This window comes from Haemaphysalis longicornis, unplaced genomic scaffold (genome assembly GCF_048455015.1).
Source record: "Haemaphysalis longicornis isolate Haplotype H1 unplaced genomic scaffold, Haemaphysalis longicornis Haplotype H1 scaffold_3, whole genome shotgun sequence".
Lineage (NCBI taxonomy): Eukaryota > Metazoa > Arthropoda > Arachnida > Ixodida > Ixodidae > Haemaphysalis > Haemaphysalis longicornis.
The window spans coordinates 5,304,123-5,376,211 of record NW_027526335.1 but is presented as its reverse complement, the minus strand read 5'-3'; the positions used below and the strand labels follow the sequence as shown (position 1 = coordinate 5,376,211).

General features: G+C 47.8%; 1 protein-coding gene across 3 annotated transcripts; it reads right to left on the bottom strand.

Moving 5' to 3' along the window:
* Positions 1-34,287: 34,287 nt before the first annotated feature.
* Positions 34,288-63,223, bottom strand: Asrij (OCIA domain-containing protein asrij). 3 transcript variants are annotated; one of them, XM_077702182.1, is made up of 10 exons: positions 63,074-63,223; positions 61,021-61,090; positions 59,065-59,118; positions 57,190-57,237; positions 52,540-52,672; positions 45,374-45,522; positions 40,053-40,112; positions 39,899-39,958; positions 38,604-38,831; positions 34,288-34,456 (listed from the first exon to the last, which is right to left on the bottom strand). In XM_077702182.1, exons 1-10 carry the CDS (start codon positions 63,152-63,154, stop codon positions 34,419-34,421), a joined length of 921 nt encoding a protein of 306 aa, XP_077558308.1. In that variant the 5' UTR covers positions 63,155-63,223; the 3' UTR covers positions 34,288-34,418. The 3 variants fall into 3 exon arrangements, with proteins under 3 accessions (XP_077558308.1, XP_077558310.1, XP_077558309.1); XM_077702184.1 differs by lacking the exon at positions 63,074-63,223 and adding an exon at positions 62,766-62,998; XM_077702183.1 differs by lacking the exon at positions 40,053-40,112.
* Between the last annotated feature and the right edge of the window lie 8,866 nt (positions 63,224-72,089).

Below are 72,089 nucleotides of genomic sequence, written 5' to 3'. Positions count from 1 at the left end.
TCCTCAATCGGCTGCAGAAACACTTCGATGACACCGATCTGATGCCCACGTCCATGTTTGGCTTCAGGCAAAACCTCGGCACTCAGGATATACTCCTTCAGCTAAAGGAGTTGGTACGCAAACAGGCCACCTGAAATTCCTCTAGAGCAGTTTTGGCCCTCGACCTGAAGGGGGTCTTCGACAACGTCACTCATGACAGCATACTGGCTGCCCTTATTGCCATCTATTGCGGGGAACGAACTTATTCATACATCAAAGACTTGGTTAGAAGGGACCTTGTTCAGACATCGTGTTCTCTGGAATTGTGTTTCATGGACAGTGACAGGACATTTCTGTGAGGGGGGAGTGGGGATGGGTGGGGCGGGGTGGGCTTTGGGGATGCTTTTGATGGGTGTGGTATGAGGCACCGGACTTCCTTTCGCTGTTGAGTGGGGTGTGCCAAGTTCTTCTTTTGTGACTGTGCTCGTGTTACTTTCTGCGCGACCCACTTTCGTAGTTCGGCCCCTGACAGGCCCAGCTGGCAGCCCAACGCTACAATTTTCTCTAAATCCATGATTGCAAATGTATCGCAATCTAGCCACAATATTCTAGCCTCTAGCTAGGTATATCTACACAGAGAAAGCTAACAAGAGCACCAACTCACAAAGGCAGTAGCAACCTATGCCAAAAAAAGTTCCAGGCTCTTTCTCCTCCCTACCGCACACATCAGACGTCCTGTCGCGGACGCCAGAAATTGTCTCGGGGCGAATAGAACCGAACTGAATGAATCGGACGACTGCAAGAAGAATTAGGCGCTGTACAATAAAATGAAAAGTTTATACGGTACTTTTAGACGTCGTACGCTCGAGTTTATGACAATACATCAGAGACTTCCTATCCGATCGTATGGCGACACTCAAGATTGGCACTGTTAAATCAGATCCCATCCGGCTTGGTGTCCGCGGCACCCCCCAAAGGTCCGTGCTCCCTCCGTTGCTGTTCAACCTGGCCTGGATATACCGAATTCCGGCTACGCCCTGTACGCCGATGAAATTACCCTTTGGACTTGGACGGGGTCCCTCTGAGAGATCCAAGACACGCTCCAACAGGCCACGGATGTAGTATGTCAGTATGCTAAAGCCTGTGGCCTCCAGTGTTCACCTAAAAAATCAGAGCTCCTTGTCGTCCGCCCTCACGCCAAACGACACATCAAGGAAGCCATTCAAATACTCCTTGACGGCCAGGCCATCCCTACAAGCCCAAACATCAAGATCCTGGGCCTAGATCTCCACACCAACACCAAGAGCGAGGTATCCTCGCAGCGCCTCAAACACAGCATCAATAAAATCAAACACATGATCAGACGAGTTGCCACCACAAAGCGAGGCCTCAAGGAACCGATACCCTTCGATTAATTCAAGCTTTTGTCCTCTCGAGAGTCACTTACATCACCCTCTATCTTCTTCTCGGCAAGGAGGACATATAGGTGCTTGATGTAATGATTAGAAAGGCGGTTAAGCACGCCATTGGTCTCCCCATGAGTGCGTCCACGGAAAGGCTGCTAAGGATGGGGCTCCGCAACACGCTGGAAGAGCTGATAGAGGGCCATCTTTCTAACTAGAAGCTCCGACTGAGCAGAACTGCAATGGGTCGCCGCATCCTTCACCAAATTGGCTGCGCAGCACAGAGGGTCACTCCACGTGATGAACTCCCGGACTCTTGGCGGCAAGAACCAAAGATGCTCCCTTTACCTCGAAATATGAACCCCTCACACCACCAGGGTCGCCGACTAGCACGGGCTCAAGCGCTCAACATAACCCTCGGCGGGGATCATGCAGTTATCTACACAGACGCCTCCCAACATCAAGGGCAGCAGTAAGCCATCATTGTGGCTACCACCAGAACCAACCTCCTTGCGTGCACCTCACTCAAGACATGACGGCAGCAGAAGAGGCAGCCATCGCCTTGGCTCTCACTCAACCAGAGGATCGGAAAGTATATAGTCACCGATTCCCAGCAAGCCTACCAGTCGGGGTGGGTATCTCGAGCTGCACTGCGTGTGCTAAAAACCACTCCCCAACCGGTTCCATTCAGCTCATCTGGACGCCCGCACATGCTTCCATGGAGGGCAACGGCCTGCGCTTTTAACCCCAGACTATTGAGCTGTACGAGGACAGTCACCCACTTGTCACGTTCAGGGACATAACTCAGCATAATCGCCTTCAAAGACCGACCCTACCCCCGCCCCACCCTGACCTTTCCGTGTAACAACAAACGGCTCATACAATCCGGCTCCTTTCGACACCAGTCGCGTCGTCACTTAATGCACCCTAATCGCTACGACGCTGAATGTAAATTTTGCATATGGCCTCCAGTGAAGAAGGAACCACTTCCCTGGGCCGCCCTCTGGGCCGGTCAGAAATCTGAATAAAAGTATTTCCTCCTCCTCCTCCTTCATGTACAAATGTAGCTCCGACGTCCGGCGGACCAAATTGAACGGACGTTACCATTTCCCAGAAAAATACACCCGAAGTACGTCCGCCGGACATCGAGTGCGGGACTCAGACGTTCGACTGTAAAACGGACGTCCTACGGATATCTGTGGTCCAATGGGATTCTTATCATTGCGCGTGTTCACCCTTCACCTCCTGAAAATTTTGCTTTTGTCTTATTAACATCCACTCACCTTCGCTTAGCAAATAATAGAGAGCACATATTGAAGCAATGCATGGGCAGCACCTTAAGAGTAAATACTGTAAAAGTCTAGATATCGTATCCAGTAAAAACTGATGCTACAAAATTCTGGATATGTATAGCGAGGTTTTAAAAAACACGCAGCTTAAAGGGGCACTGACACAAAATTTTGAAGGCGAGATAACTTCGGAGATAGATTGGTGGGAACACACATACATCATCTGCAAAATATCAGCGGCGAATACAGCCTAGAACATATTTAAAATCAGTTTTGAAGTGTGCGAAACGCAACCGAGCAGCCAGCAGAGGACCACGCGCAATTGTAAATAAACAACATCCAAACACGTCACGAGTTTGTGTTTGCCGCTTCCGCACTACCGGCGTTTTGCGCCGACTCGCGCGGCTCGCCGCTCCAATCGGAGGGCCGGAGGGCGGAGCTTCTGCTCTCGAGAACGAACGACCCGATCGTTGGCGGCGGAGGCGCCGTGATTTCGTCAGCTAATCGGGCAGCTGGCCGCGACTAAAGTTCTACAGCGATTCCAGGCACTCTGTTTCTATTACTGTTTATTACCATTGGATGCGAAAACGCGCCGGAGGCACGAAAAGCTCACTGAGCTAGCCGCACGGTCGCTGTGCAGGCGGCGGCCACGGCTGCCACGGCCGCGAAGTGGCCCAGGCCGGCGCAGGTAGCTCAAGTGATAGCAGTGATAGCTTGTTACCGCTGCACGAAATTGTCCCCAAGTCCCGACCATGGTGGCTTACGTGAGAAAGGAGTTAATGATGCCATGGCGGGTTGCATTAAAAATTGTCATCTGCACCGCTTACGAGAGGGGCACTCGAATATCCGCCGCAGTGCTGAGCCGAACACATCTGTAGGCGGACCTGTAGGCAGACCGGCCGGCTGCTCCCAGCGCGCGTCTTGCCACCCACCGTCTCGAGCGTCGCGCGTCGTTCTTTAGCCGCGGTAGCATTTGCACTCGCAGCGCCTGCGTCACATCCACGGTCACTTTTTAATTAAGCGCCTCACGAGATCAGTACGTGGGGGCATTCACAGAAACTGCCGTCGATGCGGATTCGACAGTGCTACGGCGGCTCTGCTCTGTGATATCCCTCCGACGGTCACGTGGTCAGCTTTGTTCACACAAAATCCACAAAATCCATCGTTTCGCGGCACTCGCTGAAACCGAAACTTCGACTGGCCGCATTGAAAATGCCTCTAATTAAACAACCGTTGCACGCTGAAGCAAATGAGGTTTCTACAGGTTATAAGTAGGTCACTAGCTACTTATCGCAACAAAAAAAACAAGATGCAAAATTTTTGTGTCAGTGCCCCTTTAAGGATGCAGGTGTCATCCCGCGGCCATTCAGGCCCGTTTTTCTGGTGCAGGCGGAAAACGAAAACTTTCGTGCACCGAGATTTTGGTTAAATAATCCCCAGATGGTCTAAATTTATCAGGAGCCTCATGCTCTGAGCCCAGCTAGGTGTATCTTCAACGCGTAAACATCCAAAATGCGAATTTCTTTCACCGTACATAAAAAGGTCCCTGTCCTCTCCAGAGAAACCGCGTACGATGATGATGAGAAAACTTAATTCTGCCCAAACTGGGGGAGGGAAAGCGACGAAAGGGAGTGTTCGTTGGTCCTTCCCCGTCAGTAGCCGGCCAGGAGCCCGTGAGCCCTAGCGACATCTTCGGCCAGTTGGACAATTGCTGCGTTGAGTCTCTTGGTCGGAGCTGAGAAACACGGCCTCCTAGAGTCCTTATAACTATTGTCTGTGATGTGTGTTGTGGATTCTCCATGGGGACAGGCCCATACGATGTGCTGCAGGTTAACTCGTTCCGAGCACCATCTACACTGCTCTTTGTAAAGGTCGCGGTATAGGCAGCTATAGGCTATGGAGTTAGGAAAGGTGGTGCACTGCAAGAGTCGCCATGCCACAGACTGCCACCGACTGAGGGAAGGATACGCCCCGGGGTATTTCAGGCGGCCTAAGCGATAGTGAGCGGTGATATCCCTATATGTCACGAGCCTGCCCCTGCCCCCCGAATGTAGCGATTGCTCATCAAGATCGAGGTGGTCCCGGTAGCTGAAACCTCGGGCCGCTTCGTGAGCATGCTCATTACCTGGAAAGTACGAATGTACTGGAAATCATATAAGGAGGACCTCGCGGATTTTTGACCCAGTAAAGGGCTGAAAAAGGCGCTGTGCCTGGGGTTAAATTCTCCCCTTCTCAAAGTTTCTAATGGCTGTTCTCGAGCCAGTCACAATTATTTTTGCGGGTATGGAGGATATGGCAAGTGCAATGGATGACTCCTCCCCCGTCTCTGGGTGAATTGTACAAACTGAACCAGTGGCAGTTGAATTGACCTGCTGATCCACTGCCACTATGCTCATGGTCGCTCTGTCTGGGTATTCCGCGGCGTCGACGTAGAACTCTTATTTCTCTTCTCGAAGCCGGCAGTGGAGAGCAGCCGCCCTGGCTAGGCGTCGATCAACGTTGTATACCGGGTGCATATTTCGAGGAAGTGGAGCGGTACGTATATGCGCCCGCTGTGAGTCAGTAAGCATCAGTTTTTCCCCGTGCTAGGAGGCGTAAGTAATGTGGAGCTGTTGAAGGATAGTGCACCCCGTTTCGCTACTGGAGAGCCACTGAAGTTGTGCTATTCTCTGCTTTTCAAGAAGTTCTTCCAATATATTATGGATACCCAATGCATCGAAATGTTCAGTAGATGCCGTAATGGGGATTCCAGCCGCTTGTTTGTAAACTTTCCTAATAATGCAGTTAAGTTTATCGTGTTCAACTTTTTTGAGGGCCAGAAACGACGCGACATACGTAATTCGGCTGATAATAGATGCTTGCACAAGCCGTATGAGGTTTACTTCTTTGAGGCCATGATGCCTATTCGCGATTCGAGAGATGAGGGGACTTATTTGTGTCGCGCTCGAGTGTAGCGCTCGAATGGTTTCTGAGTTGGAGCCATCAGCTTGTATTCTGAGGCCGAGTACCCTGGTGCACGGAACTCGAGGAATAGTGTGCCCTTGTACTTGCCGGTGAATATCTGGGGTAGCCTGAGGGCACTGTCTGCGCCGGCGAATTGAAGGTTGGTAGAGAAGGAGTTCTTACTTTTGCGGATAGCATGCAAGACCTCGAGGGGTTACGTAATCATGGACGATGTCAACAGCTTGTTGGAGCGTCTCTTGGATGTCGCCATCCCTGCCTCCAGACATCTAAACGTGATATCACCGGTGTCTTAACTATCTTGAAGGCCTGGCAAGGAATTGAGTAGCTGCGAAAGTTTCATCCCAGCCACGTTGAACAAAAAAAGGGGACGAAACGGAGCCATGTGGAGTTCCCCTACTGCCCATCGTAATAATGTGATTCCGGTCCGCCAACGACGAGAAAACAATAGCATAAAAATACATGACGAATAAGAGAATTGTTAGATGAACAATCACGATAGAAATCAGGAAAAAAAGTATGCGCGGGGAAAATACGGGTTCACTTAATGGTATTTACTTTCATACAGGGTGTTACGAATCGGCCAGCGCCGCCGTACTGTCCCGCATCACTCCTCGGCTGTGCGGCGAAGCCCCTGCGTGCTCCTTCGAAAACAGGCGCAACCATGTCGGTGGCAAGTTGCGACAAGCCGCGTCAGACGCTTCGCTCTCAGCCCATCAAAACTTCGGCGGCTGGCGGCGTGGCTCGTCTCCACGCTCTTCAAGGACACAGAGGCCCCGTCGATCGCAAAGGAGTCCTCCTCTCTCCCCTCTCTCGGACTCAACGTGCCCGAGGCTATGAACGGCTTACGAACTCTGGAAAGAGTGTTGTGCGTGTTTCCACTTGTTGCGTTTGACCGTTATCGCTTTTGGGTATAAATAGAGCTGCCCAAGCGTTGTAAACCATTCCTGTTAGGGCAGCGAATCGATGTTGTCGCTCTGCTCGAGTTCTGTATTGTAACCTCGCCCGTCGGGGCAATGTTCTTTGGCTTCGGCTCACCTCTCGCTATGAAGTATACGTTAGCCTACGGCTTCTGGACTTCTTCACGGCTGCAACAGCGGCTGGCCGCTCGCATCATACACGCTACCACTCGTATGTCGGAGGCCATGGAGCTCGGATCGGGTGCCCCCGCCCGGTCGCATCAAGGGCCGTGAGATAGGAGCGGTAATGGTGAGAATTCGCATTGAAAGGGCTGGGTGCGCTGTGCCAGCAAACAACATTCCCTCTTAACTAGATATGCATCTCGACGACTGAAAAAGCGTTCTCAGCTGTGATTATCGGACGCTTTAAAAGCAATTTACACATTTAAAAAGAAAGCTACAAATAGAGGCAATATTTTCCAGAAAAAAAATTCCGCACCTTGCACTAGCTGTGCAAGGCTGAAGAAACAGCAGAGCTGGAGGCCCCGCTGCCTTCGTCGGAGTCCTGGCTGTTGCACCTCACACGAATTTCCGAACTTGCCGCTGAAAGGTCTCCATGACTGGCCCACCCGTATCGTTTCGTCCGCAGCCTTTCACATATCTGGTCGCTCTAAAAAAGTAAATATAAACAATAACTTCTCCAGTTCGTGTTGCGTTAGGTCAAGAGTACCTCAGGGATCAGTTTTAGGGCCTTTATTATTTCTTATATATATTAATGAGATTGCAAACAATATAACTTCAACAATACGGCTGTTTGCCTAATGACTGTATAATTTATAGGCAGGTCACGACCTCCGATGACGTAGCTATTTTGCAAAGCGATTTAAATACTCTCGCGGAATGGTGCCATGTGTGGAATATGGAAATTAATACAGAAAAAATGAAGGTCATGTAATTTTCTTCGAAGCTAAATACTCCATTTATTCAATACACGTTATGCGGCTCCGCAATTGAACGAACCTATCCTTTCAGGTATCTAGGTGTGATGTTTACTCCTGATTTAAACTGGGCCATGCATATCGAACACATAACAAACAAGGCACTAAAAAAACTTGGCTTTCTGAAGCGCCGTTTATATCTTGCGAACCATGACACTAGACTCCGCGCCTACATTTCCCTCATCCGTGCAACCCTCGATTATGCTTCAATTATTTGGAACCCTCGCACAGCTATTCTGTCCGACTATATCGAATCCATTCAAAATAAGGCTGCCCGCTTCATTCTGCGCTCTCACTCGCCATACCAAAGTGTATCGGCATTAAAACGGACTCTTAATCTTCCATACCTTAGCACTCGCCGTAAATTCTTCCGTTTGACCTTTTTCCACTCTTTTTATCATGGTGTTACATGTGTTTGATGGGCTCATATTTTTCCAGCCCATTATGTGTCCAGCCGCACTGACCACGATCGTAAAGTGTCGCCCATATTCGCAAGGACCAAGAAGTATCAAAATTCCCCTTTTGTGTTATCGGTAAGCGAGTGGAACGAGCTTCCCCGCGAGATTGTAACGATAAATGACCCGTCTGTTTTCCAATCTGCAATGCGCACATTTCTTGATGTGTAAAATTTCAATTGATACTTCTTGTGAGCATTGTGTTATACCTTGTTTACCAGTGCAACGCTGAAGATCAACTGCAATGTCTGCTTCTTGAAATAGAAATGTACTGCAAATGTGAAACGCGCCGCGTATTATCTCCCTGTAGTTTCTTTTTTTCCAAAATTTATCTTTTACCTAGTTGTGTCTGATCGCTATGTGTGGTCTTTTTTACACGCATTGACGTGTACCTTGTATAAATAGTATCCCCCTATGTAATGCCTCTTGGGGCCTTTCGGGTACTGAAAAAAATAAAAAATAATAAAATACCATAAAATAAAAATATCCCAAGATGGACCGCGTTAGCTCACGCGAGAACAGGCGGAAACCGGCTTCGCGAACTCGGCATCTGTAGTGCGAGCTGCGGTGTGTTCCCCACTTCAGACGCGAACGCAAGTGAACTGGCAAAGAGAAGAGCACGCGATAGATCACGACACGAACGCTGGGCAGAGGGTTCTCGAAGGTCAAGTTGGACAACGCCGGGCGCTCGTCCCGAGGCGCACGCTCACGTGCGCTCGGTATTAAGTGCAATGCACTTCTTAAGCGACCCTGAACCTGCGTCCACCGGCGATGTCCGCGCACGTGGAGATGGGCGCGCACTGCCTGGCCGCTGACATGGCACATACCCACGTGGGGGATTGGCCAAGAATCGGGCGTGAGAAGGGCTAATGCACCTGCTTAAAGGAGTACTGACACGAAATTTCAAAGCTGAGATCCGCTCTAGCAATCAAGTACAACGACAACACAAATAGGTGTCTGTGAATAAATGCATCTTTCTTTCTTTGTAGTTGTGTGTGTGTGTGTGTGATCTCTCTTTCGCGAACATTACCGAACCGCGCAAATTCAACTCGTGCATTCGCACTTCCACATTCTTCCCCTCGGGGAAATGCGGGGAAGTTTTTTATCAACCCGCACTCATACGTGAGCCCGTTATGCCCCGCAATAGGCCCGACTGAACATATTTTGTGGCATTGCCGTGCCTTTACCGCGGTTCGGGAGACTGCACTTCAGTCTCTCGGCGTACGCCGACCTGGAACTCTCAAGGAGTGGATAGATCCACCATCGCACGTTGGACCATCGGACGCACTCCGGCTCTGGCGGGCTTTTCTTCAATATTTTAAGGACGAGAGAGGACCCGGCCGTTTCTTTGCAGAGCCGACGTCGGGACCACCCCACTTCGAAGACGTGGACAGCGGCCCCCCTCCCCCTCCACCATAAATTCCCCCATTTCTGTCGCAAGGTTTATAATCTGTACAAAGCAGAAATAAAGACGTCATAAAAAAATAGCAGAGCTGTTAAGGCCGACACAAATCCCTCCGGCGTAGTAGTAGTTGTTCCTTTGTTTGTGGCGCACGCATACCCGCTTGGGGGATTGGCCAGGATCGGGAGCTTTATTGGGACTACTGTGCCCGATTTAGGAAACTAAGACTCGGAGAAAAAAATTGACGACAATAATCGCACAACGAATATAGGAATTTCTAGAAGAAAAGTGCGTACTATGCGAGAAGTCGGAAGAAAAGGTTCTTCTTTCGTGTGTGCACAGCTGAAATAAACTAAAGAAGAGCGGCTAACAGGGTAGGCGCCTTGTCTCTCAGACCTAGGCGTGGACGGCTGTAACCAAATTCTTGTGAGTAAAACCCAAGCAAAATGGCACCAAACGAAAGTAAGACCGGCATTGAAAGGGTAAGTCCAAGTCGGTGAATTGGCTCCGCGAGGTATTTTCTTTTCATTAACGAGGAGCCGCGGCAATGTAAGAAAAAATGCTCTATAGTTTCAGAAGGAAGGAAGGAAGGAAGAACGGAAAGGCCGGGAGGTTAACCAGGTGTAGAGCCCGGTTTGCTACCCTGCACTGGGGGAATGGGGCTCAGGGATTAAAAGGGCGGGAGAAAAGGAAGAGATAGGAATGGGAAAGCGCGCACTCAAGTCCCGTTTCGGGCACTGCAGTCTTTTCTGCAAATTTGTTTCGCTCGGGAAACGTAGAAGGGCTTTCGCCGCCTTCTGTGAACTCGATGGTGGAGACCGATGACCTAGGATAGTCTGTACTGTAAATGGTCGACTGTCCAATCTTCTGAGCGCGGTGTAAAGCACGCTCCTCTCCGAAGAGTGTTCGGGGCAGCGACACAGCACATGCTCTATCGTCTTTTCCGCCCCACAGGCGTCACATTGGGCGCTGGTGGCCATCCCGATGAGGAAGGAGTAGGCTTTCGTGAAGGCCACTCCCAACCGCAGTCTACAAAGTAAAGTCGACTGCGGTCTAGACAGCCCATACGGAAGGCGGCGCGGAAGAAGAGGATCCTGAATATACAGACGGGGATTCGACAAGTCCGGTGTGTTCCATTGCTGCATGGTAATCCTGTGCGCAAAGGAGCGAAGCGTCCTGGCGGCGTCGGTCCTTGAAAGCGGAAGCAGAATGGTGCGGTCGCTCTCATGGCCTGTACGGGCAGCTTCATCCGCCAGCCCGTTACCGATGACTCCGTAGTGACCTGGAAGCCACTGGAATATTACGTCATGGCCGGCTGTGATGGCTTGATGGAATGTTTCTCTTATCTCCGTCCCCAGTTGGTGGAGGGGGCCATAGCGCAGGGCTGCGCGTAAGCTCTGTAAGGCAGCCTTGGAATCCGATAAGATTGCCCAATTTTGAGGAGTAGCTCCGATGACATGATCAAGAGCCTCACGAATGGCTGCAAGTTCTGTAGCTGTCGAGCTCGTGGATGGCCAACACGGAATCGAGTTGTGGCAAAATCTTCTGGCACAAACACCGCACCTGCCGAACTGGATGACGTTACCGCCGTTCATGCAGTAACAGCATCGTAAGCTGTAGAAGGGCCAATGGGGACAAGTCGACTTTTTTTTTCCAATTTTCGGAACACAGAGACGAATCTCAGGTTGTGCCAGGCACCACAACGGGGAGGGCGGTGTTGTCGCAGGGGCGTATTGGTTGGTGTCGTGCGGGCGTATCGAATGAACAGTATATGTGAGTTCCTGGCATCAGGTTCATCACAAAGAGCACAACTACCAGAGGAGGTGAGACAGGCGCTGTGCATATAGAAGTTGAGCTGTGGAACTCTACAACGTAAGCTAGTTAAAGTAACCTCGCATTGGCGAGATTCGCAACATCGGGAGTTCAACGCATATATGCAAAGTGGGCATAATCATCAAAGGACGTGATGACACCCTCCTGCCACCTCGCCAGACGTTGATATCGACATATCCGTGCCCCGGCCAGTATACATGGAAATGGATTGACGTCGATCGGAGGGTCGTCTAGCGATGACCGCGCTAAAGAATCTGCTTCTTCATTCAGCCATAATTCCTTATGAGCAGGGACCCATATCAGACGGAATTCTCGTAATTGTGAAGGAACCAAAAAACCAAATGTGCGAAGAAGAGCTGAATTTTTGGGGGATATCAAAGCGGTGCAAACAGCTAATGAATCAGACCCAATAACGACATTTAATATCTGAAGAGGTAAGTTGTTCAATGCTAGGACTATTGCCATAGGCTCAGCATAGGAGATTGGAATGAAACCCGGTAGGCGAATCGAAAGCGAGCAGTTGAGTTGTGGACTGAAAATCCCCACACCCGCTCTCTCCTCAAGTTGAAACGCATCAGTGGATACCATTACGTATGAATTCAAGCTAGCCCGATAGTCGTTCAACAAACCTTTTAGTAACCGTGTAGGCATCGTTTTTGCATTGTTAGGAAAAATGTTACCAAAGGTTAGGGGAACAAAGAGAACTTAACGGACTGAATGTTAATATTAAAGGGGGTAAAATAAAGTCTGGGCATACACACGTTGAGGGCGGTATTGGGGGGGGGGCACTACGAGTTAAAAAGTAAAGCCGGTCGAGCCACCATCACCGATAAATCTCTGCTAAGGGGCGATTCGAAAATCCTAAGCACCGTCAGCACAGTTAAAAGCTTAAACCGAGACTCTAAATGCAGAATGTTATTAGCCACGTATTTCGGAAGGCCGAGACACAATCTCAGGGCACGTCGCTCCAGTAGAATAAGCGGATTGAGTTTGTATATGGGAGATCCTGGAATAAGAGCACACCCAAATTCTGAGATTGGACACACGTACCCGCTGTAAATGAATATTACCGTGTCTCTTCTCATCCCCAAATTCCGGTTGCTAATTCTGCGCAACAGACCAAGTGCCATTCCCCTTCGTCGCAATGTGTTTTTTTATGATGCCGCCAATCAAGCTTACTATCATAAATAATCCCCAAGCATTTTAAAGTTGTCACTTGCGGAATAATCTCCCCCCGGTATGTAAGGCAGAGGGTAACAGGCACTGATACGGGGAATACCAGGACCGCGCACTTGGCAACATTAATCGACAAATTCAGACTTGATAACCACCTTTCGACGGAATGTGACGCTTGATAAAGCTCATCGATGTACCGTGCTGCTGCGAAAAAGGCTATATCATCCGCATAAACATAACAGCAGACGTCATTGTTGGTAGGAATGGATCTGATCAGTATGTTAAACAGACCAGGAGAAACCACTGATTTTGGGGGATGCCCCTTTTCTGACGTACTGTAGGAGTCTTAAAACCATTTTTCGAGCAAAAGAACTTGCGGCTAGGTAAAAACTGCTGAATCCATGAAATAATGTAATTGGGTACCCGGTATTATTTAAGTTTAGCTGTAAGGACGCTGTATTCTACTCTGTCGTATGCTTTCGCAATGTCCAGTGTGACAAGTGCGCAGATTTGTTTGTTTTCACGGGCACACTGGATACGGCTCTCCAGGTCCCCATGGGCAGACTAAATGGAGCAGCCTGGAAGGAAGCCCATCTGATGTGCACTCCGTAAATTTTCCCTAGATAAGAATTGAAGTAAGCGGCCGTACAAATTTTTTTCTATTAATTTGACTAAGTCACTGGTCAAAGCAATTGGGCGAATGTTGCCCGCGATAACGCCCAGACTAAGGTTTTTAGTAGTGGTACAATTTTTGCAATATTCCAATATTCAGGCTCCACGTATTGATAATGTTTAATAGATCATGAGGAGGTTCCTCAAGGAGAAGCTTTATCGCTGTAGTCGAGATGCCATCGGGCCCTCATTTCCTCCATCGTGACGGAGTTAAAGTCTAATGGGTCGCGGAGAGTAGCCATAAACTTTGTTTGCAAGGCCCGGGCAACTTTTCGAGCGACCCCGAGCTTTCTTCCGGCGTTTCCACAATGTATGCACCATTGCTTCTATCGTCAGTGCTCTTGCGGTTACGCAAAAAAGCAAGAAGAATGCGCCGGTTTTTTTGTTTCGGAAAGCACCGAGAACCGTTGCGAATGATAGTCTTGCTTAGCCGTTGAAATGGTTCGCCGAAATACTTGAACTTGGAGCAATTATTGGGGCTCTGATTATGAATAAATTTTTCCACGCCGCTTTCCTACGCCGAGAATCTCTCCACAATCATTATTCCACCACGGGCTTATCCCATCTCTCTTGGTTGACGAAACAATAAACTCCGAATTTTTTAATGAACTTTTCATTAATGCTGTTACATTTAGGGCCCTAATCACCATAGAATCACTGGGCAGAGATGCAAGGGACGAACTTAGCTTCTTTTTCAAGAGATCATAGTTAACCAAGGTCCGCGCCACACGATTAGGTGTGCTTGGGGAAACAGCCATATCAAAAACTATCTGAACGTGGTCGCTACTTGTAGGAACATCTACTGTACGCCATGTAGAAACCAACCCACCCTTTGCGAATGTTAGGTCTAAGAATGAGCGCGTTTGATTCTGAAAAAAGGCGCACTAACGGAGTTAAGACATACTAAATTATTTTCTTATGTCCAGTCTAACAAGCGCCAACCAGAAGTGTCCGTCTTGAAGCCCTAGCTCACATGGTGTGAATTAAAATCCTTAGCAAGTATGACGTTTTGATTGCAGGAAGAAAGGGCGAGATCCAGGGGTTCTGTGGTGGAATCCGTTGGGAAAATAGGTATTAAGTAGAGGGAATGAAAGGCAACCAGGCAGACTTATATCTACCACCATGAGTTCGCTGACCGGTGACAAAAATTGGAAAGACAGCTTCGCTTTGTGGAAAAACTTTGTAGCTATTAGAATAAGTAGAACACCTCCTCGTGTGTTCCTATCTAATCGAAACACGCGAAAATTGGGTAAAGTAAATGGTTTACTTCTAGAGAGCCAGGATTCTTGAATAGAATCTGGGCAGTGATTATTTGTAAGACATTTAAGATCTGTCAGTGCCGCAATTACAGAACGGCAGTTCCATTGGAGTACTCCGATCGACATTATGGAGAGGAAATGGCAGCCATGGCTGCCTCCAAGATGCTTTCTTTAGGTTTAATTTCTTCTTGGCCCGTTTTAGGTTTCTTGGATCGCGACTCTGGGGAAGAAGAAGTGGTTTGTTGCGAAGTGGATGGAGTTGGTCGCTTAACGTCAGGGCGCCTCGTCGACGCAGTGGAAATGTCGACTTCCATTTCGGACTCATTGCAGAGATCTGAAGAAGGATGACCTTGGGAAGTCACACAAATAGAAGGTGCCGAAACCTGGCCAGTTGCCATTGGAGTATAGGTTGGATCTAATGCCTCTTTGGAAGTAGCATCTGGAGTGCGCTCGCCGAGGAAAGATTCCTTGCCAGATAGACAGCTCGCACTGCTGAATCCTGGGGCTCCTGATCCCTGGGAGGTGGGGATGAGGATTGAAAGCAACCCTGCTTCTGGAAGGGAGACACGGACAAAGATAGTACTTGCGCGATTTGCTGTGTTTGCACTGCCAAAAGATTGGACACTTGCTCAGCTACAGACGCAACCGTATTCCCCGAAGCCTCGGGTATACACTTCTTTGAGAGCAAGCGCTATTGCTTTTTGCAAGGGAAGCCTCATTGGATGGTGCCTGGCGGGCAGCCGCACCTGCATATCCATGCGTCCCCTTTTTAGCTATCGCCACCGCTTCCTTGCGAGAGCGACGACGCTTTTCGAGAACTCCAGGGATGCTGATTTCAGATGAACGGGCTGGGCAGTTGGAATATTCAGCTGTGTGAGACGCTCCGCAAAGGCAACAGGCGAGTTCGTCTGCGGTAAATTGGCTAGCCAAATGCTCGCCCCCACAATTGCAGCGGCGTGATGCGGACTTGCATAACCCTGCGCTGTGCCCAAAGCGCCAGCAGGTCCGGCATTGACGATGCCGGGAGGACAACGGCTCTACCCTGTAGATGAGAGGCCGGGCTTTAATTTCCGATTTCCGATGGGCACGATGCACCCGCGAAGTTGGCGATCACAGATACTGTTGGAATAGTGGTACTTTCCACTACACGCGAGCAACGGTACGCCGAGATTACTCCGGCATCTTGAAACTGCTCAAGGAGCTCGCTAGGCGAAATCTCCGTGTCTGCTCCCCGGTCAATTTCTTTGGTGCACGCTAGGTGGGAGGGGACAAAAGGACTCACCGGGAACGACGCGAATGTCGAGTACTTCAGAAGATCGACCAAGCAGGCCTTGTCCGAAGATTTGCAGACGATTACGCCTTCCCGTATGGTCTCACCTCCTTCTTGAAGTGCTCGCTCGCAGCTTGCAGATCCCTTTGAATGGTTTTGAAAATTGTAAGCCGGATCGCACCGCCATTCGTAGGGACCACAGCTACAGGAACAGCCGTCACACCCTTCCTCAGGAAGGAGACCAGTGGTAAGTCCCGCGCCCAGAGAATAGCCGACCAGGGAGAAGACTCCTGGCCGGAAGAAAAAATAGACATGGCAAAAGCCTATGCGATCACGCGGATGTACGTAAACAGACATCCGATACTTGGCCAAGCCCAACTCCGAACAACCAGCGATTGCATCGCGTGCCTTGCGGCGACCGCCCAGTGTCGTCCAGGCTTGCGCGTGGGCTTACACCACGTGAGGAGCTTACGCATTCGTCGTCGTCGTCGTCGTCTACAGCGACGGGCACGCCACAGGTCCGCCGCGCCGAAGACGATGACGACGAATTTGTCAAGCCACCAGGTGCCCGTTATTGCGGGAATTCAATCATATTTGTATGCTGATGATATAGCCTTTTTTTTTTTTTTTGCATCGTCAAGAAATATACATTCCTTGCTCCAGACGTGTAGCTGTATCTCTTGACCTTAGGATACTATTGGCTAGACGGGCTCTGCCTATCCTTAAATGTCGGAAAGTGTGCCCTCTTGGCTTTCCCGGTTCAAGACCCTGTTTCCATTTGTCTGACATACCGACAGAAAATAATACCACAATTTACTTCCCTGAAATATCTAGGAGTGATATATGAGGGCAATTTAAATTGGCGTCCTCATATTGATTATACTGCGGCCAAAGCGGGAATTGCGGTTTCACTGTTAAAAAGATTTTGCAACAAGAAGTCGGGTATGCGTAGAGACATTCTCCTCATGATCTACCGCCTGTACGTTCGACCTATTCTAGAATTCGGCTCCATCCTTTTTTCAAGTTATGCGTTTTATAAGCTACGTCCATTAATTACACTAGAACGACAAGCTTTTGCGTTTGGGTTTACCGAAGTACGTCCCTGTTCGGGTGTTGTACTGGGAGACTCGCATCCTTCCCCTGATTCCCCGATTCAAAGTGTTGACAGTAGAGGCATACCTTCGTGTAATGGAATTGCCTATTTCAAGGTCGCAAATGGTCTTCGTTCACTCCCCATCGTCTTTTTTCGCTCAGCCATGGCCCAGGTACAAACGCCCGCAGGTGGTGTTTGTACAGTCTTTACCAGCCCCATTAAACATCAACATTCTCTCGATTCCTTCCTTTGAACCTCGAAATGTGATGGTGGAAATGGATTTTGAGAATATTTTCCCCTCCAATTCCAAATATTTGCCGGATAAGACTATATCTGGTCTTCTAATCACCCATTTAGAGAAGTTTCCCACCCATGTGGTTGTGGCCACTGCAGATGCGTCTGTTCAGGAAAGGAAGGCTGTTATTGGTATCTTTTCACCTGCACTTGGCTGGGCATTTTCTTTGCGGCTACCCAATTTCACAACAATATTCTTGGCAGAATTTTTGGCGATTGCCCTTGCTATTAGAAAATTCAGTGAAGACAATTCGAAAGTGATTATTGTGACGGACTCGCTTTAAGTCTGCTCCACCCTATCTACTCCACGCTTTAACCCTCTACGCCGAACGCTCTCGATTCTCCTACCACACTATGTACAAGAAATACGCCTGGTCTGGATTCCAGGACACAGGGGTATCCACCTTAATGAAACCGCGGATTATCTGGCAGGTGTGGCATTGAATGGACCGCTGGTTGATGCTGTGCCCCCCATAGCCCAAGTTGTTGCATCCCGGTTTCGCAGGTACAGCTCGCTGGACAGCCTGCCCCCAGACAGTATCTCTGCAGCCCGAAATTGAGTACCTCCGGTATTCGTGGAAAAGTGACGTTATGCAGTCGCGATTGTGCGAGGTCACATTGACCAGCTCTTCGCTGCCGAGTGCTTAATCTGAATTTCTACCTTCACCGCGCACGCATAGTGCCTACGGCCCAATGCAAGTTTTGTCAAGAGGAGGAGACAATTGAACATTTTCTGCTGTCTTGCCGGTGGTTCTCCTCTCTCCGAAATCGATTCCTGGAGGTTCCCCTCCGGCGCCTGGGTCTTTTCTTGTCTGTGTCGAATTTACTATCATTTGGGGCATCGGGTTTAGGTTTCTGCCACGGGGATGTTTGTCGCGGCCTTCACGCTTTTATTTCACAATCAGGTCACCTACCCTGTTCAAACACATCTCGTACATTCTTTTTCTGGTACGTGTAGTATCGGTTTTTACTTCAGTATGTTATTTTTTTTTATTGGGTTCTCAAAATTTTTAACATCACTTCCCTCACATTCTCCACAGCTCTGTTTTAACCTTAGTTTGAATTCTTAACCAGTTTACCCAATCTGACTTGGCCAATCCCCCAGAGTGGGTACGCGCCTTTGATTTTTGGTGTCAACCAACCAACCAACCTTCCCAGTCCACATTTAAGACGTCCACCGGACCAGCTGACGAAGAAGTGGAGGTCCACCGGGGTGAGGACGTGCGGCAAGAGGATCCGTCCTACGCGGCTGCGCCGTCGGCAGACGACGACGGAAGGGATGCCGATGATTGCTACTGAATGAAACAATGTACATACTTCAATGGCATTTGCTTACAGAGCCGCCTAAAATGGTTTTGCACTGCTGGGGTCGGGCTGGTCACTCTCTCCTGGGATCCGCTGGCAGTTTGGGGAGAAACTAGGTCGACCCCCAGTTCTGCTGTTTCTCCAGCCTTGCACCACTAGTGCGGGCTGCACCAATTATTTTCCTTTGTATTTTTTTTTGCGAGCTTCTCACGTGGCGCAAGCCTGGCAGTTGCTCGTAGCAACGCGGAGCGGGTGACGTCAGGAGCAGACGACAGGTGGCACGTGTTTCTGTTCATGGGCGGCGCAAGCAAGAGCTTAAACAGCTCTCCCGCTTAAAAAATTCTCGGTGAATCACTTCTTGGGGAGCAGCAAGGTGATTGTGACGACACTGTGATTGTCATTGACAGATGCCAATGCTTGACCATCCCATGTCGTTGGTGCTTTGGAATTCCCTTCCTCTAGCGTCGGCAAAGTAGGCGCTTAATTGATCGTTTCGTTAGGTGGGTATCTATATACGGCATCGCTTTAGCTCACATACGAAGTACCCTGGCGCACAAAGCAAGAGAAACCCCACCTCAGAGCCATTTTTTACTTGGACGAGCTTCATGTGTAGAAATACTCTTATCGAGCAGCCAGCTCTGCTACGTCTTCCTTCATGAAGTTGGCTTCCTGTCATTATGAGCGCGCTTACAGTGAAGTACCCTTTACAGGCCTCGCCTGCAGAGCGACTCAAAACGCTGGGAGGTCTGCCATTGCAGCTATCGCTGTATAATGTTGACCGAAAGTGTGAGTGCAAAAGTTGACATCTCCAACAATGGCGTGGGCATGCACAGCTACCATCACTGCGATTACGCGATTCCATCGCAGCTCACAGCGGAGCTTGGTGGAACGGCTCCAGAGGCTTGCCCCTAACGGGTTGTCCACGAAGCACTGGAACGGGGGCAACTCTTACCACCTAGGTTTCGCACGACGACAGCCATCGACACGGGTTGTTAATGTGTTGCTGACCGCGACAAAGTTACCAGTGTGCGTATACGTAAAAAAGTGTCCGCTTGGCACTACGCCCCCTGTCGAACAGGGGTTTATTCGGAATTTCGATTTGGGGAGGGGGTTGTCGAAATCCTTCAGGGGGGTGTGGGGGTGTGTATAAATCCCTGGCTACCGTCTACGCAGTGGCAGAGTCCTTCAATATGGTAGTCGTCAACATAGCCTCGAAAGAATTCGCGAACACCAGGTCTCCCCTATTAGTTGTTTTGGACTATTACAGCTTGACTTTGGGCTAGTTGGGCACACGTACATGATAACTCCAAAAACAGCGCGGAAAACTTGAACTAAAGAGAAGTTTTCCGCACCGTTTTCGGAGTTATTGTTTTAACCTACCCCAGAATTTCTCAAGAGCACTGCGTGTCTTTGTTGCCAAGGGATTTTATTTTCAAGGCCACAAAACTATCCAAAACTATTCGGGCCTAGTGAATTGACGAGACCAAGTGCAGGCAACGTAACGGTGTACAAAATAACGAATTCGACGGGTTGGATTACAATATGTAATGTGACGGTCGTGCGTGTGTCCCGACTTCTCCGAGCCAGATTCCGCCCAACCTGGCGAGGAAGTCGGCACCACTGAGGCACCCCATCAAACTAATTGTTAGTGTTTTTCGCCCGCCTCAGTGTATCTCATTTCCTCCAAGCTCTGCGTGGACCCACCTTAATATAAGTTTGTGACTAACCAATTAAAGAGCGTCACAGTAATGATATCCAGCGAATACAAAACAAGATACAGTCGAGCACAAGCGAACACATCGGGGAACTGAAATCAGTTCGTTATATCCGCTTTTCGCTATATCTGCACACAAATCTATGTATACAAACGGTAACAGGAAACGTATATTTGTTCGTTATAGCCGCTATTTTGTTAAAATCAGGTTCGCTATAAGTAGGATTTACTGCACAACAAGACTGGGATTGACACACCTAGGCGCTCTCCGTGTCCACGCAGCGCCTGTGTCGTTGCCACTGTCGTTCTGCATGCTCTGGGCATCATAAGTACAATACAATTCGCGTCGGGAGTTGGGACACTGTCAGACAACTCATGGACTCCAGCTCCGAACAAGGCAACGCCAAGAGCAGCGCGACGGATCACCCCGGAAGTTCGGATACCTGTGTCGAAGGTTCAAGATGCTGAAGCGCCTAGGGCAGCACGGCAGCTGAAGCCATGCTTAAAATACCGCGACAGGCTTTTTCAACCCTGTGCTGACGTTTATAGGCCGGTTTCTTTTCTTAGGGGAGCCATCATTATAAAAGAAAATCAGGTTCTTATGCCATTGTGTCGCATCGAATTATCTGGAAAAAAAAAAAAAAAAACTACTGCCTCTCCGCCCAAAAATCTACCGCGAATATGAAATTTGGTGTTTTGGCACACAATTTGCACTTGGGCTGATCGCTTGAAAGAATGTACGGATTACTTCAAACTCTTGGGTTTCTTTAGCGTGCGCCAATAACTCGTACAAATGGGCATTTCTGTTTGTAGTTTTTGCCCAAAGATGGGGAAGGTCGGTTCATTCACGGAATTGAAGTACGTGTGTCGTGCATGCTACCGCTTTTGTCGCACTTGGCAGTTAAGCATGCCACAGTCGACCGATCTTTACAGTAAAGCTTTATACCTCTACCCCTTAACGGTTTCATCACCGTGGGCAAAAACGATAGCCATGGGCAAAAACGCCAAGGAGCCAAGGCCTAAGACACCGAACGCGGGTGTCAGGCCAATCAGGCATACAGCATAGAGCTCAGAATTTGTTTCAGGAAACCACATTATGGATGATGATAAGGCACATGTAAGCAATGGGAGCCTCCCACCCCCATGTGTTCCTGGTAAAGATTATCTTTGCAAATTATCTTTGAAGGCTAGGCAGGAGTAGAGTCATTAAAGAGAGCAGTTCTTGCCCAAGACGCCGAGCGCATGCGTCAGGGTATACGCAAAACCCAGATTTGATTGATTGATTGATTGTAGGGGTTTAACGCGCCGACGCAACGCAGGCGATGAGGCGCGCCGTAGTGGAGGGCTCCGGATTAATTTTGACCACCTGGGGATCTTTATCGTGCGCCGAAATCTCGTACACACGGGCGTTTTTGCTTTTCGCCTCCATCAGAAAAGCGGCCGCCGCGGCCGGGAATCGAACCCGCGACCTCGTGCTCAGCAGCGCAACGCCTTAGCCACTGAGCCATACGCAAAACCCAGAATATTCCGCCAGAGAAGCCGAGCGTAGTTTCAGTAGATAATGTATTAGAATTCCGCCCCTGAGGCACGCTAGTCAGCAAAGGAGGTCATTTTGTCGTTCATCAGTGTTTCGAGATCAACGGCCTCCCCGTTAACTTCGACCTTGTCGTTTGTTAACAACACTGCCGAAGATGCAGCAAAACGGCATCTTTGGACATACTTCTGCTGCTGAAATGCTGTTACACGCGTTATGTTTGATTCGCATTCGGAACAACGTCGGTCGCGCGCAGCCGCAGAGCAGGGAGGACAAGCTCCTACCAGAGTTGACAGACTAATTCGCATAAACAGCAAAAAGGTAGCGCCCCAGAAACGTCGCAGTGTAAACAGATGTCATGTAATGCGAACTGACCAATGATCATGGCGGCGGCACGGAACAATAGGAGAAAAGAGTGCCGATACTCTGTAACGTTATCTAAAGTGACACTAGCCAAGCACAACCAACAAGCCCGCCTAGACGAAAAACATTTCATACAAATGCAAAATTCAAATTCATCTTTATTTTCCAGAAAAAGATTGTCTGGAAGGTCGCCAGGGCTAAAAGCTGAAAACGAACAGCTTGACTGGGCCCAGGAGACCGTTTCGAGGCCCCGGCACAACAGAAGCAAAACATGATAATACACAAAGCGAGTGCTGCATCAAAAATAGCAAAATTACAAAAAAATATCTGTATAACAACATTATACAGTAATACATAAAGCTACTTACGCACGCTTTACAATGCAACTTACAACAATTGCAGGGATCAAAACAACAGATACAACGAGAGATTACCCTACAACAACTTACAACAGATCCAAAGAGTTTCGTTTTTAGATTTAAACTAAGATGGCTGCGTAACAAAAGCAAACAAATACAATTGACCATAGGTATTAACACCAGTTTCCGTCATACACACCTGCAAAGGCAAATCGACACAAATGCTATAGTATAAAGAAATACCAGGTAACCGCACAATCAGATTCCATTTACAGCGTGCAGATAAAAAACAGTGACCATACCATAAAATACGTTGGAGCCTAGATGATGCGTTTCTCCCCCCCCCCTCCCCCCTCCCCCCCAAAAAAAAACAACAGCAAAGAAACAACACATTAATAAGAGAATTTCAAAGGCGAACGAGTCACAACACAATTTTACCTTTCATTTACATAGAACTACCCGTCGCCCAAGTCGCCTGTTTCATTTATCGCGTAGCGATATCGGCAGAAACCAGACATATAAACAGAGGTAGACTAATTTTAAAGCTGTATGAAATACGACTCCAATTCCTTGCGGTTTAGGCCTAAAAGCTGAGGGAATTTGTTGAGATAGTCAGGAATGTTATACGCTAGCGCTTGATATTTGTAAAACGTGCGAAACTGCGGGATGGCCCAAGTGTCATTACTTCTGGTATTGACAAGAATATTTCTATGTTGTATTGAAGCCAAGCCTGTTATCCGGTTGATCACCAAATCAGAGGAAAAAAATAGCAGCTTCAATAGGCGATATTGATACATATTTTTAACATTAATAATGCGCTATAATTGAAATAAACCTGAAGTACTGGCCTGAGGTTCCATATTTCCTATATGTAGAATAATCCTTTTTTGCAAAACTAAAAGCTTATTGAGGTTTGTATGTGTAGTTGTCGACCAAACCAATGAACAGTAGTTTAAATGTGAGCTAAAGAGGGCGTTGTATATGTTAATTTTTAATTTCTGCGAAAAATAGAAACGACAGCGGGATAAAACACCCGTAATTGAGGATAGTTTCTTAGACAGGTAATTTATATGAGCGTCCCAACTTAAGTGTGAGGAAAAATATACACCAATAATTTTGAATTCATAAACAACCTCAACTTCGTTGGAATCTAGGCGGAGGAGGGTTCTGGTTAACATGATATTTTTATTTCTAGCTGTAAAGATAACCGCTTTAGTTTTTGAAGGATTAATTTTAAGCCTATTCATTTTCGCCCACGTGGAGAGCTTTGATAAAACGTCATTACATCTCTCTATTCTATCACTAATGTCATGGCCGGAAATAAGCAGCGTGCTATCGTCAACATAGATAATATATTTAACATCTGAATTGATATCAACAATATCATTAATGTACGAGTTAAATAAAAGAGGCCCTAATATACTCCCTTGTGGCACACCATGTCTAATAGGCAGAAAGGCCGATTTAAAGTTATGGATGTGAACATATTGCGTCCTGCTTTTTAAATATGACCAATTGAGGTCTAAACCTTTTCCGCGAATCCCGTAGCAGTTTAGCTTATCAATTAAAATATTGTGAATAATGGAGTCGAAAGCTTTGCTAAGATCGGCAAAAATCGCAACAGAGAAAAGATTTTTTTCAATGTTCTGTAATAGATATTCTTTTAAGGTAAGCAGAACAGTTTCAGTTGATCTACCTTTCCTAAATCCAAATTGAGAGTCAGTTATGATTCCTTGTTTGGCAAAGAATTTTGTAATACGAGTGAAAATTACTTTTCCAGTCCTTTCGAGAACACTGGCAAGATCAATATTGGGCGGTAGTTTGTAGGCAGATTTCGGTTTCCCCCTTTGTAAATCACGGACACCCTGGACCGTTTCATTGCACTAGGGAAAGTACCAGATTCCAGAGCCAAGTTAAATATATGTGTTAGTACAGATACAATTGATGGCAGTACATACTTAATTGGTAGTATCTGTAAAGTGTCTACATCTAATGCTCGTGAGTTTCGCAGTCCCGTGAAGACAGCAAGAACTTCGCACTCATCAGTCGGTTCGAGAAATATACTATTAGGAACACAACTAATTCTTTGGTCGGTCAGCTCAAGAGCATCGTGGGGAGAAGTGGCAACATTTACAAAATAAGAGTTCATATAATCGGCAAGGGCTGTGCCACTCAATTCCTGACCATTCAATAACATCGCATCCGGCAGGATATTGTTCTTTTCACGTCCCAAAACGTTGTTCATTACTTTCCATGCTGCTTCTGGACGTTGTTTGTTTATATTCTCAAATAAATGTTCGTAATATTGGAACTTTGCTTGTCGAAGTTCTTTATTTAGTTGGTTTCGAAACTTTTTAAATTCTAAGAACTTGTATTTCGAGCGTGTACGCAAAAAACTCTGATAAATACAATTTTTATCTTTGATCTTTTTTAAATGTTCTCGAGTTATCCAAGGCTTTCGTGCCTTTTTTGATTATCTATATACCCTGAACGGGAAGTGCTTAGAATAGATGTGGATGAATATCTTGATGAATTCATTATAGGCGTCGTCTGCAGTTTGTTTATCTCTAACAGAAATCCACTGTTGCAAAGCTATTTCACGCCTAAAAGACTCAAGACAACCCTCGGTGACACATTACACTGTGACTGCTGGATTTTTTCTTTTTTGTTTGCGTGTCCACTCTGGTATGTTAAAAATGCGGGGCAATGGTCACTAATATCACATGAAATAGTAACAGCGCTAAGGATCTCTGTGCTAATGTTTGTTATTAATAAATCTAACGCCGTTGATGAAGAGCTTGTAATACGGGTTGCAGTGGATATTACATTTGTTAAAGCGCATGACAGCATCAGTGCATTGAAATCACGTGTATCGGCATTTTGTTCTAATACATTCAGGTTGAAGTCACATCCACTAATAAGACGAAAATTGTGTTTGCCAACATAATAAAGGAAATTTTCAAAGAAGTTTATCAAAGATGAGAAGTTTCCATTGGGAGGCCGGTAAAGAACTTGCGATTATGTCTTTTTTACATTGAACTGTTAACATTTCATAGTCACCAGTGACAATGCTGAATTCTGAGACAATGGTACAGTTTTTCCTCTTCAAAGTAAGGAGAGCGACACCGCCACCTCGTCGATTTGAACGATTTAGGTAAAACTGATCATATCCATCTACCTGTATCATATTGCAGCCTTCTGAATACCACGTCTCAGATAACATTATTATGCTAGATTTAAAACGGAATTCATTTAAGAGAAGATTGATTTCGTCCTCTTTATTACATGCGGAACGGGTATTTATATGTAGAACGGATTCAGACAAATTATTTTCTAGTTTTATTTGAGAGGGTGTAATGAGCTCCGAGTAATTCATAGGGACTTTATCAATTGCGCGTTGTCAGTTCGACACCCTGACACTAACGCTCAAGCCATATCGAGTGCCGGTCCCGCTGCTGGCGACAGCAGGTTCCGGGATTGCTGGACGCGAGAAGATCTTATCGATGTCGTCTTCACAAGTTATGCGAACCATGGGAGAGTTATCAGTGCGCTTAGCGAAAATCTGTCCGTTGTTCGTCCACACCGACTTCCATTTATCTTCATGCTTCTTTTTGATTGCTAGTGCAAGCAGTCGCTTTCGCGCCGGACAAAGATGCTCATTGACATAAATGGGCGTTGCCTCACTCATGCCGATGGCGTTGTTCGTGGGACGCGCTTTTATAGCCTTTTTTAAAACAGCGTCGCGTTTTGCCCCTGACCGACACTGGACGACGATATTGGTCTTATCTGCATCCCGTGTAGGCACTCTGTGACAGACTTCAACGTCGGCGCCCGTAATCTGCTCCTTTATGGCAGATTACGGGCGCCGTCACCATCACCATTTTTAGTGGTTTTTTTAGGTGCGGTGCACCTTAGGACCGCACAATGTCCGCCCGCGTCCGTGCGCATATCATTTACAATTGCAAAAATCACACAGACACCGGCAGGATTCGAGCCTGTGTCTGATATACCACGCAGAGTTAGTGTCAGTCGTCTTACCCATTGGGCTACGAACGAGAGTTAGTACCCGAGAGTCAAACGGCTTACTCCCTCGCCTGTAACGGTGCAGAGTACAATGTCCGTCCGCGTCCATCTGTGCGCACACCACAATCAAGCTAAAATCAAGAGAAATTCGATTTGAACCGTGAGATGCAGATTCATTTAGGGAATAATCAAGGTGCAACTCATGGCTCAAATCTAATGACGGTCGGGGCGCAAATCGGATGTCACTCGGGGCGAAACTTGGATGTTATTTCGAGTCCCCGTACTCCGCAGCCTCGCCATCATCCACGAAGTGGAGATGATGCCATTTTTAGGTGCGGAGCACCTTAGGACCTCACAACGTCCGTCCGCGTCTGTGCGCATAGCATTTACAATCACAAAAATCACACAGGCACCGGCAGAATTCGAGCCTGTGTCTCATTGACCAGGCAGAGTTAGTGACCCACTGGGCTATGACCGTGACTGAGTACCCGAGAGTCAAACGGCTTACTCCCTCGCCTGTAACGCTGCGGGGTACATTAGGACTTCCCAGTGTCCGTCCGCGTCCATCCGTGCGCACACCACCATCAAATGAAAATCTGTGCGGAAATTACCTAAACGGGTACAAGAACACTCCAAAACACTCGAACACAGGCACAAACATAACGAGAAAACGCGCCAAAACACTGGTGTAGTCAGGTTGTGATCAAGCTGTAATGCACAGTGACGGCATCGAACTACGCTAGATGGCGCTACGCGTAAACACGACGGTCTGAGCACCAATGTTGGAGCCCGCCCGATACAAAGGGTACGACCACAGATCATCATCATCATCATCATCATCATCATCATCATCAGATGGCGTCGCGGAGCGGGTTTCGGAAATCACACACCCTCTGCCCGCCATGGACGAAACTAACGTAAGAAGCGTCACGCTGCTGCTCAACGACTGCGAAGACAACGACCTTCCCCCAATACGAAAGCGCGGCAAGCGGAGGCAAAGCGACTAAAATCGAATGACGGTCAGGCGCAAATCGGATGTCACTCGGGGCACAACTTGGATGTCATTTCTAGTCCCCTTACTTCGCACCCTCGCCATCATCCACGGAGTGGAGATGCTGCCATTTTTTTCTGCTTCAAATCAAGTCATTTATTTTTCCAGCAACGAAAAGGCACTGAAAGGATACACAGGCAAAAAGCCCTTGAGACTTGACAAGGACTGTGCCCCCGTTACATGGCATAGAGGCATTGCGTTCGAAATAATATCAACATGTGTAAAAAAGATCAATTGCGGTACAGCATAAAGAAGCTGTTTGCAGGCAGTGTTGCATTCACAAAAAAAAAAGAAATAAATACGTAAAAAGATAAAAAATCAGATACGAAGACAGTACAATTTAAGCAGCGTAAACACAATAATTCTGTAATCTAAACACAAAAATTGGCAGGAAAATACTGCCATAAAATTCGTCCTGTACAAAAATAAAAACTGTACACTAACGCACGCAGATATGTAAAGATATCCGGGCGACACAGCAGACCCTAAAAACATGTAAAGTATCATTCTTGCACTAAACAAACATAAAAATGACATCACAAACATTGAAACGCATAACTTATTATTATGCGTTAATGAATCACCGCAGTGTTCAGTAGAAAAGGCAAATTATCTGGCGACCATAGTTCGTTCTCGTTTGTGGAATTTTCCATCACTCCTTTTCACGTCAGTCATGCACGCTTTCTTTTGCTGCAAGCTCGGACAATTGGGTCAAAAATGCGTCATAGTGTTTCACACCATTCTGAGAGCGTTTTAGAAGATCCATGTTACGAAATTCGTGTACAGTATGCAAGTTTAAACGCCTGAAAATTGGCTCTGTGTGGGTTTCATATGAAACGTTTGTGATCATGTGCACTGCTTTCTTTTGTATCATGCGCATTTTGGTTATATTCATTTTAGTTGTCCCCACACCAGGTGGGAGAAAGAAGCGTTGTCTAGATAAAGTGCCTACTATTTTGGCAAGCTTATTTAGAGAAGCTTTGACATGATTGATCCAAGAGATGTGTTCTTCGAAAAGTACTCCGAGGCTCTTAATCACGGGAGCAACGGGCTAGTGCGCTGCTACTTGAGCGGCACAGGCAGCGCCTCCTGGCAGCCGCGGCGGCATATTTTGCTCGTACGGGGCCGGCGCGGTCAGCCGCCCCCAGCGGCGGAGGTATCACAGAACGGCGCCTTTACGGGCGAACAATAAGCAATTCTCCTTACTTTTATGTTTCCCGCTGGCTCAACAGTTACAAAAACAAGTCTGGAACATCGCCGAAGAATAAATTATGTTGGTTTCTATGCGAATGTTATTAAGGAGAGCGCAGGATGCGCTCCGAAAAGTCATCTAATCACCTCAACGCTTGGTTTCAGCATTTCTTCGTCAACAGCGTCTGTCGGAGCATATGTTGGCTCTACAGTTTTCTGGCTGCCCTCGCACGCAGGAACGTCAGCAAAACCGAATTTCACATCACGAATTTGTGCGGGCATTTTTTTCGGGTGACGTGTACACTAATTTCGATGTTCGACAGTTTCAATAGCGCTCGTCGTGCTAACATTTAAATAAGCGTTTTATTTGCTGCTGTGTGTCCTGCGTTGGACGCACAGATGGCTTATCCCACGCATTCGGCAACTTCGTGGACAATTTCTGCTCGACTGTCGTGGATCAGTAAAATCGCCGTCGCCGTGTGTTAGTCCCAGCCGCGGCAGACAGCCTTTTAGCAGCTCCCTCGAAGAAAAAAAAAGCGCTTTGGGTTTGCCGACGAGCAGAGAAACGAAGCAAGGTATATGTACGTGAAATATCAACAAAATTCGAGAAATTTAGAGGACTGTACGTGTGTATATATGCATGGATTCCTATGCCGCTTCTGTTCAACTTGAGGCTTTTAATTGCGGCCAGATTGGTGCTTGTCTGTTTTTTTCGTAATTTTGTTTGCTTTTCTGGTTTGTGTTATTTTGGAATCAATAAACAGGTGAGTGCGGCGGATTGGTTTTTCTTTTTGTTCCATTAGTTCATTTCTAGCTCTATTGGTATTTTTAGTTTTTCTTATACAAATAACATACATTTGCGTTATTTTACGACAAATGTTTGAATAATTATGCCCTTTTGTGCGAATGCAAGGCGTTTGGGATTTTTGGTGCGTATTAATAATTTTTTGTGTTGTTCGGGTTGCAGTTCCGGGTTCTTTATAATTTTGTTTTATTAATCGTGTGATAGTTGTGGATAGGCAGACTTCTGGATATAGCAAGTTCATTTTTATTATTTTTTCCTGTATGTATTTTTAATTTGACTCGACAAATGGTCCACAGTTACACTATTACGACGCGTTAACTTCGATTTCCCATTGTGCGTTATTGTGCAAATGCCAGAAATTACAAAGATTGGGCTCTGGGGTATTGCCAAAAAAATGCTGACGGATTAAAATTTACATTCCATATTTTTTTGCTTATATATACTCCTAGCCGCACTTGCATTTTAAACTATTCATTTGAATCACACCATGTTCCAGGGCTGTATAGAGGGCCATGTTTCGGCCTGAATTTCTGCGTTGATGCCGAAGACATGGTTGCTGGCGTCTGGTTTCTTTTTTCCCGCAGGTGAAGTAGCCTTTATTTTTTAGTATTTCTCAGGGCTTCCTATTTATTCGAAGCCGCAGAACAGTTCACGCACGGCTCGCTTCGCGTAGTCACGCTGGCCCTCCACACGGGATACGCGGACCGGCGAAGCACGGTACGAGCAAAAGATGCGGCGCGGATCGGCAGGGGGCGCCGCTGGTTCAAATTCAGTGGCGCCACCATACCAGCGCACGAGGCTTAGCCGTTGTCCCGCGTTTCAGAATAAAATTATCCGAAATGCGTAGCTGTCGGTTATGAAATAAACAACTGCTTTGCTGGACATCCACTTTCGCAGGGCGGGATGCTGACTAATATATTTTTTGTTATTCGCGAGTTCTCACGTACTTTTCTGTGAAAGAAAATTTAATGCAGTTTTCTTTCCGCGCATGCTCAGCATAAAAAAAGGGAGATATTTCTTTGCTCAAAGAATGCGAAACATGTATTGGCTTACTGGTGCGAGCGATTTTTAATTGGTTATTTTTCAACTAGAACGAGTTGGTAAGCAAGCTCGCTACAATGAACCTCGATCTTTTGCACCGCTGATTTGAACAAGCATGTCCAGTGTAGAACATCAGCTTTGAGCGCCAACATAGAATCGTCCAGTGCGAACGGAGTCGTTTTTAATGAAATTCTGCGTGCTCACAGATTGTTATAGGCTGCCAAAAGTGATATACCTTTCGCTTTAAAGTTGACAACACTTACAGCTCTTTCCTTCAACCACACAGACGCATTACGGTAAGCAGCAAGAAAAGAATGCCATTTTCAAGCTGCAATTATTGACACTTTTATGCGACCAGCCAAATCAGATTTTGCATTAAGATTGTTTGTGACTGAATTACTTCCACCTGTAAGTCACACACATATATATACAGGTGTTGCAACAATAATAAAATCTTCTTTCTGCAAACTTCAGTAGTGCTCAGATTTTGAGCCAAAGTCCCATTTTATTTTGCCTAACACTGAGATTAGTAATTGCAATTAGAAGAAATGACTGATCATTACTGAGGAGATACTAATGAAATATTTTATTCACGCAAAACAGAAACAAGGACCGCCAAGTGGTGTGCAAGATTAGACGGACTAGGTAGAGTGTGCTTTGGCAGTTTGCCGACTATAGTGCAGCAAAGGTTGGCCATGCAAGACGGCCAATCATGTAAAGGCACTTGCTGAGAGTGAACATTACTCTAATTTGACACATGAAGTTTGCGTGGTATGACGTGACTAACTCGACATGCGACCTGAAGTTTATTTCCACGAGCTTCCCTTTGCGTCGACGGGTCTACGGAACAAGTGGATGACGATGCATGGGCAAGCAGAATAGTCAAATGTAGCAGCAACCCAAATCGCCCCATGGTGTGCCGAACTCAGTAGCAGCAGCAGAATTTGGGTCGCATGTCTGGGCCAGGTCAGCAGCACTGCTCATGCTGGCAGGGGCAGCGCACGAAGTTTCTCTAATTTTTTTTTTTTGCTAAACTAAATGGTGACATGGTAGGGTTGATCAGATCTATGTGGTTTGAACCAGCCAAACGCAGTTGGCACCGCTCGAGCCGACAGCACTACCCAGTGTCTTCTTCATATTATTATTATTACGTTGTTTTGCTCAAATCTCATCTTGTTTGGATGCAGTTTTTAGCGTTCATTTTTTTCATAAGAAGCAACATAAGATAAACTTCCAATAAAAAGATTGCTGGTTCTTTCAGTTACGTACCAGTGTTTTTATTCAAATATGCCTCAGGTTTACTTTGCAAACAATGCTGGCATGCATAAGACGTGCCACCAGTGCTAACGGTTTGGAAAGATTCTGCCTGTATATTCTTCACGTACACGAAATGCTTTTTGCAATGATGTACAGTCTTCTAGGAGTTAAAACAGCTTAAAAAAATAAGGCAATGCCATGAAATCGATGCCAAAAAACCCACTAGGGTATGTCAATATATGCTCCATACTTCACAATGCAAACTTTTGTCCATGCTTGGGGCTTACATAGGCAAATAGGATGTGACGAGATAAAATGAATGCTGTGGGATGGCACCATCATCTATCATCGCTAAACTACATTCCTTTTAGCAATGAGAAGACTCTTTGGCATTTGAGAATATGGCTGGCTGAAAATCTTGAACAAAGCCTCCCTCTGAAGAAAGAAAAGGCCTTTTTTAATGTGCTGCTGGGGTCTTGCATCCCTGAGCTCAGAATAGAGCAGTGCAAGTAAAGTAGGCTGCACAGTCAATAAGGTAAGAATAGATGAGCCTACAAGTCACTGTATGAAGATTAGCCCCCTTAAGTTCTCCTTTTTGAAGGGTAGAAAAAACTCCTACATTTGTCCTTCCCTGTACATTGCATTCTCTTTTCCAGTCCCCAATACATTTTTTTTGCAATGAAGTATTTGGACTTGCACACAGATCAGATTCTAGGCACAAAAGTCAGGAAGGAAAAAAAAATCACAGGGGTCCTACTCGGGGATTCTTATTAGCGCTTGCCACCCCCCCAATCATCAGCATTCAAACTAAGGACACTTCGCCTAGCAGCACGACTAATTGTTAAGCTCCGACAGCAAGCATGGACACAAACATATACGCACATGGACAAACAAGAAAATGAACTGGCAAGAAAAAATCCTGCATCCCTTCGCCTAACGACCGCGATGGTTGAACGCAACACTTTCTCGTGATAGGTGCTTTGGTTGACCAATCTCACACTGCAAGTATGTGCCCTCTAGAGGTAACACACCACTTTTCTAGAGTACTCGCAGCAACTCTCATGTGTGCACTCCGTAGGCCTAACACTCGGGTTTGGGGCGTACGGAGCTAATCAATACCTACTGCTTGGCGTTCAGTGAGCAGTTTTTTTGAGTGGGTGCCGGTTTGAGGTGTTAAACCCCCATGCTATACCGGCAGATGTGAAAGCTGCGCACAACTTTTCTGCGGCATGAAGCGTTCTATGTTAGAGGATAGTGCTGTAGTTTGATTAACAATCTATGTGCTTTTCTTTGTCCGCAAAATGCACTGTGTAATCTAGTATATGTATTTGTACCTGTTCCGTTTGCCGAGTTATGCGGTACGTATAACTATTGGTCCCAACACTAGCCAGCTAGACTATGGGACCAAAATGCTTTTTCAAAGTTTTCTTTGTATCACACGTTGAAAGTGACAAAAAAAAAAGTAACGTTAGGCCTAACATCCTGAACCTCAAAATGGGAAGTTGGACTCGTGGTTCACAGCCTTACGGCACGCAGAGCAGCGCCACTCTTCATGTGACAGGTTCTTTGGTTGTCGTCCGAGTTTTCCAAACCCCTTCGACCATGTCGAAATGGAGCAATAGTAAAGAAGCCGGTTTCATAGCGCGAGGGATTCAGGTTCGATTCCAGCCACGGGAAGCCTTTTAGGGGCGAAGCTCCTTAAGGCGTGGGTCTGTCCATCCTCGACGTATGCATGTAGCCACCTCTAGTTTAGTTCTTGGATTGTTTACTAGATGGCGTGGCTACCTCTAGTTTAGTTCTTGGATTGTTTACTAGATGGCGGTACTTGTATATGACGAAAAGATGCGCTTGGATTGTTTACAGATGGCGTGGCTACCTCTAGTTTATAGTTCTTGGATTGTTTACTAGATGGCGGGGAGCGTTGTAATAAAATCCGTTCGCTGTTGGCGTGCGCTCGGAGTCGCCCGATGGATAAGGCTGCAGATGTGCGAGCCCGCGAGGCAGAAGCGCTCTGTGAAGCTGCGCGACGCCGCCGCCAAGATCCTGCCGTACGAGAGCGGGAGGCCGAAGCGTGTCGTCTGGCTGCGCGACGACGCCGCCAAGATCCCAGCGTTCGAGAACGAGAGGCCCAAAGGCCCAAGCGTCACGGCAACGGCGCGAGGACCCTGCCGTACGCGAAGCGGCACGGCTGCGGTGCGAAGAGGATCTCCAAAACGTCAGAGAACGGGAAGCGGCGAGAAAGCGCGCGTTTCGGCAGGCAGACCCCGATGCAGTGAGAGCTCGTGAGGCGTCTGCAAAACGCATCAGGCGAGCTCAGCCCCAAGGTGCCGACGCGCGGTTTAAGCGAGACTTTCTAGACGTTACGTTCGGACACAGATGTAGTGGGCGAACTTTCACTGAAGAGTCACGGTTTTACCAATGATTTCCCCTCAGGAGCTTCGCCCACTCATCATCATTCACCCCGTGGATATGCTGTGATTTTTTTTAAATTTCACTTCCCCCATGATCATTCATCATCACCGTCAGAGAAAATTGAATTTCCTGGAGGGTGTACTGGCATACAACGGCATCAGTGAGGACACTAAGCTTCGCTTTAAAAAGCAGTCCAACATAGCCCTTTGCCCATTTACCTGGCATGAAATGAGGCACACACCAGGCAGGTGTGGAACACTCCATGTTTATTTCAATCTGTGCTAAGCCAAGTTGTACGAAAGCAGGCTCCATCGATTTGCCGGCTTCTCTTCCCTTGAAGGCAAGGATCTGCCGCCAGGTGGAGGGCTATCCTTCCCACCCTATTCTTCCCACGAGTCTCCGTATTTGTTCTTTTTACCTGTTGAGGAGGAAAGGAAGAAACAAAAAAATTGTGATAATGTGAGTGGGGAAGGGCGGGGCATAGAACTTGTATGAAAACCAACAATTTCTTTTACTGAACTGTGTGACAACAAGTGCTGAGTTGCATTCCTTCTGGTTTAGGCTAGTGTGTTTTACATCACTTGCCTCTGCACTGCTTTACTGTAAACAACAGCACAACTGTCCCAGACTTCACAGTCTTGCTGTTCTTCCGCAACCAGCAACGTGCTGGTATGGTTCAAAGAAGAGGGATGTGTGAATTCACCTCACATCTTCGGAACGATCCCAATAGTGCTTGCCGGTCAATCACGGGGAGGAAAATAGAAACCTGTCTTGTCCATTCCTGCTCACTCACAACCCATAAGGGCAACAAACTAAAAGGAAGAAAGTATGTAGAAATGTTTCTTACGCAGTGTGCAAGAAAATTACGAGGAAATATGAACAACAACAACATCTGGCTGCCAGATCTGAAAGCTCAAGGCATGAGATGCTCAAGGCATCTCAAAGCTCAAAGCTCAAGCTCGCATTCTCAAGCGCCCTCTCAGAGCGCTTGAGAATGTGAACTGTTTTAAATTGAAAGCCTGCTCAATGAAGTGAAGGTGTAAATTTATTTACTAGTTTATTTACATTTATTTACAAGCAGGAAGCACATTCCAGGCCAAACCATGGGTCACGCGAGATGAGACACGTGGGATGCGTTCTTTTGTTTTCACAAGTTACTTAAAGGGAAAAAAAAAAGAGCAGCCACATCCTTGTATTACATTTCATTCCGCTTTTGAATTCTCGCGCATTGGCACAGAAAGCAGAATGCATGTGAAGCTCTGATCCATTACAAGACAGTGACAGACAGCCAAGCAAAAGGCGCAAGCAGAATGGACCTTGCAAGATTTAAACGAATAAAAGCCAACAGCTTGCTTCTAGCTTGGCTGCACAGATCCAGTGGATTGCGAAATGCACAACTGAACAAGTGTACAGCATCTTTTTTTTTGAGAAGGCATCCGATCCAGGCAGGCTGTGCTCTGAAATGAGTGAAAAAATCAGAACATGCTCAGGGCTTTCAGACAAGGTGGCCAGGTGGTGCCTAGTGTATCTGAGGCTGTGCAATTTGTTTTCATTTCTTTGTATTCTGTATGGTAATTCAGAGGTGCTAGCTTGCATCCTTCAGGGTATAAAACGGAACACCTGCAAAACCCTAACCAGAGCATAGCCTTGGATTTCCTGTACTTTTTTTTCAGTCTTCAAACTCCATAAACCCATGTTGCGCCATCTGTAGATGGTATTAACAAACACAACTCGCCAACTCCAATTCGACAGCCAGGTGTTAATCAGCAGCTTGCCAGCAGGTCTTCAAGCTACGACTACTAATCTATAATATTTCCGGGAAAATTTCACATTCACCTGTGCACTTACATAATCCAACAAATGAACTTCACTGAGAGGAATTGTGCAGCAAGAAAAGCTAAATTTAAAAAGCCCTTACATTCTCACTTGCACACCAAGTTATAGATGATAATGCAATGTCCAGACTAAGATGTGCCACCCGACAGCAGAAGATGCTTTAAAGGAGCCATAAGGACAAAATACAACTTGTTTTATTCGAAAGATTTTGTGTTTTATAGTGTCCCAAGCGCTTGCGCGGCAGCAAATGATGCTGTATTCACTGAGAAATTAATCAATTTAGGTTAAAATTTTGATTCTCTTGCCAAATCGTGTTTTGGTGATGTCTACAATGAAGTCATAATGGCGCGTATACAAATGAACTTCCACTGCGCCATTCGGCTCTGCAGCCTTGCGTGCCGTCCAACCTCCCAGATGGCGCTAGCATACTCAGCACTCCGCTGTTGCTTAGGTTTTGACCGTATTTGCACCTGGCTTGTTTTTGCTCGGGTCAAAAGTATCCGGTTCGTGAAACATGGGGTATGCTCAACAAGCAGGGTCACGTAAGACAATGTTGCTTACGCCAATCGGCCGCTGTCGTGTAAGACAACTCCAAAGCGTCCGACTGCTGTGCAGTTAAAACAAGCATAGTGCACCCACTACCAACAGCAGTGTGCATCCGTACTTCTGTTTATGTGTATTTTCGTAACTTTCATTGTTTACCGTACCATTCTTACTGCTGAAGAATGAATATGCATTACATTTCAGTGCAAATAGCTTGTTTGGCAAGCTTATAAGCCCTGGCTAATTTGCATTTGCTTTTGCAGGCCTCAGCCAATCACACAGCTGGGCACATATGAGATCATAGGTTCTGTTGCGGGAAATGAGCGAGTAGGTTGCATGGCCATTCCCTTTTTTCCTAATTATATAGCCTATTTGTGCGAAGCGTGCATTCGAAGAGGTGTCAGTATGATTCTAACGAGGCCATCTTTAGAATGAACTGAACTTGTGCTTTGTCTGCATGGCCCCTTTAAGTTTACTTTCACCCGTCAAATGTCTTCCTCTGCTAACATCGTTTCCACACACTTTTGCAATTCCTGGCCACTTCTGAGGACGAGGCCAGCTTTGCACTGTGCTTGAAAGGAGCCATGAAGAGAAAACAAAAGTTTGTTTTATTCGAAAGATTAGGTGTTTCATAGTACCCCAAGCGCTTTCCCGGAAGCAAATGATGCTTTATTCACTGAGAAATAAGGCAATTTAAGCCAAAATTTTAAATCTCCCGCTAAAATTGAACATTCCGTGACGTGTACAATGGCGTCATAGAGCCGGTCCATGAAACAGATACTTAGTATGTCGACTCCATATAGCACCCACACGCGGGAGTCGATCAAGACGGCGGCCATTTTAAAAATACTAGTAAAACCTAGTGCACCCGCAGCCCTAGTCATGGAATCGCCTGATCCGGAGAACAAAACTCTCGCCGAGGAGCTCGGGCTTGCATTTAACAACCTCACACCACAAAAACGATCAATGCTTCTAAGTGCACGAGCGGCAAGAGTTGTGGGATACGCGGTGGACGGGAAAGCGACCATTCCGCGATAGCCACAACAGACGAACGCCCAGCCGTCGGCACCGCTGCCTCGTCAGCCCCGTCGCGACGGACGAATATAGACTGGTACGTATGTGCCGTATTTTGATTACGGTTAATAATAGTTCAATTTCAGTAGCAGTATCACTTATGCCAGTTGGCCGGTGTCGTGTATGGAAAGCCGTTCGCGCGAGCTCTCTGCTTCGACCAGAAAGATACGAACGTCAATGCGCGGTGTTTACGGCATTTTTTTCCCCAAGGTCAGAGCGATTTGACGAAGTCGGCGACGAGCGCCAGCATGTCCCAGGAGTGAGCTAACGTAAGGGTCCCTGCCGTAACTGAACAAACTGAAGTTTTCAGTGGTTGTAAACTGGAAACGAGCTCGCAAGCCAACACCATTCGAAACTTACGCGACGACTGGCACTATCTCGTCGCTTCTTGCTGTTCCTTACTCCCCTCGTTTCTATTTTTACCTTTGCTGGTTGGCGATATGACGGCCAACCTCCTGTGAAGGGATTACGATACGATGCAAGGTCGCGGCTGTGCGTGCTGGAACGGTTCGTTGGCCCCGAAGAGCCTCGAACCCGAAAATTCGTCTGCGCGACGGCGAGATGTCGAGCTCGGCCGCGGCGCTAGTTTCGTACGCATTGGCGCACACGCTTGCGAGTTCGTTCGGACCTTCAACCGTTTACTCCACCGTTCTTTGTCATAAAAAGAATGTGCAGTATGTTTCACGGGCATTTAGCTCGCTATGCAAGCTCTAAGCCCTGCCTAACATGCGTTTGCTTTTGCCGGCCTCCGCCAATCGCAGAGCTTAGCCCATGTGACGGCATAGGTTCTGTTGCGGAAAATGAGCTGGTGGGTCGCATGGTCATTTCCTTTTTTCCTAATTATGTAGCTTATTTGAGCGAAGTTTGCGTTATAAGTGGTGTCGCTATGGTTCTAACGAGGCAATCTTTTGAATGAACCAAACTTGTGTTTTCTCTTCATGGCTCCTTGAAACAGCCGCAAGAGTTGTTGGCCTCTAAGCCAGCCAAAGACGTCTAAGCCAGCAGGATAGAGTGAATTAAAGTTTAACTTGATAGCAGCACATCATGCGCCTGTTATAACTGGAACTTGCAATCCCGGAAAGGCTGAGCGCCAGCATAGGTGTGTGTCTCACCTCCCCCGGCCCCCTGTGCTGAGCCAGGTGTGGACTGCCTCGGTGGGTAGTCCCTGTCCTGCCTCTCTGGCAGGCCCTGGTAAGGAGGAGCGGGCTGCTGTGACGACGAAGGTGGCGGGGCGGAGAAGCGCCTCTCGTACTCCTCCCTGTTCTGACGCCGCAGCTCCTCATACGACGTGGAGAACTTGGCCGGGGGGAGGTTCTCGGGCACCACGGCAAGATTCGGGTCTGGTTCGAGGGGAGGAAAAAAAAGGGACATGGGGAGCACCTTCACTAGCAATCAAAATTGACGCCATCATCCCTTTCAAGGTCAGTAATTGCTGTCACTCATTTCTCTAGATAACATCACAGTCTTGCATGATAAGGAGGATCCTGATCTTGCTCCACAAGAGCCACGATGGCGGGCCGTTCTCCTCAACTCTCTACCAACCTGCCAAGGAAGCTTTTCAATTTTAAGTCCTGGACTCACCGCAGACAGTCCACACCACAAAAAATACCCGTAAAAAGCAAATACTGGATTACATTTCATTCAGAGATTGTGGGGCTTAATGTGCTCATGCTACACAGGCAATGAGGCACGCTGTAGTGGAGGGCTCCGGATTAATTTTGACCACCTGGGGATCTTTAACATGTGCCGAAATCTCGAACACACGGGTGCTTTTGCTTTCCGTCTCCATCACTGGATTACATTTCGGGCAGTCCATGGTGAATTCAGGACTGGCAGTTGAAGAGCTTTAGTGTCTCTCATACAAAATGTCCTCGTACTCACACTCCCCGTTCTGCTCCTTACAAATGTGAGAAGTGGGGGTCACGGTGAAAAAAATGATGTACTGTGATGTCTTCGTACACAGACAAATTTTTGTTTGGAGTCAGCCACACATCATACTCCACCCATTTTATTTTATAATGAAAGAGAAAAAGGGTACGGCACCTCTGGGGATTGCCACTTTATTTTTCAATTAAATTAGTACGCGACAGGTACAAAATCGAAGTTGATTTAAGAAGTTAGCGGGGAATAACGACAAAGAAAGAGGGGATGGGGAGGGATAGTTTCAATTATTGGGGTGAGTCACCATCTAGGGGTAGGGCACCTCCAGGGATATTACGCTACTTCATCTTTGAATAAGGCAATACAGGGCAAATACAAAAGTGAAGTTGATTTAGGAAGTTAGGGCTGAAACGTGCACCTATGACTTTGCACAGCTTGCACGTGTGTGCAAATGCACACAGGCTATACCGAAGGTCCCTTCCCCCAAGCCATGCACGCGATCAGAACGAGAAGTGTTCGTGCTCACTGTCCATGGAGGGTCGCTCGCTGTCATTGAGGCCCTGGGGCGATGTGGAACTCCGCATTGCTGCAGCAAATGAACGACAGCACATGAAGAAGAGTGTTACTGCACTTCGCAGGGTACTTTGCAAGATGTGTAAATGAAACGTGTTTGCGCTCACAGTCCACAGAAGGTCGCTGCCTGTCATCGAGCCCTTGGGGTGCGGTGTGGCTCTGCAGTCCTGATGGACATGGGTGAATGCACCCAGACACAGGTATTACTTCCCTTGGACAGGCACATTGTATACGCCACATTTGTGTCAGCCGAACAAGTAGGAATTGTCTGCTTCGCACAGGCACGAACAAAAAACATTCGCTAGGCATGACTCCTTGCAGCACACCTCACAAATGAGCCAGGGTACGATGCACCATCTTGCCAAAGGTGGACACACGAAAGAATTTCATGGTGGCAAACAGCACAAAAAACTGGATGAAAACCCCAAAAGGAAGACACACACAAGTGCTGACTTTCAACTGAGTTTATTTGAAAAAGAGCACAAATATATACATACATCTCATCCGCACAGAGCACGCGCGAAAAGTAAGGAAAGAAACACCCTAGCTGCTGACACCGGCAGTACAGATTACAAAATTGGATTTCAACCTGTGCCCAGATATGAAATCTCCTTTTCACGCAAAAGAACAGAAGAAGGCTGACTGACACAATCCGTCGACCGTTAAAAAATGTGCGCAGCCTCGACCAGCTCTTTGGATGTCTGGCTGCCGTGAAAGAACAATATCGAAGTGTCGGCAAAACGAGGTGTGCAACTGCACTGCTTGCAATGTGCCAACAAGTGGGAACTTGTAGCCCCTTTGCTGCACACATACTTAAACGGTTGACGGATTGTGTCTGTCAGCCTTCTTCTGTTCTTTTGCGTGAAAAGGAGATTTCATATCTGGGCACAGGTTGAAATCCAATTTTGTAATTTGTACTGCCGGTGTCAGCAACTAGGGTGTTTCTTTCCTTTCTTTTCGCGCATGCTCCGTGTGGACGAGATGTATGTACATATTTGTGCTCTTTTTCGAATAAACTAAGTTGAAAGTCAGCGCTTGTGTGTGTCTTCCTTTTGGGGTTTTCATCCAGTTTTTTGCGCTGTTAGCCATCATGGAACAGTACCAACTAGCCCAGCTTACAACACTCCTGCAAGAAAGAATAGTTAGGGATATGTTAGTCAATATTCGTCATTACAAAAATGTTTAGAAGACCGCATATGGCCAAGTCGAAACAATGGCGGTGAATTTTATTTTCAAAGGGTTGGACTGAATCTTGTTGTTGTATAAGCAAAATGAATGTTTCTCTCAACACTTCTCCGCCATTACACTGCTGAACGTGTTATTTACTCTGGGACCAATCAGCTCACCAATGTGTTCTAAAAATGTTCAACCTGGTGCTGAATGTGTCGAAGGTACACCTCTGTTTGAAGCATGCTGTAGTGGACGGATACAGAGTAATTTAGACCCCTGATGTTCATTGGTGCCTGCCGAAACCCTGCACACAGTAGCGTAACTTCTTGAACTTCTCCCTCCTCAAAAAATACAGTCCTCAAGTGCTGAACTTGTAACCTGGCGCCTAGCAACACAATGCTCTTACTGCTACATGATTGCATCAAGTTCGCCGATGTATCTCAAACAGATCTGCTTTGCTGAACGCCACGTAAGCATGACAAATGTTGTTATAGTAAACCATTGTGCGCAGTTTACAAGGAGACCAAAGCGAATTTGCCAGCTCTTGCCCGTGGCTGAACCGTTTTGTTAAACACATGTGACCTCTTATTTCACTGCTCAGTACAAGTCTGGAGCCCTAATTCATGTGTGAATTTAAAAAAAGAAAACCCATGAGCCACGCTGGTGGCCTTTTTGGACACTACAGCAACGACATCACAGTAGTTTGCGATTTGGTTTCATGCTGCCTCTGTCTCCAAAATTGTCGATGTTCACCTATTTCTTTGTTAATATTGACTCTTTGTTCCCGGACAGCTCATACAAATGCTGCACGGCAGGATCGTCAGTGTGTTGTCAAAGCCGCTGTCACCAAATTGGTTTGGGTGATAATGCGAGAAAAAAAGCCCTTCTGAAGAATTTTATTCTGAGGAACAAACGAAAATCCATGCTGGTTGGCAGAACTACACATTCTGGACTGTAAAGTTTTCAATAACTCCCTTCATCAGTCCATTAACAGGAGTAGACAGCATTTTATGTGACATGTACAAGATGTCTCGTTTACTTCTGCTGTCCATAGAAGGCCGCTTGCTGTCACTGAAGCCACGTGGCAACGCTTGTTGCAGCACATGAATGGATACGGGGAATAAAAGTTGTATTTACCTCTGAAGAGTGCTTCACACAACGCGCATGAAGTGCATTAATGTTGACAACCAATAAAAGATCACTGCCCAATATAGAGTCCTTGAGGTGCTGTGAGACCCTCCAATACTGATTTGTATGGATAAACGCACTCAGAAAAAAATTGACTCCCATTACATTGAACTTGCTTGATACAAAGAAGTAGGAACTGCTTGGTTTGCATAGACATCAACTAAAGACATTTTCTAAGCTGGAATCTTTTAGGCCAACATGTACTATCATGATAAATTGAAATATGAACAACGGAGCATGTGGCTTTCAGTACATGCCGTGCATCCTGGCGGTGGGCCATGTATGCACAGTGCGAACACATTACGAGAGTTTGTGTGCAACGCCGATATGGAGCATTGTGGCTTGTCTCCACACCGCGTTCGGCACCCACTCACGCAAGCGTTATCTAAGTTTGTTGCTGCGATGAGTGGACATGGCGCACACAGCTAAATTCCCTCATTTTTTATTTCGTGCCGAGTGCCCAACGAACGATGGAAATACGACGGTCTTTCTATATCAAGGTTGGTCACGGACTCTCATAACATGTTCGCACTGTGCATACGTGGCCCGTTGCCAGCAGGGGTGGCATGTACTGAAAGCCACACGTGCTCCGTTGTTCATATTTCAATTTATCACGGTAGAACAGGGCAACATGTTTAGGCCAACATACAGCTACCCAACCTACCCAGGAAGGGGGAAAATTTATAGCCTCATGACATCAGTATGTCAAATGCATCTGCCATCCCTATTGCAGAAATTTTGAGGTATACGTTTCTAACAGCAGAGCTGTCTTGCTCTTGGTTGCACTGTCAGTGAACAGAAAAAATACCACGAAAATGCAGAGCGCACGTGAGCATGGATCTTGTGACAGCGCCCGGGTGGCACGTACCCACGTGGGGGATTGGCCAGGAATCAGGTGTAAGGAGGGCTAATGCACCCGCTACACAAAACTTAAATTACAAACTTAAGCATTTGGACGCAGAAAGAGCATATAACCACAAGCTAAAGTTGGTTGCGCCGTCAATGAACAGAAATGCGCACACCACCTGTTGCCTGCTCCTGATGTCACGTGCCACACTAATAATGCCGAGACTTCACTAGTTGGTACTGCCGCCAAGCGGATCTCTCTGTTCACAATGCGAGCGGATAGGCCTGCTTAGCTGTGTGGCCTCCTCCTCCTTCCTTCCAAGCCACTTTCTTCCTTAAAGGGAGTCGCTGGCTTCTAACTAAGGAAGAAAGTGGCTTCTTTCTAAGAAAAAGAAGAAGTAGTGCAGGCCTTCAACAACAAGGGCGCACACGATGAAGACTTTGCAGAGGTGGACAATAGAGTACAGTTAAACCTCGATGTAACGAAATCGGTAAAATTCGTAATTTACGTCGTTACATTGAAATTTCACCACATTGAAATTCGCGGTTATAATGAAGTGTTCATCCCGTGAAGCGTTTCCTGCAAAAGAAAACGTGGCACGCATACACGGGTGGCGCACTGTTTGTTTCTATTGGAGCTTAATCGTCTCCATCAGCGCGAACTGCATGGAGCGTTTTCTCCCCGTAAAAACGCGTCCCGCAAGCCACAGGTGCGCTGACACAGCTGCGGAGACCACCCGCTACAGTGTGGGTAGCTCCAGCGACCGCTTCAACCCGCTCGCTGAAACGCAACTCAAGGGGCATGCGAGAAAAAAAGCAGATACCGTGGGGGAAATTTTCACTGTAAAACATCATACGCGCCGCTTACGAAAGCGCCCATCAAATAACCTCCGCGGCGGTAAGCCTAATCGTCTGGCCAGCCGGCACCCCTGAGCGCTTCGAAGCCCCCGCCATTAGGTGCGCGCCTCCCCATTGGCGAAACTGGTTAGGCTCCTCCCACTGCCGTGCGCAGCGCGAGTCACTTCCTGGCTGAGGCAGAAGCCGCCGCCAGCCCGCAATCGCGGCCGCGCGTGTGAAAAAAAAAACGCGTGCGCAAGGCTCATAAAGATTCACAAATGCTTGCTGGAACGATGAAACCCAACAAGCATGAGTGAACTCGAACGAAGGGCGCATGGGGCATGTGGCATGTGGCGGTAGTGGCGGCGCCCCTGCCAGAGGTGATTAGTCCACCGCGGAGGATATTGATGACCGCTTTCGCAAGCGGCGCGTGTGACGTTTTAGAGTGAAAATTTCGCCCACATTATCTGCTTTTTTTTCTTGCATGCCCCTCGAGTTACGTTTCAGCGAGCGGTTAGAAGCGGTCGCTGGAGCTACCCACATTGTGGCGGGTGGCCTCCGCGGCTGCATCAGCGCGCCTGTGGCTTGCGGGGCGCGTTTTTGCGGGGAGAAAATGCTCCATGCGGTTCATGCTGATGCCCGTGTAGACGATTAAGCTCCGACAGAAACAAACAGTGCGCCAGCCGTGTATGCACGCCACGCAGTTTGTAGGCAAGGGGCTTGCTCAGACTCCGTGGCTCGCTGCATCCGTGGCATTGGGCGGCCCGTGTCGCCGTTCGCGTTTTATTGAGGCCCCATTTCGGCGCTTGCGTATCCCAAAATCTACCTCTACAACTTAAATTTCGTGCCTAGTTCTCCACGAAACTTCGTTACATTGTAATTCCGGCAAACGGGATTTCGTTACACAGAGGGTGAAAATACATGGTGTGCATACACTTGAAGTTACAAAAAATTTTGTGGTTCGTTACATCGAGGGTTTTGTTACACTGAAGTTCATTACATCGAGGTTTAACTGTATATGGGGACTGAAGAGGGTACTGTACAAATAAAGCCCATAAATACTTTGCGTTGTGTTTGATTTGGTCTTCTGCTGACGAGTGCCATATATAAACACAGGGTAAATGGTTGTTGAGTTTAGCTTATTGAGACGAACACAGCCCTGCTGAGATCAGGCTTGCACCGTTGTGCAAGCTGGCTTAGGTTTTTTTGCAGAGGGCTTAGTCACAAAGATGGTGGCGAAGTTCTTTTTTCAGTACTGGTCCCACCTTTCCGTGCTGTACCAAAATCCATACCAAGACGGCCCTATTTTTTCCCAGAACCACATTTGTGTTCAAGTTAAGTGGAGTCTGTTGCAGCACCCGCTAGGGCTAGACTGGCTCATGCTCACTGTCCAGAGAAGGCCGCTGGCTATCGTCAAACCCTTGTGGTGCTCCACGGCTTCGCGAGTCCAAGCCCTGTGACGACAGGGTGCCCAGGTCCCTATCTGGACCCGACGAGCTGTAGTCTGTATACTGGCCACCAGGGCTGCCCGGAAAGCTGCAGAAAAGAGCCCCCAAAGGAAATTAAAAGTATATGTATATATACTAAGTGAAGTATATGTATATATACTAAGTGACAATGGAATGAGCACAACAATTCGTAGAAAAATGAACACGGGGAATAGTAGAGAGGACAAGGTGCTTTTTCAGAATTGTGCAAGGAAGGTGACACAGGGTGTTGACATTTTTTGCTGTGGTTGCAACTCATTCCCTGTTTCAACCGATCATGTCTAGGCAATCTCTGGATGGGTGTCCAAGGAGATGGATGGTTTCACAAACGGAGAAAGAGGCAGGATTGGGCTCAAGGCTTTCGGTTGCTGGTAAAATGCACCTTCACACACTCCTGCACAAGTTTCCCACCAGATGTGAGGTGAAACCAGGTCCAGCCAGAGGCAACACCATACACTTGCCATTGCCACTCCTAGTGACTGCATGTCGAGTGAGCATATGGCCATCAGCACAAGAAAAAAAGCGCCTGAGGAATGTTCAACATGCGAGGGCTTCACAAGCAGAAGCTGTGCTTGGCCTACGAGGCACGTCAAAGTGAATGGCTACGGATTGATTTGTACTGCTCGGTATTCTTCAGTGTGCACCCTTACCTCGATACACGGCCATTTCTGCCTCCACCAGAAAAACAGCCACCCAGGCCGACAATTGAAGCGACGACCCCGTGCTCATGGCAGCAACATTGTGGGCAAGCTCCAAAACTGCAGGTCTCCAACCTATACTATCACCTCGGACAGAGAACTAGTATGCTCCCCCTAAAAGGTACTTTGCATGTGTCTTGCCATTGAACGACGTGCGCCCGGTCTCGCACTGGCCAGGTTAGCCCCCTGGGGAGGAAACGTGTAGGCACAGCCCATGCTAGGAGACAGCACGTGGCCACTCCGGCAACATGTATGGTCCCGTGCACATGGTCCAAATGCGTGGGAGAACTACAACACATTTAGGCTAGGTAGGGGTGGGTCAGCAGCACGCAAGTGGGAGAAGAATGGTGAGAGAGCTGTAGAGGTGGGTTACTAATGCAAGATGAGGCCACACTTTTCTGGACAAGGGCTCTGCACTGTTGCAACAAAGCAAAGACTAATCATAGCCTAAGAAACAGAGCACAGTGCAAACAATACGAGGTGCTGCAGAGGCAAGAATACACGTAAAATGCTAAATAAGATGATTGTGTTCATTGAAGCTGTATTGCCAAGCATTTGCTCATGAGTATAAAGTGGGTTTCACATGTACCGGTCCACATGGAGAGTTGGATGTACACCATGTCGCTCCTTATACATGCTTCATTTTTACCAGGGTGTCGAACCGGAACCGAAATGAACCGAAAACTGGAACTGAACCAGTATTTTTGCCGGAACTGAACCCGAACCCGAACCGTTATTTTTTGAGGCCGCTGAACCGAAACCGGAACTGAACCGAAAAAAGAAATAAAGGTTATGGGTTCATTGCGAAACGGTTCGACCCTCCGTTGTTGATATTGCACAGTCAATGCAATTCAGGCTTTTTTTTAAATGCGGAGCATTTCTTAGGCTCGCCTGGTCCTCCGTCGTTGATGGCGGCGTCGTCCACCCGCTCACTGCGCATGCGCAACTCTCCTCCTTACACCCACAGCTCCGCGATACTACACTAAAAAAAAAAAGAAATAGTTAGCGGCGCCCAGTTTCGATCCCACGACTCTCTGGCCGCAACGGGTGGTACGCGTGCTCTCCCCACTACGCTACAAATCCGGGACAGGAGCAAGTGCTACGAACGTGCCTTATGTCCTTGACTCATTCAAACTACGTCAAGAAGCTACTGATACAACGAAGGCACGCGAAGCTGAACGTCAACGGAAACGACGAACTGAAAACTTTATAGGGGGATGCTGAATTTCCCGTGGGAAAGCTGTGGCGGGAAGCGCCACGCGCCTTGCAGCTCAACCAGCCCCGTCCGCAGCGCCTCTGATGCTGATTGTGGTAGGATGCCCCTAGGGATTGGCCAACCAAAGAATCCATCATGAGTTAGGTTCGCGTTCGACCACCGTCGTCATTTTCCCGTAGGGGAACCGCCAAAGAAGAAGAAGAACGAGAAGACAAGGGCGTGTACATTGCTTTCAGCCGGTGCACCAATGTCAACAACCTTTACCTCACCAAAGCTGACCGAGACTACCGATTCTACCACAGAGACAACATCGACAAGAACATGATGGACGAGTTTCGGCGCCTCGAGAACCACCGCCTACTCACCGTAACACAACAGCACTTGCGTGCCTTTGCCACCGGTGTGGACCCGGACGCGGAATTTCCTCTGGCGCCAGTAAAAACCAGATCACTCAACATAACGGCAACACAATGGAACCACACGGAACCGCCACGATGCTTCGCATCCTCATCAGGGTTCCCCACGGGAAGATGGTGTAATTTTTTTCTTTCACGTACCATCAACTTCGTACCCACTCATGCACTTTCCCCTCCAGACATTTGAACATTATCACGCTCTAGCAGCAATGGCCTGTTGCTGCTAGAAGCACGAGCGTAGTGCAAGTTGACCAAACGAAATGTCATTCTCGGCACCTTGCAGGGGATATAAAGCAACTTTGCCCTTCCCTCGCTGCGACTTTATTGGAGCAATCAGGCTGCAGGAGTGCTCCACTGCGCAACAGCGAAAGCCCACACCCCATGTGTGCAAACTTTTTGCATTTCATAATTTGTTTAAAAGGTCCGACACCTGCAAATTGTTAATACTTGACAAGTGTGACCACAGGAGCTGCTGCTCAGTGGCTAAGACGTTTGCTGCTGACCACAAGTGGCTTCGATCTCCCTTCCCCACGACCATTTTTCCGAAGTAGATGGAAATTGATTGATTGTAGGTTTTAACGCGCCGATGCAGCGCAGGCGATGAGGCGCGCCGTAGTGGAGGGCTCCGGATTAATTTTGACCACCTGGGGATCTTTAACGTGCGCCGAAATCTCGAACACACGGGCGTTTTTGCTTTTCGCCTCCATCATTAAAGTGGCCGCCGTGGCCGGGAATCGAACCCGCGACCTCGTGCTCAGCAGCGCAATGCCTTAGCCATTGAGCCACCGCGGCGGGTAAGTAGATGGAAATCGAGAACGTCCATGTATTGAGATTTTGATCCACGTTTAATATCACCAGCTGGTTAAAATAAGTCTGCGGCCTGCAACATAAGCTGCGCCTCGGAGCAGAGATATAGCACGAGGCATCAAATGCGCCAGTTTTTTTTAAATGTGTTTACACGGAAAACAACAAAAAGGAAAAGGCGAATCACGTTGTTTTAAAATATTACGCAAAAAGTAAGTAAAACCGAATACCGTATTTACTCGCGTAATCCTCGCACTCGCGTAATCCTCGCACCCCCAACTTCGCAGCGGCGAAAGTTGCCTGCTCGCGAAACCCGCATGGTGCACGCGCTCTCCAACGCGCGCCCTCCCCCGCCGCCTCTCCGTTCGGCGGAGAGCGCTGTGTATCCAAGGCCATCCAGGCGCCCTAACAACCTGCATGGCTACTCCCTAAGAGGCGCCCTAACACGCTACTCGCACTGTCCTTTAGCCGGTTTCGCGTGTGCGAACTAGACGGCGTTCGCGCAGCCCGCTGTCGTGTCGTTGTGTCGCCGTCGCGGTCCCGTCGTTGAGCAGCAGCAGTCAGTGAGTCACTCGCGTCAGTGGTGGATAGCTCGCTGCCATTTTGAGAACTGTTTGATCTCGTTGTTTTGTGCTTCGTGCCGCTTCGCCATGGGGAAGAACGCCAGCTACACTGCCGCTTTCAAATTGAAAGCGATAGAGTACGCGATCGAACACGGCAACCGCGCCGCAGGCAGGCACTTCGGCGTCACCGACTTCAACGTGCGTTACTGGAGTAGGGCACGCACATGACGACAACGAGATAGGGCCATAGGGCGTGCGCCAGAAAGCAAAGGCGGCAATTTCATGATCGCTGATCTACGGGAGATTGCTTACGTTGTAAATACTAAAATAAAAAGAAATAGCTGCTGTTGGCAACACTGAGCTTACATATACAAAAAACGACCGCTACATTTAGCGGGACTGCCAGAAGGCAAATTGGCAACAATGTGCACCGGAATTTTTTTCCCCGCATAATTCTCGCACCCCTATCTCCGCATTGACTTTTCCGAAAAAAAAAGTGCGAGGATTATGCGAGTAAATACGGTAAGTAAAAAAAAGCACCAAAACGTGGATATTGCTCTATACTTTTCTTTGCCCTGCCTTTCACAACCAAACGTGTCATCAATGCGAAGGAAGTGAGTTCAGTGGTCAATTTTTGAGGACAGTACGGTGGACAAGTTCTGTTTTTACAGATACAAATAATAACAGAAATGTGTGGGAAAAAAACTGTTAAGGTGCGAACTTAATCCCTTGGCAAGAAACTGTAGCCTTTGACCCTCTCTTGGAAGTAGAAACAGTAATAAAGCAAATGACGCGTGCAGAAAGGCAGGCCGGTACCTCACACTGCCCTATTCGTCCAGCAATCATCTTTTCTGCTTGTTCTGCAGTTTTGTCTCTTTCAGGTCTGCTTTTTTTTCGAAGGTGTACTTGTACTGACTGCCCAACTCGCGACATTACTTTTACTGCTACTCGTTCCGGAGGGGAGTACTGCTCTGGACGAATTAAGAGCGTCTACCCAAAAAAAGTCCCATCTCATGCTCCGCACGTCTGATTTCAGTTTCATTTTGTAACAGCATAATCTGTTATAAGATACCGCCGTGTAGCACACGGAACGATGGCCGGGAGTCTGGTGGTACAATGACATACTGATTGTAATGCACACACCGGTACAGCTATTGCAAAATGAATTGCAGTGGTCAGAGCAATAATGCAGTTACTGAGCGTTAACTAAAGCTTACTTTCAACAAAAGTGTGGCTAACACATTCGATAAGGCGACAGCTAACAAATTATTCAGGAAGACCAAATAATATAATTCATTGGTAGTATTTATGTGCCTGTTGTAGGATTTTTCTGTTTTGTTACAAATATAAAAAATGTGCGCCATTGGTATTAAGCGCTGGCATTTGAACGCGCCAGTACGCAGGCCTAAATTTAAGGCTTCAAGGTTAGCGTGATGGGCGATTCCATAGCGATGATTGCGATTTCAACAAAAAAGGAAAGGGCAGAAAATATATCCCACCGTCATATCTCTTGGCAGTGGCTTTATGAATAGTCACCAGGACAACATAAATGTCTGGGCGAGAAAGTAGCTGGTAAATCGTCGCCACTTCATCTGTTTTTTCTAATATCCTGTAATTGTTTAAAGTTTGCTTTTGCAATTGTGCCACTGCCCTTGGGGAACAGCAGCATTTTGAATTTTTTGTTTGTGTTTTGATTTGACTGTCGTTTTAAACTACAGCTGAACCTCGTTATAAGAGACACTGATGTAAGAGACAAATGGGTATAAGAGACACTATTGACCCACATGGTTGGCTGCCCTATCTTTCCCATTAAATCGACCTCTTTTATAACAGACATCGGATATAGAAGATTGGTTATAAGGGACAAGTCATCCTTGAACTTTAATCAATAATCTCGCTTGTAATAGACATTTTAACTTCAGACGCAGTGCCACCAGTCACTAATTGCAGCTGCTGCCATCCTGGAAGCACAGGTGGACGACAGACGCCTGCAGTCGCTATTTATTATAACTTCAGCAAACACACAGTGGTTCAGTCAGCTATGAAATGACGATGAGAAGCCCTGCCAAAGGAAATGCAACTTACAGAAGTGGTTGAAGCTTACTGCCATCCATTGGATGGAGCGCGATCGCACATGCGGGTTCTCTTACTGGCATAGCTCCCAATCAAAAAGCATCGCAGATGTTGAGTCCTGCAAGCATAATGAATAGCCTGAGCACACAGCAGAAGAAGCTGTGCGCTCCGCCTATTCATCAGGCTTGTGAACTCAACATGTACGATTCATCTTCCACAAACGAGGAATGAAAAAAAAGCTTGCAGAATCGGTTGTAAAATATCCAGTGTAAATACAGTCATGAAGCAAACAAAGATTCAGAACTGTTTCATAAATTCTGAGGGCCAAACATAAATAAGAATGAATCTTTTGAAACATGCTGTAGCATTCTTTTGAGCTTGTTTTAGTCATAGGGTGCCCACATTGAACTAGGGTCTGATTAGTAAGTGAAAACATGGTACCCTGCTTATAAGAGACATCTCGTATAAGAGACAGAAACTGCTCCCCGGTACGTGTCTCTTATAAAGGGGTTCAACTGTACTAAATGTTTTTTATAATTTAAGTGAAAATTCAACTCCTTAATCGAACCGGTTCGTGAACCGGTTCAAGCTGCCGAACAGGTTCGCGAACTGGTTCGGTACGTGATTTTGTCAAACCGGAACTGAACTGGAACAAAATTATTTCACCCGAACTGTAACCAAACCGGTGTTTTTTCGGTTCGACACCCTGATTTTTACTAGCACTGGCTGCCCTAGAAGTGGACTACAATCTCCTGGCCTGAACAATTGGAGTTGCTGAAAACTCCACTGTCTAGGCTGTGTATCCATGCAGTCTCGTTGGCTTCAGCTTATACTTGAAGCAGTGACTGGAATGTTGAAAAAGCACTCTCAGAGGGGTGCCGCTCACAGTGAAATTTATGAAGCGTGCATGTGCAGTCGTCAAAGCTCAATATAGGCACACAAAACTTGTACACAGTTATAGAAAGCTTTTAAAGGACTGCATGACATAAGCCACGATTTTTATATTTAGCTCTGATAGAAACGTGTCGGTCTACACGGTGCAAGTCAGATGTCCAGCCTTTACAGAAATTGTCTTGGCATGTGCAGGTAATAGTGCCTTCATTGTTACATACCTTCAGAGGATTCACCACCACCTACACCTTACTCGTGTTACCATGCCACGGTGCTAAAATTTCAACTCCTTCAGGCTGATGGTCATGCTGTGTGAACATGGTCATTCTAAATAGTGATAAGCTAGAGGTTACCCAGAAGGTTACCCCTGAAAACTCTTTCCATGCCTTCATGGGGGCAACTTACGAGTCAGGCGAGGCCATGCCGTACTTCCGGCGAAGGGCCTCTCCGATGACACTGTTGGGGAGCCTCATGAGCTTCTCTTCGCACTGCCGCCGGTAGGAGAACTTGCCCACCATCCAGCCGACAAACCCCGCACCTGCGCAAAGGGGACGGCCACACATGCTGCAATGTTTCAACAGCGAAGCTGCTTAGCAAATCGTTAGTGTTCGCAGTTAAGAAAAACCAAGGAAATGCCGAGCGCTCGTGCGGCGACCACCCAGCGTCCCTGGCAAACGTTTGCCACGCCAAGCATGCTTGCGTGGAACAAGAAAGACTCCAGCGTTCGTCGTTATCGCGGCAACACTTGCTCAGAACGAGAAAGACAAGTCATAGCGTACGTCCCTCCAAGGGGAGGTCCACCGATTATCACTTCCAAAATAATGAAGGAAGCTCACACTTATAGCAACAATGATGGACTAAAGGTCGTCGTTGTGGCAGCGAAGAAGAAGCAAATTGGCTGCAATTGTGGACTTAAAAGCTTCGCTACCTTCAAGTCAGTGTTATAGTGAGCTTCCTTCATTTTTCTTAGTCGAAACAAATGTGTCGAGGGGTATTTACAAGCCTGCTACAGGTACACCTGTCATGCAGGCAGTGCCTGCATAGGCCCAGCTGTACTGGATCCAGCTGTACTGGGCCTATGCAGGCACCCCTGTTTGTTCATGGTGGAAAAACTACAATCAAAGAGTTCAGGTACGTGCACAGTTTTTATAGCAAATCTCTATATATGGCTCGCCCCTTGGTTTGTATTGTGTTGTGGTCCATAATCAGAATATGCTTTGTGGCAAAGCCAGCTTTCTTGTGAATGCTCTGCGGCTCTCAATCAAATGCAGATATCTTTGAAAAAATCATAGTAGATTTGGCTGCTAAGACGACGCTGTCATAATGCTGACTTTAACTTACTAGTCATAATTAGTTGGCTCATCATGGAGTTTTAAACAATTAGGGACTTCCAAGGGACTTATGTGAAGTTCTACGGCTGTAATGGCTGTAAGCAGTGTTTTATCCCAACTGTGCAGAAATGGATTACACGACGTTTGACTGCTCAGATGACTACATAAGCGTGGGAAGCTTTAGCTCCACAACTATCATGGATAACTATCAGTTGCAGTTCTAATACAAAGAACAAAGCTGCCACTGCTAAGCCATTCCAGCAAAGCCATCCTGAAACAGAGAGCCCCATATCTGTCTGCTAGGATGAAGCAGTGGTCCTGGCAGGTTTCATTAAGCTAATTGAAAATGCAAATAAGAAACAACCGTGCTTTGCTTCCTGCTTTTGCCAACGCTGTGTCCCAACCAATATGCTCGTAAATAAGTACTGTCAAATTATAATTCAAAGTGACTTTGTTTTCACTATGCATTAGCATTTATGCCATTTTAATTGTTATTTTAGCAGGTATGCTGGCCAATCATGTGAGCAGAGTTCAGTGCAATAATTTCCTTATGTGATCGGTCACGGAGCTTAAACAAGATATAAGAAATAACATGCACAATTTCTCACAAGACATGATTGAATGTGCAATCAGCGGACAAAGATATAAGCACAGCTGACCATCTCCCCAATGTGTGTAGACATGGTGACGGATGCAGGCATAGGTGGTATTCATTGAAAAGTTTAGCTGTCAATTTCTTTGCTTGGCAACACTGGAAACGGCCATGGGCATGGCGCAGCTTGTGCAACTGTGCCCGCACACCGAAAAAAAAAAAAAAAAAACAAAAAAAAACAGCGGTGTGCGTCATCTGCGCCATTTCAACCCACTTCTCAACGGTGGTGTCAACAGAGATGTTATTAATCGCACTCACACAGGATTAGAGGCATTACTTTGCGTTCGGTGGGGTAGAGCATAGTTTCTTAGTAGGTATACTAGAGTGGAAACTGCACCTGGAATTACATGTCGTCGGGGGGGGGGGGGGGGGGGTTATGGGAAGACCCCCCTTTTGGCTTGGGCTTGGCATGACAATTGGATTCTTAAGGGGTTTTTGGGATTTGCTTTCTTCCCTATGCATTTACACGTCTACGAACGAGCTATGAGGAAGCCGAAATCCTCTCTGTTCTGTGGTAGCCGTGTTCGGTGAAACAGCAGGCAGTGCGTGATCACACCCAGGGGTGATCCAGCCATTCGAACTATTGGAGCAATTTTTGGAGCTGAAAAAATGTTATTTTGGAGCACTATTGTATCAGAGCTTGATTTTGGAGCAGCACAAAACTTGTGTTGCAGCTTCATTTATCTGGAGATAAAGAAGGCTGGCAACCATTCAGGCAACGCTAATTACTTCCCCACAGTTGTACTCTGAAGCTGGTAACTAAAGCACCAAAAATGTGTGCCCCCACAGCCTTTAGACACCACTGCAAGTGAAGCAGATGACAAGCGTTTCTTTAACTTAAAAAAAAAAACACCAAGTAATCATTACAAAAACTTACTGATACCAAAAGGGGGCCCATTCTATTTACAATAAAATTATTTCACTATCTCAAACATATTGCACTGATTTGTTGCTTGCTGCCTTCGTTCAGTTCATCCAGCTCGGAGGGTCCGGCTCGACAATATTTAGATAGAAAATATTGCACTTCACACACCTCACACCATACTATTGCTTCTTGCTTGCCTTGTTATTAAGTTCATTCAGCTCGGAGAGGGTGTGGCTAAAGGCAGAGTTGCCTTCTGCTAATAAAGCCTGCCCTGATGAAATAATGTTTTCAGCCCTTTTCAGCAACGCACGGCATGAGATTCCCTTTTCTTCCAAATTCCACCTGAGCCGCTTTTCATTGCCGACATCAGCACCACATTCCCTGCCACTCAGGCGGTGGATAAGAGCAATATGAAAGGGCTTTATTTTCAATACCGTCACGCGGAATGGAAAAAAAAAAGAACAAAAAACAAAAACAAAGAGAAACCTGCTGCGAAAATCCCAAACGGCAAGTTGTTTAAACTTACGCTGATGCAGTTTTGGCTAGCGCTACTCCACTGCAGTAGCCCTAAATATAAGGCCGCACAGTAATAAAACGATTCGCCGGGAGCGCAGAAAAGAATAGACTCTCGCTTGTGCATCTTGTCACGAGTGGCCGAACATCAATCGCTAGTTTTCTACAAGCGATACACATGAAGTAATGCCATTATGCTTGTTTGCAGCAGTGCGGGAAACCACTCCGTTGCGGTCCACGCCACCGGAGTGTATGCATGCCGACTTGCCGAATCACCATCTCTGCTCCGAAGCGGCACCGTGGCTGCACTATTGCTGCACTGTGGCTGCACCATGAGCAGAGCTCGGCTGGGGCAACCGAATAATCGAGCGCACCGCTTCCTCCAAGTTGCCAGCCTAGGAACCATCGTGCTGGTTAGCGGCAGAATGATCGTCTCTCACTTCAGCTGGTTTGAGGGGACAACTCTCGGCCGAAAAACCGGGTTCAAGCGGTTCGGAGCATTTGGCGCAAGTAAAACACCACTGGGCGCAGAAGGGCGCAGGAGAGTACAATTGTAGCAAAATGGCGCAAATGGCACAGCTGGATCACCCCTGCACACCTGATGTTGATCATGCCGCAGTCGAAGGACGCATGACTGAGTGGATAATATTCCGCCGCTGACGAAATTTGTAGCTGACGAAAAAAAAGAAACAAAACGTACTTTGATGAAGACAGGACACGACAGATACAGGCCCCTGTATCCGTCCTATCTTGTCATCGTCCCCGACTGTTTAATGTCACGTCTTCTTTTTTCTTCAAGCATAAACCAGCTCGCTCAGCAGCAAGTCTAGTTAAACTGTAGCTGACGGTCGGTGCACCGGTTCAGCACGAAAGCGACGTTCTCATAGGCACGCTAAAAAAACTTTCCACACTTTTCAAACTCGTTATTTGAAATAATGGTAAAATCCTCACCCCCAAATATTAACATTGTTCGTAACTACCACCTTGGCCTGCAGAATAGCAGGCACAACCGTTCCGGCAGAAATATGCTTTACTTCATTTTGTCTTAGTTTTAAAACAGCCTGTTTTATTTTCCACTTTCATAATCGCACACTATTCATCGCATTTTTGTGGCACTTTGTATTTTGTCTTAGTTTTAAAACAGCCTGTTTTATTTTCCACTTTCATAATCGCACACTATTCATCGCATTTTTGTGGCACTTTGTTTAAATTTGCGGTCACTAAAACGTTTCAATCCAACCCAATGATGAAAGTAAGGCGAGTGCATGATGTAATGGCAGTCCATGACGACACAGACGTGAGCCACATAGACGCTAGTGCCAGATTCCTCTCCAGTGTAGGATATTGTAAGAAACTCTATGGGGTAGAGTTTGGAACGTCCAACACAAATCATGCCCTTAGCACGGACAAGTAGCGCCATCCCGCAAAGCCTGACGTAACCAGCAATGGCGCACTCACATGGTTGCCCGCATGCGTGCTTCGCCAGTGAATACAAGCTATATCTACCAAAAATATTCTCACAAAATGTGCTGCTAGGGCAGATTGCAAAAAGCCTATCACAATGACCTTTCATGAAGCAGTTTGTTCAATATGCTTTCTTAATGTTCATTACATACAGCGAATATGCAACAAATGATGCAAAAAAGAAAGGTAACTTGCATTACAATTGCACTGTAAGTGGAAGGCACCCATACCCATCATTTTGATGTAGGGACCGTACTTGGGGTGTGGTGTTAGGTAACCTGGAAAGAGAGCAAGTAAGAGTTACAGATTGTCTATATCGTCATTTCATCAGGGCTACATGCCAGGGCAAGATAGGGAGCACAACACTTCCTATCAGCTCCTCTTTGAAAACCAGGTCACTTAGGCCTTGAAAGTTTTTACTGCCAAAGCATTGTATGCCTGATCAAATCGGACTCTCTACAGTTGGTATTCCATTGTAGATGTGTAAAGCGCAGAATTTAGACAAAAAACGACCTCCTCTTCCCTGCCATCTTCCTTTGTCCAAATTTTGTGCTTCACAAGTTTACATTATATATGCCCAATACGTGAAAATTCAGTGTCGACGCCACCAAGCGATAGTACTAAAAAAGGCCAGCACACATAGAGTAATAAGAACATGTCCAGAAAGGTTGGACTGAACTTTTCAGGGAGGTTCCTGTAAACAAAGTAAGTGAGTGGCTTTGAAAAGAAAATCTGGTACATTTCGGGCTGGGCGGGAATCAAATCCAGGCATCTGTGAGAGAGGAGTGCTCCACCCGCACACTACACCTGCTCCTGCGTCTGGCTCACTAAAGGTGTGCCTAGTGGGTGCGCCAAAATGTGTTGCCCACCGCTGCACAGCACCCTTCAGCTGCAGGGGTGCCAAAACATGGGGGCATGAGATGCAGAAAGGAGAGCCATAGGGCACGCCTGGAACTCGGTGTTACTCCAAGGCTGTCGTCTTGGAACTCATTTACGCAAACACGGCGTACCAGTGCACAAGTCTTCCATAGCCATCGCAAATGTAGTCCCACTGCTTTTGCATTCAAGGCACACAAGCCCGCTTAAGTGCCCTAACAAACTTTTTCACTTCTGGCTACGTGTCAATGACCACAAAAAGCTCCCCACTTTAACTCTTGAAGAACTGCATTAATGAGTATTGCTGAGCTGAATTACTACCTCCAGCTAGTGAGACATGCGTGTGATGAGGCAGGCCTGCAACTACCAGCTCTTCTCTTAGAACGTGCAAGCAGGCCAAAGCTATTAGAAAGAACTCCAGCAATAGTAAAGCAAGGCAAAAAACTGACATGGTTTGCCAAGCTTGACACAGCATGTTTATTTGAGAAGTCCTCCTCCCCAAGCATCCATCCAAATTTTGCTGCAAAGTTCAACTGAAGATGTTTCAGTGTGACTCACTCACATAAAAGTACGCGGTTACTCACAGTTAATTTTAAAAATATCCTCCTTGCATCTAAAACTGCCTGTCCTGTCAGTTTACTCATTTCTACACTTGGTGGGGCCTATTTCTTTAGGAGTGCTCATGACACTTAGGCCAGCATTATGGCACAATGTGTTCAAGTTTCTGTACTGGATACTTTGTCATTGTAAAGGTTTTCAATGAGCTGAGGCTCACAACACAATTCCAAATATCCTGATATACTAATCTGATTACACAACCTTTTTATGACAATTCCCTTTCAACAGAGAATTTAACAATGCGTACAGATATCGCCGACAAGTGCCAATAAATGGAATCCAAGCGGCATTTTGTAATTGGAGCGACTAAAGCACACTTAATTTTAAAAGAAGTTCTCGAAAAAGAAGCCTCAGTAACACTGACATCGTATGTTTATTTTTCCTTATAGGGGAAATGTATCCAACCTTTTTGGGCACTTATGAACAGAGAAAGCAGCAGGCACAGGTACCAACTACAGTGCCTTTGTGGTCTCTTCTTTATCTGGATGGACTGCGTGGCAGCCATGCCTCAGCTTTGCATCAAAATGCTGCCCACGGCAGAGAACAAGGTACCGCGAGTGGGCGCCTCAACTTAGCCATCAATGACGCAAGCCTACTGCACAGGACCTTACCCATCTTGGTGCCATACTGGACTGCCACTGCTGCACTGAGTCCCAGGGGCAAGGCTGTGGGACAGAGCACACCACACGGACTGAGTTAATGCACTGCAATGTTGTTCAAACATTTGTAAATTCGACAGGCTCCAGCTTATACCAGGCTGCCGCAGTATTTGTGAAGCACACAGCCTACAATGAACTTGGGCAACAGGCTGTGAGCAGAGTGCATGTCATACTGACTTGTTCTACAAAGGGAAAAAAAATTACCTACACCCCTGGCATGTTAGTACATGCCAAAATCTCGCACAGGGCATCATTTGGAGGTCCAATACTAGCTTTTATAAAGGTACATCCTTACTCCTGTACACAGAAATGAAAGGGGGCGAGGGGGGGGCTTTAGACAGAGAAAAAGAAATAACCGAAGAGACCTAAGCCTTTCTTATAACTTGCGAATGTGAAAGCATTAAAGGCCAACTGCACTAAAATATCACCTCGGCCAAATTTACTTTGAACGTATAGTACGTACCACCAAACCAACTGGGACAAGATTGGTAGCCCCGTGAAACGCGTTGTTATGTAATTAGAAGCATTTAAAACAGCTCTGTTGCAGGCAATTCTGCATTTGCTGGTGGATGGCGCAAACCGCCATAAATCGGAAGTGACATTCCAGCCGGCCCTACGCTTATTCCTACGGCCAGCCATGCAACCAGTCGAGCTGCGCTGGGCGCGTTTTTCTTGGGGCTGCGGTGAGGGCGAAGCGTTGCGCGCAGGTTTGCTTCAGCCGGCCGGCCCCGTGCGGCCGCTCGCAGGCCAGCTAAGACATCACTTCAGCCTGCTCATAATGGCTACACTCCTCTCAATTTCAGTTCAAAAATCTCCTATTTTTGGTGGTCGTTTGAGCCGCGGATATGCACACTTCTGCTGTTATATTTTGTATACAGCAGTCTTTTTAGGCAGATTGTATGGAAATAACGTTTTCATGAGGTTGAAATTTCAAGTGCAGTTTGCCTTTAACGTCTATCCACCTGATTGCCTGAGACACTTGTTTTGCCTCGTGCTGTCGAAGGGCTTTGCAAGCCTTGCCGCTGGAGATGCTTTACTTCGCGATCCACCTTGAACCTTTCGAGTGGCTTCGATCCGTCTCCTGTGCATTGCTCCGCTGTGTAACGGGAGAGTTGAAGGCGATGGTGAATCGCACTGCCTGTTCTTTTACTCCCTTCATCGACGGTGCACTGGCGGGGATGACCACCTCCCGCATCTCGCACTGTGGAATACCTCGCGATAGAGAATGCGTTGTACAACAGAGCTTCAAGCAACAGAACTCCTCAATAGAACAGCTGTTTTTTTGTTACGGCAGCTGAATGCTACTTTTTTTGTTCAATGAGCTATTAAATGCTTCCGCCTGAAAAAGTGTAGGGATGACACTAGGCCAACTGGGCAGCAAAACGGCGGGATGAAGCTTTGACTAACAGCCATGTATTTTTATGTGCTGTTTCAGGAATGTGCCATCAGGCTCAAACCTGCGCCCTCCAAAAGGGCGGTTGCTTGCCCGTGTTTGTGTGTGTGAGAATCATATAAGCAAGCTGCAGAAGAAAGGTTAGCATGCACAAGCAAAGCTAAGCTAGCTAACGTCATCATTCAATCTGTGTTGAAGCAGAAGTAAGAACAATAAAGAAGTGAACAAGCTCTACATAGAAGGTAGGAAGGGTAAGCTTAGGACTACTCGTAATGTCACCAAAACAAATTTGCCATGAATTCTGCATAAATTCTGAGTTAGGCTTGATACCTGCTTTTTCTTGCATTTCTCATACTGTTGGCTGCGACATAAAGTAGCAAACGAAGTAATGTGAGCAGAGCTTTGTTGTGCATGCTTTACACTGCAACAGCGAACAGTGCAATTACCCGGCATTGCGTGGTCCTAAGTGCTGCGCAAGTAAGTTTTGACAAGCCCTTACTGAGATGAGCACTTACCACGATACATGAAGCTTTCTCTGTTGCATTCTTGCAGAACTTTCAGCTCATCCGGTGTTAAAACATGGTTCTAAAGGAAAACACGAAGTAAACAGTCAGTTCTGAGAAACACAGAGATGAGCAACGATAAAGCAACTAATGGGATCAACGTAACAACGTAACGCAGCAGGCTTATACACAGAAACACTTAACACGGCAGGCAAACCTGCAACATTAGGAACAGCCAATGTGGGGACGGCCACAATACAACACCACACTTGCAAGTTTCCTGCATTACGGCAATGAAGAGAAACTGTGATTCACTAGGTGTGAAATTGCATTTAATCGCAATTAGTGTAATCGGGAAACTTTGACGCATTCCACTTGTACAAGTATTGTCATAACACCATTAGCTATGGACTCTCCCTGTTGCATTGTTGCATCAGCCCTGCATTGACGCTGTGCTTGGGTCTGCTAGGCCCTGTTCCCACAAAAAAAGTGATTTGTAGGAGATCCCGAACAACAATCTATTTTTCACTGGGGCAGAGCAGACTGCGCACTGACCCCTGCAATACCTCCTGCAGCAGCCTATGTTTTTCCCGAGCCTCACCTCTGACGACTGTCAAATGTGTGTCGCCATGGAGTATGTCGTCACGGAATGCTCTCAACACGCAGCTACACTGAACGGCCACAGATTCTGTCAGGCCTGAAGAGCATAAGCCGCATGTTCATACTGCCGAGTTTCATGTCGCCGTTGCTTTTTCACATTGAAACTTTTTCACCTACAGCCTACACGGTGAGCAGTCACAAAACAACGTCGTATGGGCATAATGACAAAATATTAAAGTGGTGCCTCAGGCGCGCGTGGCCAACACTGATAGGGACGGTAAGCACAGCTGTGTTACCCTTTTCGGCTGTCATGTGACACCTGAAGGCAACGAATCAAATCAAATTGGGGTTTTATAGGTCAAAGCTACACCTGGCTATGAATCACGCCATAGTAGTGGGCTCGGGATTAATTTACGCCACATGGGCGTCCTTACAGTGCGCCTAAATTTAGACACACCGGCGTTTTCGTCTTTCGGTTCCATCAGAAAAAAAAAAAAAAAAGGCCGCCACTGCCAGGATCGAACCCGGCACCTTGTGCTACGTTTGATGGCGTCTGAGAGGTTTACTGCGCAGGCTGAAATATAAACCTGGTAAGATTTGCGGAATACAGATTTTTCGGCCCCCTCTTTGCTGAGAAATGTTTTTTCACAGAGGCGATAGACGCCCACAAGCACTCAAAACAACATCTTCCTGGGATGACAGGGCTGGATTCCCAAAGACAGGCTTCCTTTCGAAACGCCGGCCAGGCAAGTGTAACGCAACTTATGGCATACTGGGGCCCAATTCTCTAAAAAAGGGCCGTCGTCTTGAAACGACGCGGTAGGGCCATGCAAATACATGTTTTTTTTGTGCAGGGGGCGCCGCTTTGAGGGGCGGAAAATGTGGGAGCACCACGTTAAGGATCACTGTAAACAGGCCGCGAAGTGACGCGCACTGCACCCCGTCGTTTTATCGTCGCTTCGCGCCCTGTTTACAGTGATCCTCCACAAGGTTTCCACCTGTTTGTTGCTCCTCAAAACGGCGTTCCAACCCGAGAACACATGCATTTGTATGGCGCTACCACGTCGTTTCATAATGACGGCCCGCCGTTTTAGAGAATTTGGCCCCTGTTATTATTTTTTGCCTACTCTAGGTCATTTCAAGGATCTTTTCCTTACAGGTCTTCTTCACCGGCTCCATTTCGTTGTTTGCAGCATGAAGTCGTCGTTTCAGGCCAGGCCGGGCTACGCGAGTGAGCAGCCACGCCTTTACTGCCGCAAATAATATTTTGAACAGGAAAATGCAAAGACGACGGCCTAAGAGATAAAACAGTCTATCTAACAAACTGCAACTCTTAGCGGAAAAGCCGGAGGGGGAACAGTGAGTCACGGATTCCTACGCTAAGCAGTGAAAGTTTCTTGATTGCACGCTAAACACTTAGATGAGTATCGCTCCCAAACCTTCAAACATTTTTCAAAAGCCTCACTTGAAGCCGAGCCCTTCGGTCTTGATCGTATCCTCCTGCCGCTACCTCCGACGGAGGGAGCATATCGCTGGAAGTCGCCATTTTCTTCTGCTCGACAAGCAGCCCTCACGCGAGAAACTCTATGCTCGCGCCCGCTTGAAATCTGACAAACGGCGTAAAAAATATCAACGTATCTAAAAATGTTACAAAACAATGCAACAAATACAAATAGCAGTATTTACAGTACTATAGTAGCGTAGTTTATTTCAGCCATTTTTGACGCGGGTAATTTGAACTTGAAAGGTTCCACCAACGACAAGACGAAGCGCCTGTGAAGTGGCTATATACGCCTCGATGATGATGATGCCGTGGTGCCTTTCCCTTTGAAATGGGCGGCCGTTACAGAGACGGCCTGGCAAAAAAAAGAAAGAAAGAAAGAAAAAAAAAACAAATTCGCACAATTGCAAGAGAAATACTCAGGTGCCGTCCCGGAGGAGGCTGGCTTTGCCCCCTCAACGCCGTCTACCCCCCCTCCCCCCCATTGTCATTGACACCTTTTCCCCAGTCTCTCACTGACGCTGTTCGCGAGAGAGAGAGAGAAATCACTTTATTGAGCCTTAACCGGGTTCACGGGAGCGGTGTGGCCGTCGGTTTGAGGCCGGCGGCGACGTTGTCAGCGCGGGTGACCAGAAGTATCTGGACCTCTGGGTCCGAGCTGCCCAGCGCTCCCTCCCACTGCTCGTCACTAACTATGGAGGGAAAGGGATCTTGAGGGCAGGCCCACATAGAGTGGACCAGTGTGGCTGGGTCCCCACAGAGTGGACAGTTTGGCGAGGGGAATTGCGAGGGGTGAATGCGATGCAGTAGTGCTCGGCAGGCCAAAGAGTTTGTCTGCAGGAGTCGCCATAAGCGCTCCTGATGGTTGGTTAGCTCAGGGTGGGCAGGAGGGTACCGACGGCGAGAGAGGCGGTAATGCGTGGTTATATCGTGGTACGTGATTAACTGATCCCTGGCTGACCTGGCGCCGTGGTAGGGGACGAGGCTGGCACCGGCACGGATGGTCAATCCTCGTGCTGCATTGTGCGCTGCCTCATTGCCCCCCAAACCAGTGTGCGCCGGGGTCCAGACGATGTCTACCAGGGAGGACGGGGGATTTCGAAGGAGAATTTTGGACGCCACGGACGATATGTACCCGCGGGCGAGGTTTTGGATGGCCGTTTTCGAATCGGTGATTATAATTGTAGGTGTCGGCCGGGTTGTTAGTGCGAGCGCTATTGCCGCCTCCTCTGCCGCTGCAGGGGTGGTTGTGCGTACGGATAGAGAGGTAACAGGGGGGTCATTCGGGCTATTAATTACGGCGAGGGCAAAGGCGTCGTGATGGCGGTATTCTGCCGCATCCACATACATAACGTCAGGTTTGGTGGGAAATGTTTTGGCCAGCGCCCGTGCCCGTTGCTCCCTTCTACCTCTGTGGTAGGTAGGGTGCATGTTCCTCGGAAGAGGGCGGACGCGGAGGCAGTCGCGGATACGCTGGGGGATAGGAATAGCCGGTTCGGAACAGACTGGGGCCCTGATACCAAGTCGGACCAGTATATGCTGTCCAGTGGACGTAGTTGAGAGGCGACGGAGCTGATTGATATGGTGTGCCTCGACCAGCTCCTGGGCAGTATTATGAACCCCGAGGCCCTCAAGTCTGGCAGTGGATGAACTCTGAGGAATTTGTAGTGCAGCTTTATATGCCTTTCTGATGAGACAATTAATTTTGTTAATTTCAGCGTTCGAAACACGAAGGTAGGGGAGAGAATATGTTATACGACTAATGATAAAGGCTTGGACAAGCCTGATTCTCTCAGCCTCCTTGAGACCATGGTGGCGTCCTGTGATTCGTCGGATGAGTCCGATTGTCTGATTAACGTGTGAGCTCAATTGCGAGATAAATTTTGTGTTGCTGCGATTATGCTGCATGATAAGACCGAGGACTTTGAGGGTGCGCACCTCTGGGATCAAATGTTCATTCAGGTAAATTTTGATGTCGGGAGAATTTTGAGAGGTCGGTTTGGCTGGTAGGAGGAGAAGTTCCGATTTTGCGGGAGAGCACTCCAGGCCCGCAGACTGTGCTTCCTCATTCACGACACGTGCGCCTTGCTGCAATGTGTGTTCAATGAATGCGTCGCTACCACCAGTGACCCATAACGTTATATCATCCGCATATAGGCTAAAATGAAGTTGCGGAATCTTTTCAAGCTCTTTCGGAATGTTGAGGAGAGCCAAATTAAATAATAGAGGAGAAAGAACGGCCCCTTGTGGAGTCCCTACGGAAGAGAGAGTCAGCACGTCAGATTTAATGTCCCCTATTTGAACGAACGCTGTACGCGCCGTTAGAAAGTTACGCACGTAGTTGTACACGCGCTCTCCAGGGGATATTGTTTCCAAGCCACGCAAGGTGGCGCTGTGGGTGACTCGATCAAATGCTTTGGTGAGATCCAACGCAAGAATCGCAGCAGTATCGAGTCGGGTTGAAGGGTTGATTACCTCACGGGAAAGTTGCAGAAGGACATCTTGAGTAGAAAGTCCAGGGCGGAAGCCAATCATCGAGTGTGGAAGAGCGCTTGTGGAATTCAGGTGAAGCGTTAGGCGGGCGAGAATGATATGCTCCAGGACCTTACCAACACATGAAGTTAGAGATATGGGTCGGAGATGATCTATAGTAAGGGGCTTTCCAGGTTTTGGGATAAGCGTGACCTTAGCATGTTTCCATTCGGAAGGAAGTGTCCCGCGTTCCCAAAAATAATTGAAGTATCGCGTGAGAGCCGATATTGAGGGATCGTCCAGGTTACGCAGCATTTTGTTGGTTACACCGTCTGGCCCCGGTGCCGAGCATGGGCGAATAGCCAGAAGAGCGCTGCGCACTTCCGCCTCCGTGATGGTGGAATCTAGGTTATGATTAGGTGATCCATGATATGGTGGAAGTGGCTGAGAATCTCCCGTGGGAATATATAAGGAGCAAGCTCTATCCATTAGTTCCTGGTTTGTACCCGGGAATTTTTGTATGATCGCTGTGAGCCGATTACCTTGTTCTGTTTTTGTGCGAGTGGGGTCCAGGAGGAATCTCAAAAGGGACCAGGTTCTCCGCATACCAAGGTTGCCTTTCATGTTGTTGCATATTTCGTGCCACTGACTTTGAGCAAGTTGTACAGAATAGTTCTCTATTTCTTTATTTAGGTGAGCAATTTTCAGTTTTAATTTTCTGTTGCGCTTATTTTTCCGCCATCTGCGCTGGATGCTTCGAAATGCATTTTGTAAGTGTTGCAAGTGGGAATCCACCGTTGCGGATGGAGTGCCCGGGTCTACAGGAGTGCTCGTGGTTCGTGCGTCAGTAAGGAGCTGCTTTACCCACTGTTCAAGACCCGAAGGGGTGATTTCTGGAGGCTCGTGGGCTTGCCGCACCTCGCGAAATTCATTCCAATTTGGCAGATGTGTCTGCCGTGGACGGGGCCTAAGGGGGCCTTTTAAATTTACATCAGTTTGGAGAATAAAGTGATCGCTGTATACCTAATGAGTCATTGGTGTTCGACCAGCATGCGCTGGTGACGTTATAAGTGAAGGTTAGGTCTGGGGAGGAATCTCTCTGTACGCTGTTGCCAATTCTAGTGGGTGACATTGGATCCGATTCTGTAGTAAGCCGATGTGCTTGGATGTGATCCCAGAGGAGCCTGCCCTTGCGAGAACAGTGAGGGTATCCCCAGGCGGTGTGTGGCGCATTGAAGTCGCCGACAATAATAAGAGCATGAGGCCCTACTGTTTGCTTAGTGAGAGTAAACAAGTGGCTAAATGTGTCTCCTGTTGAACGAGGGCCGCTGTAGATGTTGAGAACATATAGGCGCTCAGCCCCCCGTTTACTTGGGTAGAGAACCACTAAATCGTGGGGAATAGAAATGCTATCAAATTGTATCCGCTCGGCAGGGATATTGCGGTGGACTAAAACAGCTGTAGCATGATTATTATTGCTCTGAAAAGCTCTGTAACCTGGGAGCTTGGCCATGATACCTACTTCTTGCAAGGCTATCACATTAGGGGGAGATTCGGCTGCCTCTATCAGGAGTTGTAAGACACGCCGTTTACGACGGAATCCCCTGCAATTCCACTGCCAGACACGAGTGGACCCCATGTTGTTACTGAGAGGCGGGGTTGTAGCTGGGGTTGGGAATAGGAATAGGGATAGGGGCGGTAAGGGAATTGATTTTATTGACAATGTCCCGTATGCTGGAGTGCAGTTCACAGCGCAGGGCTTCGATATTGGCGTGCAAGTTAGTTACACTGGTTTGAAGTGTCTCATGAATACTAAAGAATTCGGCTTTCTGTTCCGTTAACGCCTGCTTGCAGGAAGCCTCAACCTGAGTGATGTGATTCGTAACTGATTCTTCAAGGGAGGGAAGGACTGATTCAGGAAGAGAGTCGTCCGACACCGCCTTACGCTTGGGAGGGGGAGGAGTGGGCAGGCCGGGGTGTCCTGCAAGGCGGAATCACGCGCTTTCAGGGCTTGGTTCTCCTGGCGGAGAGCAGCGTTTTCCTGTCTGAGGAGGGAGATTTCAGCCCGAATCGCGTTGAGCTCTCTAAGTATGTCGGCGGAGGGGATTGGGGTAGGAGGGGCGGAGTTAGATGAGCAGTGGGCGGTAGCGACGGGGCAGCTCACCTGTGAGTCCGGAGCGGCTCGTTGTACACTGGCAGGCACATGTCCATGTTTGGGAGGAGGCTTCAGTGGAAGGCCCGCGTGTGCACAAGTCGCGGGTCCTGGCGATCGATCGGATCGGATCGTCGAGTAAGTCCATCCGGAGGCACGGACGTTGACGCGTGTTGCTTCTGCTGGCCTAGCTTGTGACTCAAAGATTGTGCCGCCGAGGCGATCTGAGCATAGGTGGGAGCTTTTCGTCGCGGTTGGTATCGACGCGGGCAATCGGCGGAGCCAGTGATGTGGGGTCCTTCGCAGACAATGCACTTCGGGGTGCACGAATGAGATTCGACGGGATTGGTGGCCCCACAGCGAGGACAGCGAGGGGGATCACGGGCTTTGGGGCACACATCCTGTCGATGGCCGGGGGACCAGCAAGTAAGGCACGCCTCAGTCTTTCGACGAAAAGGCTTGCAGCGGTACAGTGTGGAGCGGTACCGGATCCAGAAAGGGACTTTGTGGCCGTCGAATAATATTTGGGCCATGTTGGATGAATTCAGGCGCTTGGCGTCCAGGATGGGGAGGTCGGGGTTGTAAGTGCATATGCTGTCATGCACTTGTTGGGGGGTATCATCTTCGGGTATATTAAATATGACTCCTGTGACCGTGTTGGCTGGAGCGGCCACGTGTGTGGAGATCTCATATTGGAGCCCTCGAAGCGAAAGGACGCCAATGCTCGCGTACCTGTGGGCGCGTTCTTCAGACGGTGTGCTAACTATAACATAGTTAGCAACATACTGGGGTCGTATTTGGTCCTCTGTGTTGGGTGGAATTCCTGCCTGGGCTTGAATAGCATCAGCGAGGGTAGCTTGAGGGACAGAAGTGAGGGCCAGTCCACCACGCGGGCGCAGGACGATCTTGATATCATCAGCTGGGAGCAACGTCGCCGGCGGTGTGCGTTGCGCTGGCCGCCTTCGCTGAGATCGCTGAGTTGAGGGGGTTGCAGTGGGGCTTACTTGTTTATCAACGATGGAAGAGTCAGCATGTAGAGCCCGCTGACGGCGGCGAACTTCCGCCCAGCCAGGCCTTTCAAACTCCGCGGGGTCCATTTCTTCTCCTTCCACTACGTTCTCCATGAGCGAGACTTGGCCGTGGCGCGCTGCAGTTGGCGGCGAGGAGCGCACGTGCAGCAGCGGCGCCGAGGCAAGGGTGCTAGGCCCGATCAGGCATATCAGAACCGTTGGCTTGGCGCTGAATTCAGGATCTCGTTGGCGTGCTCAAAATACACCACGTACCACAAGAATGGTGTCCAGGGGGTCCCCGTGATGTACCGAACGCCGTAGTGTACAATTCGTCGCCAAGGCAGGGAAACTGCCGCAGCCTGCACTTCCCCCGCCGAGTCCTCGAAGCCAAGCGCTACTGCTAGTGCTGTCTGAGGCACAGACTCGCCAAGTTCGTCGCACTGAAGCACCAGATGTTCGATCGTTTCCTCGGAGTTCCCACACGCACGGCACAGCACACACGTCACTGTTGTGTCGAACACCTGTTGCCGCTTCAGGGTGCGCAGCGCCCCTGCTTTAGCCTCCACAAGCAGGGCGCTCCCGACGCTATTATCGTACAGGCGGACCGCTTTGATGGAGTTCTTGTGTTCACGGTAGAGGGACAGAGTCTCCTTATCGGTCAGTGCTAGCTGCCATGTCTCGTCTTCCACCTCTCGGACTCTTCGTTGCACTGCCTTGGCGTATGCTCCGAATGATTGCGCCAGGCTGGGGTCTGGTATGATGCCGAACTTTTGCTCCAGGTGGTAGATCCGCCGAGTCCATTGCGTGCGAAGACAGGTTGCCGACAAGTAGTCAAAGACTCTCCTCGCCCATCTGTCCCGGTGCATGTTCAACAGGCGGTTGAAGAAGGCCAGCTTGCTTGAGGCCTCCCAAGCAGCAAAGCTGGACCACCCTAAGTCCCCTTGGACAGCTTCGTTAGCCACCCTGCCATGGCATCCGACGGCCATTCGGCCGACTTCTCGTTGTCGTCTCTCAAGTACATCGCGGCCTTTCGCCGACAGGCACACCACCGCGTTTGCAAATGTCAGGGTAGGAACCTGAACCAGTTTCCACAAGTCTCTGATCATTACAAAGCGGTTGCACCCCCATAGGCACCTGCGTCGCAATATGCATTGCGCTCTAAGAGCAGTTTTCCCCACTCTCTCTTCATGAAGCCCGAACAAGTCCGCTCCGCTGCTCAGGGTCACTCCAAGGTACTTAACTGATGAGGCAATTTGCAGAACCTCCTCCTCCAATTTTAGTACCGTGCCTTCTGCCATCTTCCCGGCCAACTGAACAACTGTGGTTTTCTGAGCATTGAATCGGAGGCCAAGCCCCTTCATCTCCGCTGCACAGATGTCCAGTAGGCTCTGTAGGTCGCGAGGAGAGTCTGCCATCAACAGAAGATCATCTGCGTATGCCAGGCCTGGGATCCGGCGATTATCGTCAATACCGCTTGTCGTGTATCTCAGACCAAAGCCCAGGCCAGATTGCAGGAGGGCTCTCTCAACCCCCGCCACGTACAGTAGGTACAAGAGCGGTGACATGGGGCAACCTTGACGCAGTCCTCTATTCACCCTGATCCTCCCAGTCTCTATAGTGCCGAGTCTGGCAGTCACTACGTTGTCGGAGTACAAACGTTGTATGGTGCATAGCAGTTTCGCGGGGAGGCCCAGAACTGCTAGGTGTTCGAAGAGGTCAGAATGAGGCACACTATCGTAAGCCTTCTCTACGTCCAATGCACAGCAAACCAGGGACCGGCCTTCCTTTCTCGCTATTTCTGCACACTGGGTGATGACAAAGATGCTGTCTTCCAAGAGCCTACCTTGTCGGAAGCCGTTCTGTAGCTCTGTGAGGTGACGCTCAGATTCTGCCCAGCCTTTAATCCATCCCTTCAAAGCCTGTACGAAGACCCTATAGAGGACGCTGGTTACTTTTATGGATCGGTAGTCTCTGATCTTATCCGCCTTCCCTCCATTCTTCAGAATGAGGGACACTCTGCCCTGGCACCAGTCACTGGGTATCAACGTTTTTAGATACTTTTTCAGTTCCGTATCTCCCCGCCGCGGCCATGGAGAGAAGGCGGCCGGCCGCGTCTCTCGCCACCGCGGCGCTGCGGTTGCGAGTTGCGCTAGGAGAGCGAGCGTCGTCTGCTAGCGAGGAGCGTTCCGCTCGGCGTCTCCGGTCCTCGCCGCTTCTGGCTGCGTACTGCAAAAGAAATGACTGTTCTCGGACGTTGCTCATCATTTTGCTGCGGCCGTTGCAGTTCTAGATCTATTTGAAACGGACGGTATTATGCAAGATGTCGTGTACCTACGCCCAGGGATTTGAAGCGGTGGCTAAAATATCAAGAACGACAGCGTTTTACATGAACGTTCGCGTAGCAGTGGCTGTCAAGCGTGCGCACAAATTCTCTTGCCATGCCAATTGCGCAAATTTATTGCATCACGAATGATAATTTTTCTCACGACTGTTGGAGCAGTTTCCCGTTTCATAGACAACATAGGTGATATCGTGTCGCGCAACAACGTTCTTGAGGATTGTGTAGGCCCCGCTTTCTTTCGGGCCCAGTAAAAAAGTTTGCCGACGCTACCCCGGTTCTTCTTCGAGTGCTGCCGTTCTCCAGTTGGCTGGGAGCCATATTGCCGCACTATTCTCGACTATCTGTGCAAAATCGGTGCATTGCTGGGGAAAAGGTGCTTTAGAGAGCTCCTCTTGTCGCTCCTTGGGAAAGTGCTCTCCTTTTGTAAACACCTAGCTCGTGCGCAGAAGCTACCTTTCTCTTTTTCAGAGACCGCCGCCGAGTCTGCTTGCTTAACAAGTTGCTGGGAAGGTTGGGAAAGTTAACGGAAACTGCACTTTCCTTCAGTGCCCAGTAAGCCCGGCCGATCTCGACGACTTTACGTTAATGATCGCAATATCCTCTTCGAGAAAATGAAGTCCACATATCTTGCGCGTTTTGCTTATCTCTTTGTCCGCGCGGGGATCGCTCTTTTCTATTGGGTGAAAAGCTATGGATCCGATGACGGCGCTAAAAAGAGACACTTCTGAGTGTTGCTTCTGTATCTGCTCGCACAGCCAGGTGCGGAGCACGTTGGCATTGCGGTAAGCCAGGCTCATCAAAGAAAACACAGCGTCTTGACGGAGTCACGAAATCCTCGATGAAATCGGCCGGCACTGTTCAATAGCGTCAAACTGAACGCACTGAAGGGGCAAGGTTCGCGCACAGGGATCAAAAACAAACGCAAACAAAAGGAAGAAACTTGTGGAGACACGCAACTACGCCGAAACTTTGAGCATGCATATACGCACGCGCGTATATGCATGC

What these genes read in the sequence shown, in the direction of transcription:
- Asrij (XM_077702182.1), bottom strand. Translation starts at nt 63,154, where the DNA reads ATGGCGACTTCCAGCGATATGCTCCCTCCGTCGGAGGTAGCGGCAGGA. An exon ending in GGCATGGCCTCGCCTGACTC is followed by an intron (nt 45,523 to 52,539) that starts GTAAGTTGCCCC and finishes TCTTTTCTGCAG; the next exon opens with CTTTCCGGGCAGCCCTGGTG. An exon ending in AGCACAGGGGGCCGGGGGAG is followed by an intron (nt 34,457 to 38,603) that starts GTGAGACACACA and finishes CCTCCTCAACAG; the next exon opens with GTAAAAAGAACAAATACGGA.